The sequence below is a fragment of the Astatotilapia calliptera genome, chromosome 6 (genome assembly GCF_900246225.1).
Source record: "Astatotilapia calliptera chromosome 6, fAstCal1.2, whole genome shotgun sequence".
In the NCBI taxonomy this organism is placed as follows: Eukaryota; Metazoa; Chordata; class Actinopteri; order Cichliformes; family Cichlidae; genus Astatotilapia; species Astatotilapia calliptera.
Window position 1 is genome coordinate 32,961,518 of NC_039307.1, and position 70,509 is coordinate 33,032,026.

Here is a 70,509-nt window from a genome sequence, read left to right on the forward strand (position 1 = left end):
TGTAGTAAGCGACGTACGAAGAACGGGCCCCTGGTCTGTGACAAGGCAATACAAACCAGGTAAGGTACAAATGTAACCGGAAAGGAAAATTTCTAAATATATATTTGTGCACAACTTTTCCCAATACAAGGCACCATTTTTATTAATAACAACATTCACTTTCATAACCTTGAGTTATAAGTTCAAGTCCTAGTCTCTGGCTTAGTAATCCTTACACGACTAATTTTTCATCTTCTCATTGCCTTCTGCAAATGACTGATATATTTATGTTTATAAAAATGCTGAAAGGATCTGTGTTAAGATTTTATTTTTGTCACTGAAACTGGTTCATCTTAAAAATCTCGTTTTTATCTACCCAATGTGTGTTTTACAGTCTGTCGTATCAATTTTCCAGAAAAGCCTGACAGACTTAACTATCAAATGTACTCTAAATAAAATTAAAAAAAAAAAGACACAGATCATCACTGGAGTACTGATAGATATTTAATAGAAAAAAAGACCAGCAAAGCATTTTTTACAAGCCAAACACCAGTGCTAGGAGACAGAGCTACCAAAGATGTGATAAGATTTTATCCAGCATTAAATAATAATTAAAAAAAAAAAAAAAGGGAAAAATACCCACAATCTGCAAGCAAATGAGAAAATATATACATAAGAGTCGAGTGTAATATCACGGATTCATAAGTAGGCTGAGGCCCCTTACTGGAAGTCAAGATGTTAAGAAGAAGGTCAAAATAGGGTTGCATGGGGTTAGAAGGTAGTAGGAACGGGGTAGAAGTGGTGTTTAATTTTTCTGACTAAATGTATTTAAGCCCATTCGACGTCTGGTGATGAAGTGGTGCTGGAGCAAGGAGATCTCAGTCAATGAGTTACAGGTCTACAACAATACGAGGAGCTACGGTGACTCGTGCTTTGCATGCCTAGTCTACAAAGACAAACTTACACCCTGTTTTTTGTACCAGGAATAAGACAGGGGACTGAGAGACAAGCATGTACAGATGCTTCACCTCACAAACTCCCAGCCCCCTAATCTACACTACTATAACTTCTATACGAGTTTGACTTTTTATCTGGCTATTCATTCTTTTCCACCAAGTGGCAGGTTTCACGCGCAGCTCTTTTACAATTTTCTTCAATTACTAGTTTGGATTCCCTTTAAGCATGTGATCACTGAAGCAGGAACACCACTCTCTCACTACTTTCTTTTTAAGCCACTGAGTTGGTCTTTACACGGCGGTGCTTTCGAACCTCTTCCATCAGGTCCTTGAGGTACTGGATCTCTCGGCTGATGGACTCTGCTTTTTCCGCCAGCTCGTGGTTCTTCTTCTCCAGCTCTTCGCACTCTTTGTGCAGCTCCTCCTGTTCAACCCTTTTCTTCTGCCGATAACGTGTGGCTGCTGTCTTGTTCTGTTCCATTTTCTTGAGCTTCTTCTCCACCCCTCTGGGAGCACCAGACACTGATTTGACCTTTGAGGTCTTGGGAGAGGTGGAAGCTTCAGATTTGGAGTAGGGTTTGGTCCTAGAGGAACCAGCTGCAGGGGGCGGGGTAGGAAGAGGAGAAGGAAGGCGCACCGGAGAACCAATGGCTGACTCAAAGCCAGAGTCACTGTCGCATTCGCTTGGTGGAGAGGTTTTAACAGCTTGATCGGGGAGAGATACGAGGGAGGGCTCTTCTTTGTTTGAGAGAACCACCACAAAGTGACCAGAGGTGGGGATGGAGAGAACAATGGGGGTCGACTGAACGCTTCCACTGGGGTCTGGGATGATTGTGAGGGATGTGGTCTGCTTGTCAGCATCTAGGACATCTACTTCGCTTCCCAGCTCCAATGTGTAGACTGGAGATGGGGGAGATGGAGGTTCAGATTTAACCTCATGAGCAGGAGCAACATCCATCTTCTTGGCCTCAGCTGCCACAGGGAGAGGGAGCTCCAGAGGGGGACTGGGAATGTCGGGCAGAGGCAAACTCAGCTCAAGGCTGCTGTGTGGGACGGGGATGTTTGTGTTAAAGGGATCTAGATCCAAATCCATGGAGGAGTCCAGGGAAGCCAGGAGATCTTCAGGGGAGCTGGGAGACTCATCAGAGGAGCAGGATCCAATGAAAGACTCCAGGTCAAATTCACTCAGGTCGATTTTCTCTGACATCCAGTCCATGCCGGCAAAAGCATCATCTGCTGACAAATATTATTCATTAATACTCGCAATAAACAGTTCAGAGATTTGGATCATTAATCTTACAGTGAATCATTTCCATGCCATACTCCATAAAGCTACTTATTTGTTAAATACCAGGGTTGTGAATTGTACTGGATCAATTTTTACAACCTATAAAAAAGCCGTATGACAATCTCAACACTATGTGGGTTATAGTCACGTTACTGCATATGACAGAAAAAACAATGGGCGGATGTAAATTACTGATGTGGTTACACGGTGAAAGCTGCTGTTTAAAATATTGACCCAAGATACAATATCCCAAAATATTATGAGAGCTGCTGGCTGCAAGCATCAACAAAACATACAGTGTTTATTTTTTATACATCAAATTTTCTTGAAATGTTGTGATCCAACCGTATTCAACACATGACCTCAGGCGTAAATTTGATCTCTCCCTCGTCTCACAAATACTCAAGTGAGACTAAATCCATAAAACAAGGACTTTTACACCTTTAACTGATGTCAGGAAGAACAAAGGGCTAAATGTGTCATTTCAGAATGACGTCTAACAAAACCAGATTGAGCCGGTCATTACAGCACAACTGTGAGCCACACCCGCCACTCACAAACCAATAAATGTTTGTTGCCCTACAAACATCGAGGTTTCTCATCCACGGTCTTAACGTCAGGTCTCAGCCTGCAAGCAAACCTCAAATACTTAACTGCCAGCGGGCCTCTCTTCTGAAATACTCACAGCACAAGAAATACTCCCAACTTCACAGTCTAATAAGAGTGGAAGATGTAGTTTGGTCCTAAACATACTCCAATTAGTAATCTCCCATCATTTCTTTTATTTGGTTTCTAATCAGCTCAACAAGTAGTCAAATTATTTCCTTTTGAAAAATAATTTTTAAAATTTAGGACTTGCCCCCTGCTCATTAAACATGTATTTTAAAGCACGCTCACCTTTGCCATCATCTGCTCCAACATGGGCGTCGAGCAGGTCGCCGGCACCCAGCCAAGAGAGGGACAGCGAGTCCGCTCCGGCCTTGGTTCCCAGGAACGAGGAACAATGGGTGGGAGAGGGAGATGGGGAGGACAAAGACAGCGGGGAGAAAGACATAGTCTGATAAGGGGACGAGGAGGATGGATAAGTAGACAAAGAAAGGGAGGGCGAAGCTGGCGCCTTCCCCTCTAGGGAGGAGGGAGAAAGAGCTTCTTCTTCATCTTGGTCCAGAAGGGGCCCCATGGGGTCAGCCATCAGAAAGGAGGGCCCTGAGAACAAAAGATCAGCGTGTCAATTTCTAATTTTGGGCATCCAATACATACAATCTGTCATTCATCCAATAACTCACTAAAACATCTAACCCATCTACAGATAATTCCATGCTGACCATATGGAACTGTACTTCATTGGCTTTAGAATTGTTGGGAATGGTATTATTATTACCAAATGTTATGCAAACAAAGCAGCACATTCAGCAGTGTTTGTACTAGTGCTCTGGCAATATGTATCATCACAACACACACCTAAGTACAGGGCCTCCACGTCCTCCAGGGCTAGCTGGGAGAGGGTCATGGCTGCTGCTGGTCAGTGGTAGCCGTGAAAAGGTGTACAAGAACAAAGGTGAGTCGAGAGGTCCAGGTATGCTGTCGGCGGCAGCAAAGCTGAAGGTGGTTGCCGGGAGAGACCTGGTTGGAGGGGAGAAAACAGAAATCATGTTAATGGAAGAAAAATAAGGAATATAAGCAAATGTAAGTCTTGATTCTCATGGAAACTAAAATGAAGTGACACATTTTATTGCAGGAAGTTGTGAAACGATATATTCAAACTTTATGAAAATTCAATGTTCGGCAGGGCCAAGTTTATTTGTAAATGCAAAGTTTCCCCAGAGCAGGTGTACTTCCTGAAACAAGCATATTGTTGACTGACAACATTGTGCAGACAATGTAGGCTTCTTTGGTGGTATGTACTAGGGCATAGGTGTCAAACTCTGGGCCGCGGGCTAAATTTGGCCCGCAGCCTAATTACATTTGGCCCGTGAAGCCATACCAAATTATTATTAGAGCTGGCCTACTGGTATTATACAGCTAATATATATATTGTTTAGTATTAAGCTTTGCTTGTTCCATATTCAGTTTTTCAGCAAAACTTGTTTGAGTCCATAAGAAGAGATTCATTCTTAAATCTGGAGGAAGATTTTTTTTCCAATAAATATTAATGTTAGCCCGCGACCTTGTTCCAGTTTTGAATTTGGCCCACTGTGAATTTGAGTTTGACACCCCTGTACTAGGGTCATTAGAGGAGTTGACATCCCCGTTATGGGGGGGGGGGGGGGGTGTATCTAATTTTGGCTAATCCGTTCCCCTTAAGCGTCAAAGCTGTATTGGTGGGAAACTCCGCCCTACACCGGGGGATAACTTTGCCTAATTTGGTCATGCATTGGCTGGTAACTCCACCCACGCCTATGAGTCACGGCGGAGATGTGGGAGGGCAAACCGCCATTTTCACAACAGAGCCATCTGCGCGAGGCGGGGAACGAGCACAGCGCGCGCCATTTTGGACGCCACGTTGCCAATATGAAACGTATACAAAACACTAAAAATGTTTATAGTATCACACTGACAACAGTGTCGCAGCCATGGAAAAAAATTACAACTTCAAATGAGACGTCTGAAATGTTTCCCGTGCCCAAACGACGGCTCGTTAGCATGATTCACAACACAACGTAAGGGGCCGGCTCGGTCTACTTCAGCTGGTATACTGTAATTTGATACCTTAGCTCCAAACAAGGAACTAGGAATCAACACACTTAAAGTTTTTTTTTTTTTTACAAAAACAAATAGCCTTGATCAACAAGTTTAATAGCCAGTAACACATTCTAGTTGACAGGTTAGTTACTACAGGAAGTGGCTATATTTTTTTCTCTTTAGAAGACTGCAAACATAAAAAAAAAAATTACTTACGCCATTTTGCCAGAAAAAGCCAGTGCACTTAGCCGTTGCACTGCCGGTTTGTTGCCGCTGCAAGATTAGCTGCCGCACGCCTCTACACTGCCATTTTGGCCCGCTAAAGCTACTATGCGCAAAGTGTGTTTACTTTAGGAGCTGTAGGAACGAAGAGCAGGTAGAGCCGTCGCGTGGGGATTATATAGGAACGAAGTACTACTGCGTATATCACTCCGCACCAAGCGCGAGGGCGTTTGTTCACTGTGAAACCAGCAGCGCGAGTGGGAGGTCTTCACAACAGTATTTATAACGTCAACAAAAGCGTGGCCACTCGACTATGCTGGTTAAGTTAAACAAACGAGCCTTTTTTTGTGAGTGCGATCCCTCCGCCTGACTCATGTTTATAACTGGTTGGATGAATCATAGCTTTTACAACGGACAAAGTAGATCCACAGGCTGCTGTGACGTAAAATATAGGTCAAATCCAGGATGTAAACATTGAGTATTGAGTATTTTATGGGCCTTTAGCTGTTTTACTGTTTGTAAAAAAAACCCATCCAAATCGCATTTTTGCAATAATATTCATTGTACTGGAGCGAAGATGTCTATTGTTTTAACTGGCCGACAGTTAATTTAGATCACAACGTGTCCCATTTTATATTTTATTCACATACAGACGGACATGATTCACTGCTTATGTCTAACACATGTAGGGTCACACCCTTGTCATTTTGAGCAGCCTCTGGTCAAACAAGCCTGGTAACTATTATTTGGACTGAACAAGACTGTGCAGACTGCAGAGCGAGGAGTCTCACTTCATACATTTCATCATAATTATTTTTTTCACCCTACATGAAGGTTTCATGTGGTTGGGATGGTTTTGCAAAGGGAAGATATTATTTTAGATGGGGAAGTCATTTAATGACTGTCAAAGTAGTCAGCGAGGTAAATAAAAGGCTGATTGTCACTCAAGTGCACTGTTCCTTTTTTCAAACCGAAGATAAAGATGGTGTTGAAGCCAAATATTAGAGCAGCCCCCTAAAACCCAAAATTGGCATCTGAATGAAATCTTCAGCATTGTTTGTAGATACACTTGTTAGAGCCAGTCATAGTGTAATAAGCAAGTAATGACAATAAAGCAAACATAGATTAAAAAAAACAAAAACAAAACTCCATCCAAAGTTGAAATAGGGGTGGAAACATCAAACTTGTTCTGCAGACAGTACTGAAAGATTCAAGCTGCAGGACAGTGACTCTGAAAGTACACCTGGGTCTGGTTTGTGCTTCTCCAAAACCAGTGTCTCTTGCTATGTTTTTTGTAGTCGTTTTAATCTCACTGAGATATAGTTTGACTACATTTCTGTAATTGTAATACGGTCTGTATGACCCACAGTCCGGTCTGGTATCTGAGTAGGTTTATGGAGAACATTCAAAATGTTTCATTTTAAGCTTTCAGTTAACAACCACTCACATTTGTGTGTAAATTGTTTTTAAATGTTATACGTAAAACTATACCACATATAAAGTCAAGCTAGGAATGTCAAAAGTTTACGTATTTTCAAAATGTGTACTCAGCATCAGCTGAAATGTTTTAAAAGAAGGACTACACTGCCCCCTGGTGGATGGCGTCAGTCTTTATTTATTAGTCTTATTTTAAAAATGTCATTGGATTCAGTTTAACACGTAGCTTAAGCTGTTAGATTATCTTGAAAGAAAAAACAGCTAAAGTAAGGGAGGTTAACACAATCTCAGTTTTATACAGCATTAATAACCACATGCCATTTAAAAGAAACTGCTTGAAGTTACAATTCCTAAAGTTGCACCAAAAGCTTTGTTCTGTTTTCAAACCTGTTGCCAAAGAAGTAATATATATACACCGATCAATAAACGTTTGTAAAAACTGAAAATTAACATTAAAAGACAACCCCAAAACAAAAGATATTCAAGTGGAGAAAAATACCCTCCTAACAATACTTTTCAAACAGTTCTTTGATTTTGATGAACTCATCCAGTCCTTTCTGGAGATCCATCATCAAGGAGCGGAGTTTCTTTGCCAACTTTGACTCAAAGCCCTTCTTCACCTTGGTTCCATCTTTTCCTTTGGTGAAGTACATATCCATGCCGAGGGCGAAGCCTTCTATCATCCCAGACGCCTTAGAGTTTGCCTCCAAGGCCGTGGCACATGCACCTCCTTGACCACAGAACTCCAGCACCTTGGAGGCCCTCTCTGACTTCACCTTTGTGTTCTCAAGCGTGAACACACCATGCTGCCTCAGCTGCTCTATGCCCTCATTAACATAAAACAATTTCTCCTGAATGCACTTACTGAGGGACTCGTAGTTGGTAAAGATCTTCTCAATTTTCTTCTGGTCCTGGTTGCATTTCACCTGGAAAAACATGCTTCACAATCAGTTCAATACCAGAAATTCAGATTACTAGTGTGGGTAGTTTCCAGTTAGTACCCTTTATTTATTGTGATAACATAAAAACAGGGCTTTTGATCTTGAGAGACTTTATATTGTAAAAGAAGACATTCAGCATTTTAGATTGAAGTCCTGGACCTCCAACGGTCCCCTATGACAGCAAACACTTAGACAGTGGGGAGAAGTGTTCTCGGCCAAGACACTGAAGCCCAAAAACTCAGATGCATCACTGGAGTGTGATAAAGTGATAAAGAAAAGCTGTGATTGTTTTTAACAGCAGAATTTAATCAAGCCAGTGCCTTAAAGACCATCACCTTATTTGCGATGGCTGCTGATGCACCAGTAACACCGCCGGCTGCAGCCACGCCGACCCCGACAGCAGTTAGTGCCAGCGAGGCTCCCAGCGTGAACGGGGACAGGATCACCCCAGCAGCTGCTGCCACACCTCCTGCTACAGTTGTAGCGCCTCCTGTGATGCCAGCGATTTTTGTCCCCTTTGAAACCTGAAAAAGAAAATGATTAAAAAGGGAACCTATGGACACAGATATACATATATCCATAAATATATCCACACCTTCTTACCTTATCCAAGTTGTCAGCGATGGAGCCAAGCTCGTCTATTTTTTCTTTCAGCCCGCCTTGACACCCAGATGTCGTCGAGATGTAAGAATTGAAAGCTTTATGAAGATGTTCGGCTTTAACTTCTATGACCCTAGAATGTGTTATAAAAACTTTATTAATTCACCTTTAATAGCAACAAAACCATTTGCATTTTAAACACACTTATTCATGATCCGCAGATAACAGACTGTAATAACTTTGGTGATTCTCTGACTTTTCCTAAAGCAGGAAAAGCACTGCATTTATCACGGATAACTGGAAAACTGCACTTTAATTTACAGTGTAAGTCTTCATTTGCTTCACGAGCTGCTTCTTTTGTTCATGGCAGATTATTTGGTGAAGCACGTGTGTCATGACTGCCTGCTGTAAGTATATCTTTTCTTAAGCACTTAGTTTTACGTGTTTCATACTATTAAGAGTTGTTTTGTATTAAAAGTCTGCTTTTGTTTTGGTTCTTTTCTCTACAGAAGTATTTGGACCAGATGGAAAACAGCACTCAGGACACTATTTGACAATGTCTAAAAAAAAATCAGTGTGAATCTGCGTGTCGTTAATCATTTGAAGCAGGAGGCATGTAATGAAAGTACAGGAAAGACTCCTCCAAACAGCTCAAATCAACAACTAACCTCAGATGTGTTTAGCCGCACTATTCTGATGAATCTCATTTAGTAAAAATAAATACTTAAAAAAAAAAACAACTCTGAACATCTAATGTTTGGTTGCTAAGGAAAATAAAATGTTCTTTGTCCATGTTTATGGAACTTATTCCTGTTTAGCTTGTTTAACTTACTTTTAGAAAGTGAAACTAGTGCTTAACAACAATAATGTATTCATATGTAACTAGATTAGAGGTATGAGAGTTGCGAGCACAGCCTTTTTTCTTAAAGACATTCTTTATGAAAAAAGGCTATGTGAATGGCTGGGAACTAAAGTTAGGCCTGAACTTAAACACATGCAATCAGCCAATCAGCTGTATGGTATAAAAGAAGTGCTGTAGCCAAAGGAGTGCACGAGTAGGTTCATGACAGTACTGTCAGTCTGTCCACCCTTTGTTAAAGACTGAAGTACAACGATGTCTGAAGAGAGGAAGATGCTCACATTTGTGTGGTGTGTCTGCTTATCATGGAATTGAATTAAGCTGCATTGAAGTGAAGATGAAATTAATCCAAAGACAAACTTAGTGCCAACAAACAATCATTTTAACTATAACTACTGTTCCCACATGTAAAAGCATGGAGGAAAAACTTACACTTTTTCTGGCACTCCTCTAAGTTGGAGCTCACTGGACAGAGTTTTCCAGGCTAGAAGCAAATGACACTACAGTTCAGCAACAACAGGATACCACAAAAAACAACATCCTATTGAAATCTTTTCAAGCTGGATATTTTTACTCACGTGTTGACTCTTTGTAGGAGTTTGACAGACTCTCAGCATCCTAATTAAAGAGAGATGATTTAAAGTGACTACAACATGACAAAACAATCACTTGATATCAATTTAATGCTGTGTTTATTTTAAATAATTACCAGGGCTTCATTTTCATCATCAAGCTGCAGTCGATGGGGTTTAGGAGGCAGCGGAGGGGGTTCATCTTTATCCTTAAAACACTGATCCAGCATCTTAGAAAAAGAGAAACAATCCATGTTCATTAGATCAACCTTGAACATGGTAATCCTGTTTGAACTGTGCACATACTTCATATGTTATCTCACATGACAGAGAGTTTGATCAGACACACCAGTTTCAGATTCTTTGGATGCACATGTCTGACCTTTGTACTGCTGCAATTCAACTGCTTTCAGATAAACTACATTTCTGTGACACATTAAAAGCATTCATTGTGTGAGTAGATGTGGACAGAAAAAAAACATTAGATATAGACCAGCGGTACCTTTATTTTTTCCACAAAAACTTCATTTCCTGTTGAACTCTTTCTAACAGTCCACTTCTTTGGTGCCACTGGTGGTGGACTCGAGCAGATGTCCTGAGTTTATAATAGAGAAAAAATTCACCAAATAATTAAAAATGAATAGAATGCAACCATATATGTTTATATATAGCCACTGCTTAAACTTCTGAGAGTGTAGGCGACTGAACCCAAACCTCTCCAGATTTCGTGGGAGACAGGGGAGCACTTTTTTCTGGCTCATCAGTCTTAGGACTCATTTGAAGGAGGATTTGTTTTCTTGGCAGGGGAGTCGGACGTGGCAAGGGAGTCGGAAGCTTTGGCTGGAGAAAAGAGGGAGCATAATTGAAGGTGCTGCCACAATGTGACAAAGATAGTTATGTAACACAGAATAAGTTTATCAAAGTAGAACTGTGGTCTACAATTTCAATGGCCCCCTCCCTGAACCTACTTTTAGAGACCATGAGGCATGTTCATGATACAACATTGAGTCAAATCTAGTGATCTATACATTTTTACAGTGAAATTTGCCTCAAGATTTCTAAGGAACTACAAATCTGAACACATTATATTTCAATTCAGAGTCAGCTTACAGAGCTGAAATTCCAGACAACCAAACTGTTAATCTACCTGGTCAAGCCCGCCAAACAAGGCTGCTTACATCTCTGCAGCTAACACGCCCATTGTGGACTGATTTCACTTTTGCTTTGTGTGCAAATCTAATCTAATTCAAATTTTTTAATGATTCTGGCAACAAAACCTTTGCAGTTCTTTTGAAATATGTTGGAACAAATTCCAGATAGGTAGGATATTTTGACCAAAACAATATGCATGGCAGTTTGAGTAAAGGTTGTTGTCGTCTGAACTTAAATAAAATTCTATTTAAATTTCTTACCTGTGGCATTGTGTAACAGTGCCTGCTGTCTCTGTGTAACTACAGGATGCTGCACTTTGGCTGGTTGATCCACTAAATGAATGCTCATCACACAAACCAAACAGATTGCATGACTGTGACTGAAACGTCACGGCATGGTATCCATTCACCTTTTTTCATTCATTCTGTTGTTGGACTGGAAAATGTTGTTTTTAGGATAACAACACCTGCCACTTGTCGCAAGAAATATTAAAGGAAATCGTTTAAAGGAACACTTTAGGAATACTGTGATGAATAAATAACAATTTTCTTTCACCACCTTTTAAAGACTTAGACATGAAATTGTTTTTTACTTTTATCAAAACCTTACTGACTTTGCAAAGGTTTCTGCAAAAAATGCAGGAATAATGCAGAGTAAAAAGGATCCAGACAGAAAAATTACATGTGATGGATTTATGTGAAAAATTGCTGAAATGGAGAAAAGCAAAATAATACTCGTGAAAACATACAGATCAGAAAACAGACAAAGAAAATATATACAACCTGAGAGCATAGCACCAACTACTGTAAGTCACACTACATACATTCAGCAGCCACTTTATTAGGTATACCTGTTCAGCTGCTCAATAATGCAAATACCAAATTAACCAATCATGAGTCAGTAATTCAAATCATTCAGGCATATAGACATGTCCAAGACAGCCTCATGAAGTTCAAACAGAGCATCAAGAAGTAAGGTATAATAGGCATGGTTTTTGGTCTGAGTGTGTCAAAAACTACTGGTCCAAAAAAAGAGAAATATCCAGAGAGCAGCAGTTCTCAGGGTGAAAATGCCTTGTTGATGTCAGAGACCAGAGAAGAATCACCAGAGCTGATAGGAAAGCAACAGTAACACAAATAACCAGCGATTATAAACAAACCATGCAGAAGAGCACAACAAATCTTACCTTGAAGCAGTTCGGCTACAGCAGCAGAAGACCACACTTGAAGCCACACATTAATTTGGACCCAAACCCTAATTTTTTTTTTTTAGGTCATTCAAATTTTTTTTCACAACCCAAGGTGTCCACACCTTATGATAGTGTGAAAATGTAAAAAGGTTTATAGCATAAATAGGTTGAATGATAGGCAGAACTATTTGAATAAACACTGAGAAAAAGTTTGACTGCATTCTGTAATTGTCATATGGTTTGTATGACACACAGTCAGGTCTGGGGCCTGAGTAGGTTTATGGAGAAGTAACATTTAAAATGTTTCATTTTAAGCTTACGGTTAACAACCACTCATGACATATAAAGTCAAGCTAGGAATGACAAAAGTCTATGTATTTTAAAACTGTACTCAGTATCAGGTGAAATAAAAAACAGAAAAAAGAATTACACTGCCCCCTGGTGGATAGTGTCGGTCTTTAAGTAGTTTATTTAGAAGTCATTTTTAAAAATGTCATGGCATTCTGTTTAACACCTAGCTTAAGGTGTGAATCGACAAAATCTGATTAGATTAGTTGTAGAAATAATCTTAACAGGAAAAATTGGCTAAAGTAAGGGAGGTTAACACAATCTCAGTTTTATACAGCATTAATAACCACATGCCATTTAAAAGAAACTGCTTGAAGTTACAATTCCTAAAGTTGCACTAAAAGTTTTGTTCTGTTTTCAAACCTGTTGCCAAAGAGGTAATATCTATATTGATCAATAAACTTTAATAACAGCTGAAAATTAACATTAAAAGACAACCCCAAAACAAAAGATATTCAAGTGGAGAAAAATACCCTCCTAACAATACTTTTCAAACAGTTCTTTGATTTTGATGAACTCATCCAGTCGTTCCTGGAGATCCACCGCCAAGGAGCGGAGTTTCTTTGCCAACTTTGACTCAAAGCCCTTCTTCACCTTGGTTCCATCTTTTCCTTTGGTGAAGTACATATCCATGCCGAGGGCGAAGCCTTCTATCATCCCAGATGGCTTGGAGTTTGCCTCCAAGACCTTGGCACATGGCCCTCCTAGACCAAAGAACTCCAACAACTTGGAGGCCCTCTCTGACTTCACCTTGGTCCTCTCGAGCATGATGACACCATGCTGCCTCAGCTGCTCTATGCCCTCAATGACATAAGCAAGTTTCTCCTGAATGCCCTTACTGAGGGACTCGTAGTCGGTAAAGACCTTTTCAATTTTCTTCTGGTCCTGGTTGCAGTTCACCTGGAAAAACATGCTTCACAATCAGTTCAATACCAGAAATTCAGATAACTAGTGTGGGTAGTTTCCAGTTAGTACCCTTTTTAAAAATTGTGATAACATGAAAACAGGGCTTTTGATCTTGAGAGACTTTATATTGTAAAAGAAGACATTCAGCATTTTAGATTGAAGTCCTGGAACTTCAAATTAACAAAAAAACAAAAACAAAAGTGAGTCAGAATAGATTTGAAAAATGTATTTTCTCTTAAAAATTTAGGAAAACCTATCAACCTACAAAAACCATGAACAAAGATGTTTTAACCCAGTGCCTTAAAGACCATCACCTTATTTGCGATGGCTGCTGATGCACCAGTAACACCGCCGGCTGCAGCCACGCCGACCCCGACAGCAGTTAGTGCCAGCGAGGCTCCCAGCGTGAACGGGGACAGGATCACCCCAGCAGCTGCTGCCACACCTCCTGCTACAGTTGTAGCGCCTCCTGTGATGCCAGCGATTTTTGTCCCCTTTGAAACCTGAAAAAGAAAATGATTAAAAAGGGAACCTATGGACACAGATGTACATATATCCATAAATATATCCACACCACCTTATCCAAGTTGTCAGCGATGGAGCCAAGCTCGTCTATTTTTTCTTTCAGCCCGCCTTGACACCCAGATGTCGTCGAGATGTAAGAATTGAAAGCTTTATGAAGATGTTCGGCTTTAACTTCTATGACCCTAGAATGTGTTATAAAAACTTTATTAATTCACCTTTAATATCAACAAAACCAATTGCATTTTAAACACACTTATTCATGATAACAGACTGTAATAACTTTGGTGATTCTCTGACTTTTCCTAAATTAGGAAAAGCACTGCATTTATCACGGATAACTGGAAAACTGCACTTTAATTTACAGTGTAAGTCTTCATTTGCTTCACGAGCTGCTTCTTTAATTTAGTTTGTGGTAGATTATTTGGTGAAACACGTGTGTCATGACTGCCTGCTGTGAGTATATCTTTTCTTAATTATGTGTTTCAAACTATTAAGAGTTGTTTTGTATTAAAAGTCTGCTTTTGTTTCGGTTCTTTTCTCTACAGAAGTATTTGGACCAGATGGAAAGCAGCACTCAGGACACTATTTATTTATTTATTTTTACTCAGGACACTATTTGAAATCAGTGTGAATCTGCGTGTCGTTAATCATTTGAAGCAGGAGACATGTAATGAAAGTACAGGAAAGACTCCTCCAAACAGCTCAAATCAACAACTAACTTCAGATGTCTTTAGCCACATCATTCTAATGAATCTCATTTAGTAAAAATAAAAACACACACACAAAAAACTGTTTTATTTGCCTTAGTCCCCAATGTCAAATAAAATAAAATGTTCTTTTGTGCCCTTCCATGTTTATGGAACTTATTCCTGTTTAACTTGTTTAATTAATTTAAGAAAGTGAAACTAATGCATAACAAAAAGGCATTCATATTTAATTATTATCATGAGAGATATGGGAGTTGCCAGCCCTGCCCTAGTTGTGTATGTTCATGAACAAAAAGGTCAGAGAGAACGAGCCCCTTCCGGCATCTCTGCATGCCTTCACTTTCACTTGCATTGTTCTTTTTCTTTCTTTCTTCCAAATGTTTTGTGAAATTTTGTGGTCTTGAAAACTGCTTTCCTCCTCAGCTTTGGGCAGCGAGAGCCAGTGTAGCATACAAAGATGTTCTTTAAGCAAAAAGGCTATGTGAATGGCTGGGAACTAAAGTTAGGCCTGAACTTAAACACATGCAATCAGCCAATCAGCTGTATGGTATAAAAGAAGTGCTGTAGCCAAAGGAGTGCACGAGTAGGTTCATGACAGTACTGTCAGTCTGTCCACCCTTTGTTAAAGACTGAAGTACAACGATGTCTGAAGAGAGGAAGATGCTCACATTTGTGTGGTGTGTCTGCATGTCACTGAATTGAATTAAGCTGCATTGAATTGAAGATGAAATTAATCCAAAGACAAACTTAGTGCCAACAAACAATCATTTTAACTATAACTACTGTTCCCACATGTAAAAGCATGGATAAAAAACTTACACTTTTTCTGGTACTCTACCAAGTTGGAGCTCACTGGACAGAGTTTTCCAGGCTAGAAGCAAATGACACTACAGTTCAGCAACAACAGGATACCACAAAAAACAACATCCTATTGAAATCTTTTCAAGCTGGATTTTTTTACTCACGTGTTGACTCTTCAAAGAAGTTTGACAGACTCTCAGCATCCTAATTAAAGAAAGATGATTTAAAGTGACTACAACATGACAAAACAATCACTTGATATCAATTTAATGCTGTGTTTATTTTAAGTAATTACCAGGGCTTCATTTTCATCATCAAGCTGCAGACGATGGGGTTTAGGAGGCAGTAGAGGGAGTTCACCTTTATCCTTAAAACACTGATCCAGCATCTTAGAAAAAGAGAAACAATCCATGTTCATTAGATCAACCTTGAACATGGTAATCCTGTTTGAACTGTGCACATACTTATATGTTATCTCACATGACAGAGAGTTTGATCAGACACACCAGTTTCAGATTCTTTGGATGCACATGTCTGACCTTTGTACTGCTGCAATTCAACTGCTTTCAGATAAACTACATTTCTGTGACACATTAAAAGCATTCATTGTGTGAGTAGATGTGGACAGAAAAAAAAACATTAGATATAGACCAGCGGTACCTTTATTTTTTCCACAAAAACTCCATTTCCTTCTGGACTCTTTTTAACAGTCCACTTCTTTGGTGACACTGGTGGTGGACTCGAGCAGATGTCCTGAGTTTAAAATAGAGAAAAAAATCACCAAATAATTAAAAACTATTAGAATTAAACCATATATGTTTATATATAGCCACTGCTTAAACTTCTGAGAGTGTAGGCGACTGAACCCAAACCTCTTCAGATTTCGTGGGAGACAGGGGAGCACTTTTTTCTGGCTCATCAAGACTGATTGGAGGTGAGATTTGTTTCCTTGGCAGGGGAAGGGGATGCTTTGGCTGTAGAAAAGAAGGAACATAATTGAAGGTGGTGCCACTATGTTACAAAAAGAGTTATGTAAGTTTATCAAAAAATGCATCTGCAGTTTCACTGCCCCCCCCCCCCCCCCCCCCCCTCTATTCTTAGAGACCATAAGTGCATGTTCACATTACAATGTTGAGTCAAATCTTGTGATCTATACATTTTTACAGTGGAATTTGTCTCAAGATCTCAGGTCCGCTAAACAAGGCTGATGACATCTCTGCAGCTGACACACCGATTGTTGACTGGTTTCACTTTTGCTCCAAGTAAAATTTGATAATGGCTGTTTATCAGTTTATCTATCAGTGGCATTGTTCCAAAGTCAGCCTTTGACTAAGAAAGTAACAAAACTGAAGACATACTAAAGATGCATTGAAACATACAAGCATTTCTAAGGGAATATAATGTTGGCAATGATGGTACCCATACAGTAAATATGGGAAGCAGTTGTATGCAATAGGAATTCCAATGATTTGTTCTGACTACATTATTACTTAATAACTCCTTTATTATTGACTCCAATCATCTTCAGCGTAATCAAGTGCACGATGCTTGTATATATGAATATATGTATGTCAATGTAACGTAAATGTAACATCTAAATAAAGTTTCAGAAGAAATCACCAAAAAAAGACATGAAAAACAAGCACAAACAAGCAACATATTTAAGACATTTACATGCTCACACTGTAATGACCCCTCCCTACGTATGCTTGGTATTAAGCAGTGAAGACGATGTTTTTCTTGACTATGTGACTCAAGGTGAGTTGCATAAAGTTTGCAGTTTACAAAGCAAGCACAAAAACTGACATTTGAAAAGCCTTGCAGCAACATGGTGATATAGAAAATACTAGAAAGCTGTTCTAAAGATAACAGTTTACTGTGAGGTTTGCGGAGACTGAGAGCTGGACAGAGCCTCATTCTTCAGCACAAAATGACCAAATTAACTGCCAAAACTTGATTTTTAAAAAAATATTTTATAATTCTGCCAAATAATATTTTGGAACAAATTCCAGATAGGTAGGCTATTTTGACTAAAACAATATGAATGGCATTTTGAGTAAAAGTTGTTCTGAGTCATCTGAACTTCATTAAAATTCCATTTGAATTTCTTACCTGTGGCATTGTGTAACGTTGTCTCTTGTCTCTGTGTCACTACAGGATGCTGCACTTTGGCTGGCTGCTCCACTAAATGAATGCTCATCCCACAATCCAAACAGGTTAGGCATGGCGGTGACTGAAACGTCACGTCATGGTATTCATTCTCCGTTTTTCATTCATTTCTGTTGTTGGACTGGAAAATGTTTTTAGCATAACAACACCCGCCACTCGTCACAAGAAATATTAAAAGAATACTTAGATTCTTTTTTTCTTTTTCTAATGAAATTGAACGCATAAATGTTATTCTGTGAACAGAAAGACAACTTCCGCTTTTGCTTAAGTTTTTCTAAACTGGGATATACACTAGGGGGAATCTCATTAGTAACTGCTTATACAGAGGTCTCTATGTGTGCCTTTTCAAGTATGTTAAGCAGGATAACTGTCTTTTATGTTACTGTAATACAGTTGCACCAGTAAGACAAAATTTCATATTTGCAACACAGTTTGTTTTGTTGTTTTTTAGTGACTTTGGTGGAAATCTCAGAGCTGGAACATTCTTCTCATCACTCTTTCCCACTAATGATCATTGTTTTGAGAAAGCGGCTACAGATGTGAGAATTGCACCAAAGCAACTGAGAAAAACTGCAAACCTTTTCTCAGGTATGAGAATGAAGAGTGCTAATGTCATGCCAGGATCCGCTGTAATTCACGCCCTGGCTTTACAGGTTGTCTCAATCAATTAGGCACGATGTTCACAGCAGGATTGTTATTCTCACTGCACTTCATGTAGTTCTCAAAATAGTTTTATGACACAGACTCACCTGTACTAAAGACAGGACAATAATCAAAACGTTTTTCACATTTGTCAAATGTGCCAGTCAGTCAGTCAATCACTTCAACTCTGTGATTGATGAGTAACAATCTTTCACCACCTTTTTAAGACTTGGACATTAAATTGTTTTTTACTTTACCTTTACAAAATCTTACTGATTTTGCAAAGATTTCTGCAAAACTCTGTAAAAAGGATCCAGACAGAAAAATTACATGTGACGGATTTATGTGGAAAATTGCTGAAATGGAGAAAAGCAAAATAATACTCATGAAAACATACAGATCAGAAACAAGACAAAGAAAATATATACAACCTGACAGCATAGCACCGACTACTGTATGGTCCAGCAAAGTCATATTACATACATTCAGCAGCCACTTTATTAGGTATACCTGTTCAACTGCTCAATAATGCAAATATCAAATTAACCAATTGTGAGTCCGCAATACAAAGCATTTAGGCATGTAGACATGTTCAAGACAGCCTCATGAAATCAAACAAAGCTTCAAGAAGACCAAGAATACCAGTCAGACAAAAAACCATGCCCATTATGATTCCCTTAGGCCCCCTCCTCGATTCAGAGATGGTCTTTCCCTTTTCACGTAAATGGCCTCTTTGACTCTGCACTCAAACCAGCGCTCCTCCCTGTCCAGCATGTCTTCATCATGCCTGTAGGCATAAATAAACTGCCTGATGAGTTAGCTCTTCTGTGTTGTCCCATCCACTTAGCCAGATAGCCTAACGGTGCATCTTTTACCATCTTACAACGCTGTGATTGCAGCCATTTCCCAACTCTCTGCGAATGGCCATTGATCAATGGTCATGACAATTTGCATATTAAAGGTCATGAAACTGACCTCACAGCACATTGTTTGTGTCAGTCATTGTGCAAATGTACTGTTTATGAGATTGTGGAAACCTGCAGCCAGCTGAGACTGAAGAAGTCACTCACATGAGAAAGTGACATGACTGAGGTGGAAAGAGCAGAATGCTGACTGATGTAGATCTGTGGCTGCATTAAATACTGGCCTGTACTGTGCAGGCATTCAGTATTTTCTTTGAGGACCATTTAGCTGTTGTGGCAGGAAATTGCTTCGTGCAGCGGTCCCCGACCTTTTTTGCGCCACAATATTTTCCCGGACCGGCCTTTAAGGTGTCGCGGATAAATACAACAAAATAAAACTAGTACTGGTACCGAAAAAAAGAAGATTTATTCATAACACATGTGAAAAGACCCAGGAAAACCGAGTTAACAATAAAAACGATAACAAAATAACGCTAAAAACCCCGAAAACCATACATTTCACACCCGAGCCTCAACTCTCGCGGCCCGGTACCAAACGACTCACGGACCGGTACCGGTCCGAGGCCCGGGGGTTGGGGACCGCTGGCTTAGTGCATTAATAATTTGATTTTCTACAGTGTGGTATTTGTTTAATAATTCATTGATTCAGTGCATAAAATAAGTTGATAAATAACATGTTAAATATATCAATCATATCAAAAAATGATAGTTTTGGGGGGAGTTTCTTTGACACATGCTGACTAAACAGAACAGGAAGTGAGAGCAGGGAGAACAAGAGTGAGCAGTTTAGTGAAAGGAACAGGAAAGGTGAAGAAGGTAGCATCCTAAAGACGAGCAAGAGGACAGTTTAAAAGGAGACATTATGGCACAATAAAGGCACAAGCTCTATCACCAGAGCTTCATCAAACAAACTCAAATTGCATTGATTGTTTATTTCAGTATCATTCTGTGACGTCAACCCTTAGGTAGCATATAATGTTTGACATTTTACATAAATTTTACTATTAAATACAATAATAGTATACTGTATTGACTGAAAATCCCATAGATTTCAGGTCTGGATTTAGCCCCAGTATTTCAAGAGCAACGCTACTGTTTATGGACAAATTCTTAAAAGATACGAGGTTTTTTTGGTGCTGACTCAGTTTTAGTTATTTTTTTTTAAAATTATTATTATTTTTAATATGTGCAGCAATTTATTGAAACATAAGGCAAAAACAGAGGTACAGGCACAATTCTAAAGTGTGTGAAAGTCACTTTTCAGTATGTCGAAAAGTAGGGATGTACCTACTAGTTAACATATGTACATAACAATTCAAAAATATAAGATACTGGAATATGGAGGTTCATACAAGTTCGGGACGCCTTGACTAAATATAATGTTTCCATATGTCCCAAATTTCAACAAATGTGTCATATTGAAATCTGTTAGAGAATGTAATTTTTTCCATTTTAAACAACCGATACACAACTTCATGTCATTTAGTGATGGAATTTTTACACCGAGCCATTTAGTCTTTCGGACAGCCAGACTCAAAATGCCGTATAACGGAGCACATTGCTGATACCAAGTGTCATTTGAAATTACCATATTTGTTTCCCTTTCCCATTTCTGTTTGATGCAAATTGTATTCATATTCTTAATTTCCTGTAAACACTTGTACAGTCTAGAAATCACTTTGAGACCAGGATCCGCATAGTATGCCTTAACAAATATATTCAGAACAGGAAGAGAGAAAAGATCTATTCTCTTGGGTATAAAGTTATGTAGATGATGCTGGATTTGGAGAAACCTAAAAAAATCACTATTGCTTAACTGGCATTGATCTTTTATTGACTGGAAGTCCCTAAGAGTTCCCTTATCATAAAATGTACAGTATACCTTTAAGCCTTGTCCTGCCCACTTTTTATATGTCGCATCTAACTTTTTGGGTAAAAAATCAGCTGGATTATAGTTGATCAAAACTTTAATGTGATTTCAGTTTAAGACATTAAACTGGCCACGTTTTAGATAAATTTTATAATAACAGAGTGATGCTGGACATAAGCAACTGTGATTCCCTGCATATTTTAAGGATTAAGATAAACTTCAGTTTTCACTGAGTCTTTATTAACATTATCTTGAGCTGTCTACATCATTTTAAAATGTATTAATTTTGTTGTTTGTTTGTGTTGTTAAAAGAGTTTTGTGTTGCTGTGCAGAGTGAAAATCTCACCTGATGTAGTGTTAAGGTGATGTTCACCAGTAGATGGCAACAAAGACAAATGGCACAGGTATTTTCTATACAAACAAAATTTCACACTGAAAAGCCTCAGTGGGAATTTTTGTTTGCATAGAAAGAAAAGGAAAAAGTGTCTTCAGGGGCCTGTTCTTCGTACCGCGCTAAGTGAGTTAGCTGGATGAGATTGTTGACCATTTCGCGTGATCCTGGATCGTTCGGTTCCCCGAAGCCCATCCGGGACTTGCTGTCATAGCAACAGAGCCGTAAGCGTAAACCTGCTGGGGAGCAGGTTTACTTTATGTAAACAGGATTAGATCGCGGCCACGCAGGTATGTCCGCGTCATTCATACGAAAGCAACAGCGATATTCCACCACTGTTTCACCATAAATAAATAACATCAATGTAACTAAAGATAATGCAGCACTTGATCCTTTTATTGATTTCACACAGATACATACAGGTCATTCCCTAAAAAAGGGAAATGTACTATTAACATTCTATTACATGTATGTGATTATTACAGATGTAATTCATATTTCAGAGTAGTAATTGTAAATTACTTCGTGTAATCAAGATGAGAGACCACGGCTATAAAAGCGAAGGTGGATTTGGGAAGTCTGTCGCAGTCATATCCTGTCCGTTTACGCGAGCAACCCATTGCGGAAGGTCCAAGATTGATAAGGAGAGTTTTCAGAATTCAGCGTATATTGCGGGACAGACAGGATCCTTTAGCTCAGCGCGACAGTGTGCTCATAGAGAGATATCGATTTTCCCGTGAGGGTATTATTCACTTAACCAACTTGTTGACGAGGGGGTGCAGGACCACCACCTGTCTTTTTTTTTGCTCTGCCCTTTTCTTGGTTGCTGTTATGAACAAACAAACAGATTATTCCAGGGTCTCTTTCCAAGAGACGACAAGCAATATAAGTGATAAATATTACCATTCTGTAGAATATTCTTATATTTCACTTTTACTTGTTCCCATGTTCTAGTGGGTCCTGTTGTGGCTCTAATGTGAAAGGGGATATAATATAACATATTATAATATAATATAATGTAATATAATATTGGATAATATGGTGTGATATGATAAATCTACCCTACCGCCTACTGGTGTTGGCCAGAGGGGCCGATGGCGCAATATGGCAGCCTGGCTTCTGTCAGTCTGCCCCAGGGCAGCTGTGGCTACAACCGTAGCTGCCTCCACCAGTGTGTGAATGTGAGAGTGAATGAATAGTGGCATTGTAAAGCGCTTTGGGTGCCTTGAAAAGCGCTATATAAATCCACTCCATTATTATTGTTATTATTAAATTACTTACGAGTTTGATTTGTCAGCAACTTTCTGCCAGCCCTCTCTCCTTGCTTTTGCAGCCTTTGCAGTGTTCCCTTGCGTTTTAATTAAACTCTGAAACTCCTGAAATCCCTCACTCAAGAGTTCTTGCTCTGCTGCCGAAAAATACCGAGCGCGCTCCTTCGACATTTTCGCCGACCAATCAAAGGGTTGCCGATCAATGTTTCTACTATCGATGCGTAGCCCCTGTTGGGCCACCCAGTGATCTCACATTACTTCATCCAGCTATACTAATCGTCAACAACAGGTGTGTTCGGGGAACCGGATTAGCGAGCTCAGAGTTAGCGCGATGATTTGGTCTTGGATGTTTCATTTGATCTTGGATGTAGTAAGCGACGTACGAAGCACAGGGCCCAGGTCTTTCCAGTGTTTTCAAAATTGTGTTTTTCAGATTCACATCAAAACTTCACACAGACACACACACGTTCGTTTTCACATCTTAGTGAGGACACTGAATTGACATATTACCCCTTAACCAACCATCAGAAATCAATGCCTAACCCTAACCCTTACCCAAAAACCTAACCATGACCCAATGGCACCCCTAACCTCAAAATGACATGTTGAGCCAAAAAACTGCAAAATTGCATGTATTTCTCGTTAATTTTTATTGAGATTTTAACCATTTTTAGTTTTCATGGAAAATAACTGTTATTCATGAAATGACATAATTTCAAATAACTTCTTAAAGTCAGTAAATAGCTGCCACACAAGAATAAATAAAATCTAATTTATGATATTTAACGGAGTTAGAAGTTAGCAGGAAGTTAGCTCACTAGCTTCTATCTAGATACAATATAGCATGTCCTGACTGCGGGGCTTTGGAAACAAATTAAAACGTACAGTTCTGTTATCACTTCCAACATAAATGAAGACAGAAAACTAAACAGCAGTGACGTTTGTAGGGTTACTGAAGTTTGGCTAGCTGGTATATAATGCTGTGCTACATGACCGCTAGTGACACAGCTATGTTAGCATAATATATACAAGCTAACTTTTTTCCACTCGATAAAAGTTAACGTGAGTGTTCTCGGTGGTCAGGAACAAATGTAATCGCATGGCAGGATGCTGTAAAAGGACCAAACTTCAGCCAGGAGAACAACTGAGATAATCCATCCACAATATGAGGTTAGTCATTCATATACTGCTGCATGGGCTGGGCTGTAGATTAGCGGTAATAAAAGCCGAGGGAGGTCAACAGTGATCACTGACTGTTTTAGGAGCTTTTTGAGATTAAATAGAAGAAAATACAAAACATTAAACAAGTTAACAACACAAAAGCCATATTAAACGCAGACTACTTTAGGCCCAGAAGTAGAATTCGTCACGTCATCACTTAACGACCGGATATGTTTCCTGCAATAAAGTTACCAAGTTAGTCTGTTACAAACAAGCAATCCAACATTGTTAAATACGCTGCTATATGGCCAAAAGTATTGGGCCACACCTCTGACTCAATGAATTCAGGTGTTTCAGTTCCATGACTACAGGTGTATAAAATTAAGCATCCATGCAGTCTGCCTTTGCAAGTATTTGTGAAAGAATGGGTCTGAACAGTTCACTGCTCTCACAGTGTGGTACCGTAATACTATGTCAGACAACATAAGCTGAGATAAAAGCCACCAAGGCTCTGCACCAGTGTTGGTCAAGTTACTTGAAAAAAGTAATCAGTAACTAATTACTGATTACTTCCCCCCAAAATTAATCCCGTTACTTTACTGATTACTTATTTTCAAAAGTAATTAATTACTTAGTTACTTAGTTACTTTTTAAAAACACGATTTACAACCTGAATAGGTGATAAAGCGATAGATCTTTCAGCCCAATTCTACTTTTTCTACATAATCCATCATACAAAATGTAATCAAATGGAAAAGTCCCTTTTTAAAACTTGTTTTATTAGTTTTAATCTTTTAACTTTATGCATCAAGCAAAAATTTTATTATATGCAACATTCTCTGACTGGAAGAAATTTGTTTAATATTTAAACCTATTTTCTGCACATTCCCGCACATAAAATATATTTTTTTTGTGTTTACACTCAGTCTTTCAAATAGATGCAAGTGAAACACAGCAGAAAATAAATAAAATCAAAGACTCAGCGGCCCTTTTGCTCTATTTTCACCTGTAAAGCAAGAGTGGCGTAGGCGGAGGTTTGCCCTGGGGCAGGTTTTTGTCACTTTTTATGGAATCAAACTTAAAGTAAGGTCAGTACTTCCACGCTTTAAAGGCTGCATGCTCATACTCTCTTCTGCACTCGATATATTATCCATTGTTGATCTGCACACAGCTGCTGTCACGAACGTCGCACTTGCTTACCTTACTGTCATGAGACATTCTCGCAAAAAAATCACGGTTTTAGTAACGCAGTAACGCAGCGTTCCTACGGGAAAGTAACGGTAATCAAATTACCGTTTTTGCAACAGTAATCCCTTACTTTACTCATTACTTGAAAAAAGTAATCGGATTACGCGTTACTGCCCATCTCTGCTCTGTACAGCTCCAAACCTCCTCTGCCACTGACATCAGGATAAAAAATGTGCACTGGAAGCTTCATGGTATGGATTTAAATCGCTCAATATGTATGTGGCCAAAAACTTTAGTCCATGTAGGGAAGTTTACCACAGTTTACCACAGTTTACACAGATTTACGCAGTTTAGAGTCAGTCAGGTCAGCTAGTGTGATGGCAGAGAGGGCAGCCTTTACATTGTAGAAAGAGTCACATTATTTTATTCTGGGGTGACAGTATGAGCTTCTGAGCAGGCATAAATATTGATATAAATATATAAAAAACAAAAGTAAAATACATTCATGAAACTGTCAAAGTTGCTGAAAACTGAGCAGAAGAGAAAGAATTATGTGATGTCACATTTTCCTGAGAACTGACTGACTGTGATGACTCCTCCAAGTGCTACATGCTATGTTGTCCTGCTAGTTGAGCCTGCTGTCTGTTCTCAGCCCTCCTCCTGTTTCACTGGCATATATCCATCACCAGAGGGCTCCACCGACCTGCCTGTTGACATCAGAGCAAACCCCTGTGTCATGTGACCTGGCTGGAGCTGCAACGCTGGACTCAGTCGTGGCCCAGGCAAGTTCAGAGGCAGTTGTGGAAAAGAGAGCAGGGAGCATGGTAAAGCACTGGAAGGATGAGGCGGAAACAGGAAGCGTGTAGATTCAGTGGACTTATCAACATCCTCCATGCCCTCATCCTGACTCAGCTGCTCCTCTCCCCCACTGCTAACACCTGAATCCAAGCTGGGAAGCTCCGGGCTGTCAGCCTGCTGTTTCTCCACTCGCTCATAATCAGAACAAACCTGGATAGACTTGCCAAACACACCTCCGCTGCTTCCAAACAACCTCTGAAAATCTGCCTTTTGTTTATTCCCTCCCTCCTTCTCTTCCTCACCCTCAGGTTCTTCATTATGGCTATCAGTCATATTGATGCTATCTGCCTCCATGCTCTCTTCACTGACCTCTTCACAACTGCACATGCCTGAATCTAGACTCTGGAGCCTAAATCGATCATTGTCGAGCCTCTCAGTTTTCTCGTAGTCTGAAATCACCTGCACTGGCTCACTGTTACTGCTGCCTTTGAGCAGCAACATTAACGTCTCCTTTTCTTTCTCTCTCGCTTCATCACTTTCCTGTTCTGCGCTTTTTCCTTCACCCTGAGTACCAACAGGACCATAAGGCGTGTCAACCGCACAGGGCTTCAGATTCCCAGCAGTGAGTGAGGAAATAGGAGGAGGGCTACAAAGCTCAGAGTAACTTGGGTTAGTGAAGCTGGAGCTGGTGGAGTCATAGCTGCCTTTGTTCAACACCATCTTCTCATCTGGCTTGTAGGCCACAGCAGCATCCACAGGTGAGATTAATTCTACAGTGATAATTTCCACTGGTTTCAAGAAGGAGTGAAAGTATTCACTGGAGAACCCACTCTGGAGGAGAGAAAGTCACAGAACAGAAGAGATTAGAAAGATTTGAAATATACTAGATATTCAGTCTGCACTTCAAGACCAGGATTAAAAAGACGAATGGATCGGTGATCAATTTTGTTTGTCTGGTTAGACTGTCTGCAGCACAACTTTCAGTAATTCTCTTTTTATGTTGCATGCTGTGTCTGTTTATGAGCTGCAGTTATCTCATTTTTATTTGTAGATGGTTATGACAAAGTATTGAACTGAAAACTAAAGAAGATTCAGTATTCGACTGTAAACGACCACGGCTGACCCAGTGGCATTTTAATCATTCTTTATTAATACTTGATGGTTGCTGTGCACACGCAGGACCCACTACAGTATTTAAGTAGGCGGGGCATGATTGCAGATGCCATGCAGGTGCGTCTGCCATCCCTGCACGGCACCGCAAGCCACGGCCTGCCACATCGACTTACAGTCATATGTGGCTGACACACAGCTCAAAATAAATGCTAACGATAGCTGCTAGTCATGTACATTTACTGCAAACATGTTCACCATGATAGTACACAAATGTTATTTTTTACTGCCCTGAAATGGCAGCTTCAATTGTTTTTCATTTTAAACTGTAAACTGTAACCTGATTACATGATTTAACAGTAGAGAGTAAAGAGGACGCATCTACAGCCTGTATGCTTACCTTAAAATGTACATTCTGCAGGGAGGATTTTCCTGGGTCTGGTACGGGCTGACCTTTCATTGTCTTTACTACATAAACCCTGAGGCAACAAAATTACAATCAAAACCGAAGCTGTCAAAAAGAATCTTTTTGTTTTTAATACATCATACCAGAATAACTAATCATAATATACTGCACATTGAGATATTTTTGGAAAAGTTTGCTTACCAGTGTTTTTTAGTTGTGCAGAGAATGACTGCCATTAACACTACAACACCTGCTGTAATTATGCACACAACAAGTGTAGGAACATCTGAAAAATACAAAAAAACCAAAAAACAGAATAGAATAACTTTATCGTCCACACTAATGGAAAATTGTCTTTGGTTCACCAAGTCAAAAATCAACCAGGCAATAAAATCATAATAAAAATATTGGTAGGAATCAGACCACATTCAAACCTAAGCATAAATAACACTCCAATATACCTATAGAAATACTTCACAGTATATGATGGATTTTTTTAAAATATTAAATGCTTTTGACACAAAGGATCTCTTATAGACTTTTTTGCTAGCTAGAGGCATCTTGTAACGTCATCCTGACAGCATTAATTCAAAATCAGAGTGAAGAGGGTGTTTGGGGTCAGTAACAATAGACCAGGCTTTCCTTAAGACAGCTTGAAGATACTAGATTCCAATCAAGGCTGCTATCGACCAGTAATTGTTCTGGTAGTTCTAACAATCATGTTACAAAATAACAAAATATTCTCCAATTAGCTTTCCTGTAAATGGAATGAGCATAAAAAAAATAAATCTTGTCCTTAAAATGTGTTTCCAGATACTTAAAGATATTAATGACTCTCACAGACTGATCAGAAAGTGAAGCCGGTCATGGGGATTGGGTAATTCAAGACAAGCTTTTTCATTTTTAATAAGGAAATAATGAAATTTACACCCTTCTTTCAACCTGCATCCCTGAGCAAAACCATTAGGGCTCGAGTTCCTATAGAAGACCAACAATAGCCATATCATCAGCATATTTTCACATTTTCACTTTCCTATCTTGGAGCTGCACGTCATTTACATAAACAGAGAATAACAATGGTACTGACTGTACTGACTTCATCAGGTAAAACAAATACAGAATTTCTGTGGGCTTTAGTTGCTCTTATAAAATGTGTGTCCTTGTTGTACTGAAACAGAAGACAGAGCCGATCACGTTAGCTTAGAAAAATGAGAGAAGGCAGGACTGAATGTAAAAGAGAACTCTGCAGAGTTTCTTAAACTAAACTATTTGTCTTTGGAGCCATTTGGCAAAAAAAGTACCTGATGGTGGTTTTCTTTTTCCTACTGGTGACTCCCATGATGCAGTGGGGCTCCAGTCACTCCAGGCTCCCTTGGGTCGAGGTTTAACAGACCGCACACGAACTCGTACCTCGTACTTCTCGCCTTGTATCAGTTTGTCTGGGTCCAGCTCTGCCCTGCACTCATTCTCGCACTGAATGTCACCTTTTTTCTGAAAGGGGGGATCCTGACAGACAGAAAGATTTTTATATCACTTTATTTACTCTTGCTATGAATTCACACAAACACAGGGCAAGGATCATGTGTACACACTATTTAAACGTGCACTTTCAGGATCTCGACTTCATACCCAAACTCATTCACATTGTGATACAAAATCTAAACTTACACTCCATGACTGATCCTGCTGCTTCCACTGCACTTCACTTTCGTATGAGTTGATCATTTCATGTTCGGGGTCTTCGGACAACCAGGAAACAGAGGTGACGTTGACTTCTGGCTTCGAAGGAGGATTCACCTTTACTGTAAGAGTGTGCACATGAACACACACACACACACACACACACACACGAATCAGACAAATATGTTCTATGGGCTCCGTAAATAGGTCATATTGTAAGTAACAATGAGGTAGTATAGATTACACTCACTGTGACAGGACGGCATGTAGGAAGTGTTTAGACTCTGCTTCATATGAGCACAGCTCAGATTCATGGACAACACATGGAGAGACCGAAACTGAAATAAATTGTTTTGAAAAATTAATAAAATGATCCAAAACTAGTGAAGATCTAAATCGATTGGTAAATTTAAAATGTTTTGATTCAAATCTACAGATAATAGTTTCGATGTAAATCTAGAAGTGATGTATATATGCTTGAGGCTTGAGGTTTTCCTTGGTGTCACAGAGTGAAATTCACAAGGGTGGGACCAGTTATGCTTCTTCTTCATTTCTGACATATTATTATTTCATATGTGCAGGTATACCCGCACATATTAGAAAAAAAGGGGTCCAGAATGCTCTCTCAGTTTAGCTTCTACGTTTTGAGAAATTAGCATTTTCACACAGTAGTCTGTGTCTGCACAGAGGCCATAATTAGCTTTAATTTCACTTCATGTGCAAAAAAGTAAAAATAAAAAAGAAGCCTGATCCTGGAGTTGTACTTCCTGAAATTCATACATAGATACTCTAATATTAAATGGAAAGCAGTGTGCTTTAAATGTCCTGCTGGCCATATGCTCATCACAGGATTCTTCACAGCTGTCTATACCTTAAAAAGCAGATGATTCTTTTTTTCTCTCTTCTACAGATTTTAAACATATTTTTAATAAACAGGGTATCCACCAACAATGCTAGTTGTTTACACACTCACAGTGTATTCCATTTCAAAGATGAGGGAGCACTCCTTTAGGTCTGGTCTGGACATGTCAACAGACTTTAGGTGACAGGAAGTGCTGTAAGAGCTGAGAAGAAGAATATTCATTTGATTTTGCTGTAGATGATGTTACTGATGACATTTGTGACTCGTGTATTGTAAGTATTATGCATCTAGGTTTTCTTTTTGTGATTGAGGTCCTTACATGTAGGGACCTTTATACTGAGCATGTATGGTGCATGCAGTGTCATCAGACACGTATTTGCTGTTCCACAAACATGTGATGTTTCTATTGTAGTCAGTGTAGCAAGTGAGATCTGTGAGAATTAAAACAGGAGAGATTAAATGAAAATGAGTAAATATGTCAAACAACAGATCTTAAAATCAGTTAAACATGAATAAAGAGGAATAAAGACTAACTCTCTGGAAGCCTGGGACACTCATCACTTGTGCAGAGCAGCAGCAGAGGCAGCAGAATAAACAGGGAAAGTCTTTTCTTATTTCTCTCCATTTGTTAAGTCCTTTGAGGCCACTGGGATGGTTTGTTTCCAAAGCTCAGTGACTGGAAGATTTGAAGCATTGTAGTCGCTCCAGACTTTGGCTCACTGCTTCCCAATTTTTCTCATCCTGCCCAGATAAAAAATAAATAAATTTAAAGTGTTTATTAAATCATCTGGTTGACAAGATGCAACAATGTGACAGAGATACACATAGAAAAAAAACTGCTGCCTACAAACACATCAAGAATAAGTTGTAACATAAGCAGTCGATGGAAAAACAGAAATAGAAGTGTTTCAGATCCTGCCCCACTCCTCTGCGGTTCCACATCTGTACAAATGTGACATTTGTTCTCTTGCAGTAACAGGATAAATGAACAATGATGATTTGAGACAACAAAGTTCCAGTGTAAATCAGGCTTATGCATCAAAATCAACACCAAATACAATGTCATTGATATTTCCTTTTTCAGGGTAAAACAAGACCAGCTGTTTTTTCTGAAAGGCCACACTCATACAGCCATTAAAACAGGTAATGAAAAGAAATACTCTGGTCAAATTCTCATTTTACACTCAGCCACGCACACTCAAGACATGCAAAACCTTTCATCAGCTTCCTTTTTGGAACATACAACAGTCTGCCTTTTTCATCCCACCCACATTTGTGCAAAAATGTCAGCAGTTTCCATTCAATCTCCACTGGAATTCAGCACAACTATTTAATAAAATACAGTTTAAATATCAAACAGTTCTCTTAATAAAACAATAATAATAATTGTGTCAGCTACACAAACCCAAACAGATAAAAGGAAAAAAAAAAGGTTGAATTCGTTGCTTTTCAATTCAAGCAATTAACACTGTAGAGGATCTTACTTTGAATCGGCACTGCTCTCCAGACTAAAATGTGAACTTCTGATTAATTATTCTTCACTTCTGAGCATCTGAAGCATGTCAACACGTGTTTCTTACTTCCTATCATTTCTTTCAACTGACAGATAAGGTTAAATTTAGTACCTGATGACACATTTAAACATGCAGTCAAGTAAAAACTGGCAGCTTCTGCGTTAATGTTTCAGTTTTAAACTTCATCATCATTTATTAGTTTGTTGACTACAGCCTGCCATTTCCCCCAGCCTGTTGGATTTTTAACCGTGCACAGCAATGCACACAAAGGGCATGCTACAGCTAATACTTATAAATGTATTAGCTGCAGCTGCTTTTGCATGTGGACCGCAATGACATTTAAACTCTGTGAAAAACAGGATGAAAAAAAAATGTGTTTGTGTGGATTCGTGGTTCTTGTGGTTTTGCAGCCAAGTGCAAGCTGACCCACAAACACCCAGAGCCTGACCTAAAACTTTCACCTTTTTTTAAAAGCATTTTATCTCATTGATATTCAAGCGAACATTTCTTTTCATTGTGATTAACGCAAACATATTAAGTTTATACTGCACAGCGCTGACGTAGATTCTTTACATGTTTAGATTCACATTCATAACATAACATGTATTCTGCTTTGTAGCATGATAGAAAACCTAAACCTGAACCTGCAGCTAAAACCCTAAATATTATCTTCAGCCACAATCCATAGAATAACTGTCTAACAAACTACGTTCCAAGTGTCATGCAGAAGTCAACACTTGTGGCAGTTCGTGGCAAGTATACCATGAGTTGCTGCAGTTTAAAATGCAGTGGAACATTTTAAAAATCATTTACTGATAAATATTTGTGGTGCCAGTATCATTTCTTTAAAAAAAAGAAAAAAAAAAGAAGAAAAAGTGTTGTTCTCCTTTTTTTTTAGCCCAAACCGCTGCACACTACTGTTTTTCTTCCATTTCCGTGCACAGGGGAAAGCACATTATGTTGGTGCTTCTACGGTCACCTGTTTGCAAGGTTTAATAAAGGTCAAAATGTTTTTCTGAGAACTCAAATGTTCCATTATTCTGACAGGTTCACTTCCTGCTAACGGCACTTCTTAAAAAAAACTTAATCTGATTGCATGCAATGAGCTCAGACTTACATGATTTTAATAAATGGAGTATACAATTTCCAGTCATGCACATTACAAGAAAGTGCTTTAGTAGTCAGGAAGTTGATAAGCTTAACAGGAGGCACTTTGTGTAAAAATTAACAAGATGTCAGTTGATACAAAAGGTGAGGGGGGGAAGTTACACTAACTACATCCTCTTAAAATGTACTATTAGATTGAGTCATGTGCTGCAGCATAAAGCAAGATCAGTTCCATCCTGACATTGAGACTCTCTGATGAGAGCTCTTCTAGGGTGACAATGTTGCATGTAGTGATCCAAGAAGATAACAGCCTTGCAATCTTCCAGAATAAAAAAGAGAAACACCAGTATGGGATAGGAAATGAAGTAGATTACTTATTGTGTCAAATTATGATATGAGACTGCTTATATTTTATTCGTTATCTGATCTTCCGCATGCAAATGGTCTGACAACATACACCTACCTGACACCGCTAATGCACTGCTGCTCCTCAGTGTGAGGAATCTGTAGAAACTGACCTTTCACTCTACCAGATCTATAAAGGTCGCACTGCAGTCACATCAATCTGTAGCAGACGGCTCAAACAAGGCGCATGTTTGATGTGGGTGTTTTGGTTTAATCACAGCTAACTCTTTCTTCTTGCATGGGTAGAAGTCCTCTGCAGTTAAAGCATTCAGACAGACTTTCAAAGAACGGTGAGTCTTTTAAATGCAAAAGATTCATCATGAAGTTCCATGAGCTTCTGTGCCAACACTTACCTTTATTCAACTTCAACAATATCACTAGTAAACACTGCACACATTTTCATAGCTATGATGACAGAGCCAAGCTATATTTATCTTTGAAGCCAGGTGAAACTGTCCATTTAGTCACATTTAAGCATTTCTTAAAGACATAAAGGTCTGGATTATGTAAAATTGTCTACTTGTAACCTCTGGTGTTGTGTATGGAATACAGAGCATGAAATGATTCACTGTAATTACTTTGGATAGGAATGCCTCAGCCTCAATTATTTCCACTCTGACAAACCATCTTTTTTACCCTTATAGTGTCATCAAAGCCAAGTCTTATGGACAGCCTTGTTTCAGCTGAGTAATATTGTCCAATTATGTCCAACGTTTCTGAGTTCAAGTATCTCGGGGTCTTGTTTGCGAGTGATGGGAGAAGGGATCGACAGACGGATTGGTGCTGCGGCTGCAGTGATGCGGACGCTGCACCGGTCCGTCGTGGTGAAGGGAGAGCTGAGTGTAAAAGCGAAGGTCTCAATTTACCGATCGATCTACGTCCCTACCCTCACCTATGGCCACGAGCTGTGGGTAGTGACCGAAAGAACGAGACTGCGGATACAAGAGGCAGAAATGAGCTTCCTCCCTAGGGTGGCTGGCCTCTCCCTTAGAGATAGGGTGAGAAGTTCAGCCATCCGGGAGGGGCTCAGAGTAGAACCGCTGCTCCTCCACATTGAAAGGAGCCAGCTGAGGTGGTTCGGGCATCTGACAAGGATGCCTCCTGGGCGCCTCCTGGGTGAGGTGTTCCGGGCATGTCCCACCGGGAGGAGGCCCCGGGGCAGACCCAGGAAACGCTGGAGAGATTATATCTCTCGGCTGGCCTGGGAACGCCTTGGTGTTCCCCGGATAAGCTGGAGGAGGTGGCTGGGGAGAGGGAGGTCTGGGCTTCTCTGCTTAGGCTGCTGCCCCCGCGACCCGGCCCCGGATAAAGCGGAAGAAGATGGATGGATTGTTTGTTTTTGGTTAGACTTCAACAAGACTTTTTCTGTTCTGGTGGATTTTTTTTTTTTTTAAATTCATAAGACTGAAATCACAAGTCTGTTTTTAATCAAACCTGAAGTCATGTGATTAATGATACGAGTCAAAGTCATACTGGACAATCCACAGACTTCCCCAGCTAACAGGAGATTTGAATGATTTGCGTCAGTTGACCACTTATCCAATTGTGGAAAACCCGCTTTGTTAATAACTTCAGAAAATCAAGATTCCTCTTCTTGCCTCTTCTTATCAGACACTATCTTAATACTTTACCTTCTAAGAACCATTTTTCATGTGTTAAGCACTAGTTCTCTTCATATCATTTGTCTACTGACTTTTGGACTTCCCCTACACTGGTCCGACAGCAAAGTGAAAAAGTTGACACTCTTTGATCTCTTTTTTTTCTCTTTCGTCTCTTTCTCTCTTTCCTTACTCACTTCACTGACACACGAGAAAAACAACCACAAACTGAATACAAATACACACTAAAAACTTAAACCACATCCTAACCCCTTTGTCTTCCCAGAAAGGTATGTTTGTTTCCAATAACAAAAAAAGCAACCATTCATAATCCAGAAAGTCTGCTCTTCATTTCTTGAACTACTTTTTTCTTGAAATTACTGGTGCAGCGGTTTCTGAAACCACAAGTAGTGGTGAGCTGGAGTAACATGTTTTATTCATTTCTGTGGGCATACAGATCAGAACTGCTTCATAATAGTCATCATGTTAAGCTTCAGTCACATGGGCTTAAAGTCCGGTCCACCCTGTCAACCTACATGACTGACAAAAATGTCACTCATTAGATAGTTGGTGTCAGGAAATGGAGATTTTCCCTAAGCAACTGGTGGTTACCAGAAAGTTGCTGACCTGTCTGGGTATTTTTTCTTTCCTTCTTTTGTTTTTTGGCTGATGTTCAACCAAAAAGAGGCAGTAAAGATGTTTGTTGCTCTCTGACTATAAGTAGCTAAAATGAGCATGGTTGTCAGTTGGTGGAACCTTGTCTTGTTTACTGTAAGTGATTAATTGAAGTATCGTTATTATTATGATGTCAGAGACAAGAATCTGCCGAGTAGTTTTTATGTGATCAGATACTTGGAAATGAGATGGTTGGATTGATTATGCCGCTATGGCTTCAGTTCTTAACTGAAAGGGTTGAAGGTGGGATAAATTAGCATATCATAGTCGCAGTCTAGGAGTAGGCGTATCCCGAAACAACAGCGGCAGCAGCAGTATGACTGTTGAGCATGCAGGGACACATAATTTTGTACAGACATACAATAAATCCCCTGAGCTGTTTCCTCTAATGCTGCTGGCAGGCAGAAATTTGGGTGTTTACAGCTTACCACGAGCTTTGTGAAATGTCTGAATTTCAATTTGTTTAATACTGTTTATGTGTAAAATCAACATGATAAACTTGCTTGTTAGCATGCTGACACATTTCAAACTGCAACCCCCAAAAAAGCTGTTGTGCGCATGGACGACTTTTGTTTATTTGACAAAACTATCCACATGTCCGTTTAGAAACCCTTTAACTCTGGCGTCCTTTCCTTCTCTCGCTCCTCCACACTATTTTGTGTCTTTGCTATTCTGCCACCTCCCCCTGCCTCACCCCCCCACCTATTTTCCTGTGCCATTTAAAGTGCACCTTTCCGAGTTAGCGTTTTTATTAAAAAGACAGCATTAGGTATCTTACTGGGACTAGTTTTTATATCTAAATATATTTCTGTCTACTTGGACCTTTTAGGTGATCTTTAGTGCAGAATATATTACAATTACAATATAACTGTGAAAAGTCTTGTTCACAATGATATTGTGGAAAATACAGTGAGAGCTCTTGCATAAACACAATAGGTGAGCTTTAACTTGTTATGATTTTATGAATTAAATACAGAAAAAAGAAAGCCTTTTCCATTCATCACATGCACGTAACCAGCCACTTCTAATCTCGCTTCAGAGTAGACTTTATCACTTTCTCCATCACACTGCAACACCATCTTTCTTCACCGCAGGTTCATTCATTCATAGCAACTAAAAAATGTGTTTGATCTCTCTTAGAAAAGACCAAGTAAACCAAGTAAAAATTGAACTTACCGTTCCAGAGTTGTTCAGCGTGCTGTCATTTCCATGTCTGTAGGGTTATTCAGGCCGTGTACCCTAAACATTTCTTTGACTAAAGTTTTGCCGTCTTGCCTCTAGTGACGTATTGGAAAATTTTCTGAGAAAAGAAGAGGCTGCGGTGCTGTGGTTTCCCTTGGGGTTGTAACTCCTTGACATTCAATCAGCGTGTCAAGAAATGTGAAACATGGTGAAAACCCCTTTTTCTATGTTCGCATAAACACTTTCTGTTCCCTTTGCACTGAGTTTCTATTATTTGTTAAAAATACTATGACTTGGTAAGAAGTAAAAGTAATATGCTAGTGCAGAAACTATAATTTCATGCCTCTGTTTTGTTTGCTTTGCTAACTGAAATTCAGAGTCAACTCTTTTTAGGGCCAGGTTAAATGATTAGTTGGGAAATGTGCTTTCTTACTGAGAGTTTGATGGAAAGTTCGATATCTCATATGTTTACATAAGAAATATGAAGGTTAGCTTAGCAAGTGAGAAAGGCTGAGAATGGGGGAAACAGCTGGCTTACTAAATAAGCTTATTGGTTAATTGTGAAAACCTCTGTTTGTCATCCTACCTGGTTTTTCTGTGGGTAAAAAGCAGTGTTGGTGTTACTGTAATGCATTTACCCGTTACTGAGTAATACAACACATCACTGTCCTAAATTTAGTTTTGTTCTCGTGTGCATGCACTCACACGGCAATCATCCCTCTGCAGTTTCCTGGAGGCACGATATAAGTGGCAGAACAGTCTATACTACAAAAAAGTGACTGTGCCCAGTTAATACACAACTATCCACTGCTGGTGAAATGCTATCAGTTTGGGAAAGGACTTGAAATTAGAGGTGCTGAAGTGTGCATGTGTGCTAGAGTGTCTTACTTTTTTTTAATATGCCACCGTTGCAAGTACCACATCCAGCTGCACACAGCAGATGAAAATAGACAGCCTAAATCTGACCGAACTGGGCCTCACAGGTGAGAAAGTGTTAAAGACAATATTTTAATGCAGACACCAAAACAAATATTAATCACATGCTGTGACACGTCAGGCACACACAAGCAGATCACCAAAAAGTAGGCCAGTCTCACGATTAGGGGGGCTTTTAAGCCACAGCACACAGGATATACAAGAAGCCAACTTGTGCATAACTTACTAGAACCTGGCCAGACATGTATAAAAGGTTTAGGCAATACATTTTGTTCATGAGGGGTTGAATAAAACCTTTAACCCCTCCAAAAATGATTTTCAACATGAGCTATACCTCTCATGTACTCATTTTCAATTCTGTCCATCCTGGTCACTCTTAGTAAAACATCTTGGTATTTTCAACTCTGCCACCTCCACGTCAGCCTCCTGCCTTTTTGTCAGTGCCACCGTCTCCAAACCATACATCATAGCAGGTTTCACCACCACACTGGAAATCTTTCCATTCACTCTTGTCACACATCAACCTTGACCCTCATCTCCACCCGCTGCACTCTCTTCTTCACCTCTGTTGTCTACTATACGAGGCTTTGGATGGTTGACCCCACCTTCACCACCTGTGCTAGTTGCATGTTTACCGTTCCACCTGTATCCCTCTCATTCTCACTCATGTATTCTATCTTCTACTGACTTTCATTCCTCTATTCTCCAGTGCAAACCTCCACATGTCCAGGCTCTCTGCTACCTTCTCGCCACTGCAAAATATCATCTGTAAGCATCGTTAGTCCACGTAGACCCTTGCCTGACTTCACCTGTCAGGCTGTCCATCACCATCAAAAACAGGAAAGGACTCAAAGTCAAACCCTGATGTAATCCCATACCCACCTTGAACTCATCTGTCACTTCTACCACACACCTAACCCACTGTCTCGCTGGCGTCCTGCACATATTCAACTCTGTATATTTTATATATTTTATTATTATTATTATTATTTTTTTTTTTTTTTACTATTTAATTTGTAAAAATGTGTATACACACACACACACACACACACACACACGTAGGAAAATATTTAGTATACACATCCAGAAATGCATACACTATTATATATTGTACATATATTTATTAGTTTCAGGTTGGCCATTCTTGTATTTTGCTCGTTTGTGTTGTTGTGTTTGCACATCTCTGTTGCTTGTGGGGCTCGCACACAAGAATTTCACTCGCATGTGCTGTGCCAGTGTGCCTGCACATGTGATGTGACAATAAAAGTGATTTGATTTTGATTTGATTTGATGTCTTGCGCCACACTCACATGCACTTCTGATTTCCTAACACACTACCTCAGGCGCCCTATCATATGTTTTCTCTGGATCCATGAAGACACTGCAACCCCTTTTTGATGTTCCAGCAACACTTTTTAAAAAAAAAAAATTTGGGGCCTTTTTCTGGCTTTATTAGATGGAGACAGTGAAGACTGACAGGAACGCAAAAAGAGACAGAGGGGGAGACGTGCAGCACATGGTCGCCTGCTCATCCAACTATGCTAAACCAGTGCCCACCCAGCAACACTCTTAAAGCAAACATTACACCTGAAGTGCTCTTTCACAGCATGAAGCCATACCGCTACAGCTTTTCACATCATCTTTGTTCTTGGAAAGTAATGAAGAAGATGTGTACTTCTTCTCCATTACTCATGGGTCCTCTCAATCTCCAGGATTGTGTTAAACAATCTAGTTAAAAAGTCCACTGCCCTCTCTCCTAGAAACATCCAAACCTCCACTGTATGTCATCTGGATTAACTGCCTTTCCACTCTTCTAGAGCTGCCTCACTTCCTTGCTACTAATCCTCTGCACTTCCTCATTGGCTAACTATCCACTTTCCGTCCCCCTCTGGCTCTCGTTTTTTACATTCATTAGCTTCTTAAAGTATTCCTTTAATCTTCTCAGCACACTCTTCACTTCTTAGCACATTGCATATATTATAACTAATATTATAGTCGTATATATTATAATATTATACTAATATTTTGTACTGTTGTGACATCTTGTGGCGGGTATTAGCTGATTGCTCATTGCACCTTTTGTAACTACTGTTGACTGCTATGTAATGTCATTTGTCCATGATGCTTGACATTTTAAGGAAAAAAATACGATTATGTTGTATTTTTACTTTCTAAATCATGCATTTCTGAGACGGATGAAAAAAGGAACAGTTTGTAAAGTGTTTTTACAACTTTATCTTTTATATTATTTTTCTGTCTGTGATGTCTGCCTTTGCACTGCTGCGAACAGAACATTAGATCTCTCTAAGCATCAATAGCATGCTAAAAACAGCTAACAGCAAGAGACCAACCAGAGATGGAAATATCTCAAGACTCTAGTTTCAAAAAAGCCTTGAACTCTAAAGAAAAAAAGACCTGAGGAAACACTTTCCTGATGGGTCTTAATGACAAGTTCCAACATTTATTTAAAACGTGATTTATATAAGTTATGGTGCCCATTAGACTCATAAAGGACATTAAAGCCAAGTTAAGATCACCAACTGTACATTAATAGTTATGTATAGACAAATAAATGATCGTAATATGAATTTAATTATGTAACTAACCAAAAGATACTTAATAAATGTCAAAATGTTGGAGATGTTCTTGAAGAAAAACCTTCATTTACTGTTTGACGAGTAAATGCTTCACTGTTCCACAAGTTTTTTAACAATGTCAGTTTCAATTCTGTTCAATGTTATTTACATAGTACCAAATCAAAATAACAGTTCCCTCACAGCACTTTTTATTGTGATGTAAGGCCACTATAATGATAGAGCGAAGCCCCCAACAATAACATGACCCCCAAATAGCAAGCACTTGTCGACAGTGAGAAGGAAAAGCTCCCTTTTAACAGGAGGAAACCTCCAGCAGAACCAGATTCAGGGCGAGGCAGCCATCTGCTGCGACCGTTTGGGTGAGATTTACGACAACACTTTAACAAGAATTATTTAAGAATTAAAGCCATTTTTTATACAAAGTAACACATTTTTCAAGTGGATACAATCCTGAGACAACTCTGTGTGTAGATGCAGGTGCTCAGCAAAGCTGCTCAGAGAAACTAATTAAAAATACTCATGATTAAATGTTCAGACTATTTCACCTGAGCTCCTATTATACAACAGTGCTGAATGCCAAGGTTTAAAACTCTAGTGTAGTGCTGCCCTCGAGTGGAAGCTTTAGAAACACAAACTCAAATGGCATTTAATGTTGGTTATTATAAAGTGGAAAGGGATAAATATTAACTTCACAAAGATAACTTCACATCAAAGCCCTGAAAATATAATCAGTGTTAAAACAAGCGAGCTTTTTCTTATTGTTAGTATTTTTATTTGTTTTTAGTCTAACTAGAATTTATGTTGTGTTCTGAAATAAAATAAAATTAAACTTAAAATGTAAAAACCCCCAATTATTTATGACATAAAAAACAAACCAAGAGATTATCTTGGGACTTCACTGCTGTTCTAAGTTATCACCAACAACTTTCCCAAAGGAGCTCATGTTCACAGCAAGATAACAGAAATCTTTTATCAGAGCACCACACTCACCAGTTAAGAGCCAGGACAGGGTGACTACTCCCACACTGCAACAGCACAAATAATGAACATGTCCTCTCGGTGACACATGTACAACTATACTGCTCAGAAAAAGCAAAAGGCTTTTTTAATGCGAAAGAGGAAGAGAGGACATTTGAGTCTCACTTCCTTGTCACAGGTCAGCTTTAACATTTCAACTTATGTACAGCAACCCCTTTGCTATGCAGTGGAAAAATGCCTTACGTGTAATACGTGTGACTATCACTACGTCACAGCAAAGTGGGTTTTGATGCCACCTTTTTGTTTCCTTTAGTGCAAGTCTATTTTATATCTGTTCATGCTGAACTTTACTCAAGAAATGATTATTGTATATGGCAAAAGTGATTTACTTGTTATATTAAAAGCAATATTTTTAGCATCAACATTGCATCACTGAAATCATTTTAAGCCACCACAGAAAAAGAGTCTTCTAAAATGCTGTACAGTAATTAGCAATGTGTAACATGACATGAGACAGTAGCAATCATGATGATATATTAATTTATTTTTTCTTTAGACACAAACTTCTCAGGATATCTGACTTTGGAAGCAGAAAACCCCCCAAAAACAAACAGAAAAACATCACTATCCTTAGGCTCTAATCAGTCAACAAGTCAAAAGTCCATCGTTTAAACTGCATTATTGTAAGAACCTAACAAAGGAGACTCTGCTCTTTGTCTATTTTCAGTCCTTTTTAATCAGTTACTGCGTCGATAAACATGTTCATATTTATTTTACCAAAGATTACACAAGATTACAAAGTGTAGGTGTCTTTGAGTCCGTGAGCTGCCAACAGGTGGAGACTTGAGGTGGTGGGGATGGGGTTAAGAAGTTCAGTTTAGTGTCCACATATTGTTGACTTTAATCACAAATCATCTATCAGTATATAAAAGATGAACAAAAAAAACAAAATCCCCAGTGGTGTATTATTAATACAGGAGCTTTTTGGACATTCTGGGAAATTTTGCTATCGTGCTGCTGGCTGTGGCTTCACAGGAGGAAGTCATACAAATCCCAAATGACCAAACTTCAATAGCAACAACAGCACAAGTGATCCAGCCTAAAACCATCGGTCACAGGTCCTTCCTGTTATCACAAATGTTTCCCTCTCCCATCTGATATGACGTGCTCGGGCACGGCGCGGGTGTACCACTCCGACCATCCACCGTCATACACCGACACCCCCGGGTGCCCGCACTCGTGGGCCGCCAGTGCCACGTGGCACGCGGTCACTGCAGAGCCGCATAAGACACAAAGCGGGCAGTCGAGATCCACACCAGCACGGGCAAACAGAGCCTGGAGTTGTTCCTTTGGTAGGAAGTGGCCAGAAGGTGACAGGAAGGCGTGGAAAGGAATGCTGATGGAGCCAGGGATGTGGCCCGGCTCTGTGTCTGTCAATCAGAAAGAGCAGATACATTCAGAATATGATTAAATAATCTGAAATAGCAAATGTGTACTCTTAATTAATTAAGAAATGGGCAGTTACACAGAAACATGCAATTAAAAAGACCTTTAGAGATCTTGATTAGCCTTGGTGAGGCTTTTAAGTCATGCTAACCCTGTGTTGATCCCTTCTGTTTTTCTCAGTCTGGATTATGTTCTACACTTTGAATGTGGACTACAGTAAAATTCTTGAGCTGTTGCTCTTTATTCTAAATATTTTGCAGGGAAAATGGAAAATATGTGCAGCAATTTATTGAAACACATACAAAGATACATGGAAATACAGTATATGAGGCAAAAACAGTTTGTCATTATTTGGTTAGACAACCTTTATTCTTCAACACAGCCCAAACTCTCTTAGACAAGCTTTCTTGTCATTTCTTTAAGTAACAAGTAGTAACTATGACATCACCCATTGACTAGTAAGTGAAGTATTGCTGTGACGCATTTTCATCATTGTGACTGTGGTGTTTTAAAACCACATGTGGCAAGCAACTGTGAAACCAATGACACTGCACAATCACTGGGTAAAGGCTTACTATTGAAGTTGTGCCAGCCATTAAAAAGAATTCATGTTTACGGCACTTCTGTTTTGGCTTTACTTTTTAGACCTTTCTAGCTACACACCTCCTTGATGTAGTCTCTAATCCTGGAGTGACCTTTTACATCACAAATAATTTTACCACACATGTTTAGTGCCATTAGTAAAACTGTTATGATCCCCATTTCTGAATAACTTGTTATACAGTACACATGATTAGCAAATCATTATAATCTGCCTTTGTATTGACCGCCTCTTATTACGGCATTTCCATCTCCACTCTGCTAGCATCAGAAAGAGTAAGAGGCGTAAGTTATATTGGTCCAGCTCAGCTGCACTCGACTCTGAATAAATCAGTAGAGAGGCATGAGTCAGAGGACTGTTAAAGTCCATGACCGAAGATGACAGTCTTAAATATAAGATAAAAAAAACGGAACATAATGTGATCATTGATGACTCAACCCTGTGATCTTTTGGCTACAGAAGGACCATGTGGACGAAACCCCAGAAAGGGTTTTCTTCAGATCACATTTTAAATGTGAAAAAAAAAAATAGCCAGGTGTTAATAAACCACAACCACACTGGGACAGGCAGTATTTTAGTCTTGACTATATCAGTTATAGTGGGAAATTGGTTCAGTGTTTCAAAAGCAAAACTCTGAATTGAGGAAAAGAAAGCGAAACCCGCATTTGCTACGTTTTTACTACCACAGACAAATATGTGTGTTTGTATCGATGTTTGATATGAAAACAGACATTACAAAAACTGATGCTTATACTCCCAAGGGAGTCAATCAGAAGAGCAGATTTAGCATGTGAAAGTTTTATTTGTTTCCCCCAAAATTAAATCCAGGTTGGATTTACACATGCAATGAAAAGGGAAGTTTTTTTTGTTTTTTTTTAAGAGAGCAGTCAGAAAGGTCACTGCTCAAACTGCTTTCAGAAGTGTTCTGCCTGCAGAGGAGCCCTGTAACAGCACATCAGAGCTTTACCCTCAAACAGTGTGTGTACTGTGAGACGTATATGGATAAGACATCTATACCTTATCACTGTTTTGTCCATTCACTGAGTGCCGTCTTTAAAAACATCAGCGGATCAAAGGTTGGACTATTGCTGCATCTAAACGTTTAACCATTCACTTTGTCTGCTACTGTGGCACAGCAGTGTGTGTGTGTGTGTGTGTGTGTGTGTGTGTGTGTGTGTGTGTGTGTGTGTGTGTGTGTGTATGGTTCATTGACTATAGCTAAAATGTGGGCTATCCAAGTACGGCCTGTCTGCCTGACCTCTTTTCATGTTTGTGTTGTTCAGTCATCCAAGCCCAGAGCAAACTCCATAAAACTCTATGTACAAGGAACTAGCAAACCATTATCTTGTCCCCCCCCCATACCTGTGTCACCCTGACGTCACTGTCAGAGTCAAACTGTAATTGTGTTTTATAAGATACTAATTATTGTCCATGTTTGTTCATTAATTATCCCATCACTAGTAAAGAGAAGAGTGTCAGGGGTCAATAACATAAAATATCATGGGCCATGATATCCTCCCCTAATAACAATAATAACTTATTGTGACACGTTTGTGTGTCTATCCACCTCCACTGCCATGAGTTTGAAGTCTTTGCAGTGTACAACTGCCAGAAAAACAAATCTGCGCAGACAACAGGAAGACATTTGGAGAATTTCAAACTGGTAATTGATACCCGCCTCCAGGTGCAATCCTCGAACCAGTTTTTGATCAGTCATTCTTAAACACTCTTAAACAAGTTGACTGGTTCAATCATTCTGTTTATCTTAAAAACAGGCACAATAAGATCATCAATGTTGTCTATAAACCCTTTAATGAAAAAGTTACTATCAACAATGCACGTAATAAAAGCTACTGTGGGACGTTACTGTGAGTCACTCAGTCATCACTTTGACCAAGATAAAAATTCTATAAAATAATGCATGTCACCATCTTTTCCAAGGGAAAAGAGTGTAACGTTGGGTTCTTTAGAAGTATTTCAGTTACACACGGACATGAGTCAGGCCGGAAATCCTGGCACAAGTGTGTCCCAACAATAGCTGAGTTGTGAAGTTATCTTAATCATAATCAACGCATTTGTCATCAAGAGGCAATAAGAATAAAGATACAGTGCACGCCCCCTCATGTCAGTGTGCCTGTAGTCTGAGGATGCTATTTGAAATAAGGGTGTCAGTAATCTGAAAATGTAATGAAGTTCTGAGAAGAATGGATCTCTTCAAAAGCCTGAGTGGGGCACGCAGGACTGTAACCATGTAACCATCATAAAGGCTCTAATGCAGACTACTCACTGTCTCTGGGTTCAGGGTCCAGTCCTTTGAACCTGCCTGTGGGCCTGGCATCCACCACCTGGAACTTTTTAGTCTCCAGGTTATCCAGGATATCCTCATAGGTTTTTATCCACGAGCGGTTCAGAGAGGCTTTGAACTCGGTCGCTGTGGGTCTGACGTACCGGTCACTCACAGGTCGACCCTCCAGCTCCCAGTTCCTGAGCCCCCCATTGAGCATAGAGACCGCACTGTGCCCGAACACTCGGAACATCCACCACACGCGGGGCGCCGAGAACGCCCCGAACTCGCTGCCATCGTAGACCACGACGTGCGTGTCGTTTTCTATTCCCAATTTCCCGACGTATTCCGCAAAATAGTCCTCTGACGGCAACATATGGTCCAGAGGAGAGGTTTTATCACAGCACTGGTCAATGTCAAAGAAAACTGCTCCCGGCACATGCTTCTTCTTGAACTCGGTCTTTGCGTTTCTCCGCAGTTTGGGCAAATACCACGAAGTGTCCAAGACCCGCATTTTCCCCTGGACCTTTACAGCCTGAGCCAGCCACTTAGAGGTGACCAGAGCGGTGGCTTGGAGAGCCATGGTGAACTGGAGATGCAGACAGGCTACAAAGTTTACCTAAGTTTCACAATATTTAACAAAACCGAGCCAAAAGTCGGGAGCGGTCGAGTGAGCAAAGGTACTAATGGTGGCGAGAGAGCGCATGCCAAACCGTCACGCCCCTCGGCTCACCTGACACTGATAAAAGTGAAAGGGGGACACAGTAAAAATGGCATTAGCCTACATTTTAGACAAAGTCTGAACCGACACTCATTCATAAGTCTGCAGCGAGACATGCACATTTTTCCAACTCCAACAGAAAACGTAATCTATGAACCTATCTCCGTGTGAAGTGAAAATAACAGAGGATTGGAGCCACTTGTTCCATATTTGAACAAGATCAAATATTGTAGCATATTTGATTTGAGAGTTGGCAGTTCTGTTTTGATACTACTACTACTACTACTAAAATGGCCTGTATTTGTATAGCGCTTTACTTAGTCCCTAAGGACCCCAAAGCGCTTTACACTACATTCAGTCATCCACACATTCACACATTGGTGATGGCAAGCTACGTTGTAGCCACAGCTGCCCTGGGGCGCACTGACTACTACTACTACTGATAATAATAATAATAATAAGAAGAAGAATAATAAGAATAAAAATTTAAAACTAAAGTAATTGAAATAGCACAACAGGTCATCCAGGTAGGAACTTTGTTCATTTTACATCGTCAAGCCGACTGCTTTTAACCGACGCACGCGAGCTTGCCGGATGTTTATGGAACCACATGTTGTTACCCGGTTATAAAAGCACATTTCTGTGGATGTAGTTTGTGGAAAGTAGAAGAAAACGTTTGTAGCTTGAATCAGGATGTCGGCTTCGTTGATCAGGAGAGGACTGGAGCTGCTGAGCAATGACATTAAAGGTCAGTTTAGCCTCTTGAGCTTGCTGTGCCAGTTGGCTAACAGTATTGGATATTAGCGCTCTCGCTATTATAATTCTGACCATAACTTGTGACTGATCTGGGTTTTTTTTTTACATTGTTATAGTTAGGCCGTAATAGAGGGGGTTTACAATGTTGCTTTAAGGTCTAAAATTGATTACTTGAATATTATTTCGGAGGTTTTCACGTTGTCGTCATTAAACCATAGCAACGTAGAGCCCGAAGAAGACGTATTTGAATAACGGTACTATGCTTAACCTCAACCTACATAACATTCCTGTGAGGAAAGCAATTCCTCATCCGGGTGAGCGGGTACTTGGTCTCAGCACAGCTGATGTCAGGAGGACCCTGAGAAGAACTGACGTACCCAAGCAGCGCCTCGGGACTGGTGCTCAAGGAATGTGCTGACCAGCTGGGTCATGTCCTCACAGACCTCTTCAATACCTCACTGAACCATGCAGTTGTACCATCATTCTTCAAGAATTTTACCATTATACTAGTTCCTAAAAACAGTCCACAGTTCCATGTCTTAATGATTATCACCTTTTAGGACTCACAATGTGCATTTCAGTTCCGCATTCAACACAAATCATCTCCCAGCATGAAAGCATGCGGCAAGTGGAGACAATTGATGGGGACTGGTGTACCACACACAGCTTCTCATCAATAACATTGTGGAGGAGGTGGACAGCAGCACTAAGTTTCTAGCTTTGTTCTCTTGTAATGGGAGCACAGCAATGTCTGCACTTCCTGTCTCAGATGAAGAGTGTGTATTTGGAGCAGAAGAGCCAGATTCTCCAAGTTTCTTTCTCATAGCCATCAGGCTTCTAAATTCTATTTTTTTTTAATACCCCTCCCATCTACACACACACACACACACACACACACACACACACACACACACACACACACAGTGGACCACACTTGGACTGATCTCCCTGCTGCTGTGATACTCCATTGCTATCTATAAGTGTAATACACTGGTAATTTAACAATACTGCTGTTTTTTTATGCATTTCACATTCATTTTTTTATAGCTCTGTTTGTTACTACAATTTTTATTAATGTTGTGAGCCAGTGCAACACGATTCCATTCAGATATGCTATAATTAGTGTATAGCTTTTGAATGACAAAAAGATCGATTCACACTCTTAAAAGAACATGTTTCCTTGTCTGCAGCTTACTTTGGGTTTTGTGCGTGTCTTTTTGCCATGTGTTTCCTGCCAGATGTCACTAAAGTGAAGAAGAAGCAGCAGCAGACCCCCAGCTCAGCCACAGTGATGGAGCTGGTGAGCACCAAGCGGCAGGGAGTTACCAAGCAGGTCAAAAGACTGCAAGGCCGTCTCGGGCCTGGCAAGAGCAAAGCCACTGTTAAAGACAAGAGGATCAAGTCTGCAGTGGGTCAGTCTGCTTGCTGTATTTCAGTCTTCTTCATGCTTAGAATAAAAGACATCTGTGAAAAAGTAAGAACAATTGGTACAGAGGCTTTTGTGTTTTTATGTAAGGACCAGTAGGTGGCAGCATTGGTCTTAAACTCAGTTGTAAAATGTACAGCCTTCCACTGAAAAAGAACTTAAACCTGAATAATTGTTCTGTTACTCTTTTACAGTCTAGTTGATGTTGCTCTAAATTTCTTGTTCTTTGGTTTGAATTGTAGAGGAGTTCAGGAAGAAGCAGGGGAAGAGCCATTTGAGTGAGAACCTCAAATACTTTATGGCAACTGGCTGTAAAGCAACAGATTCTGACACACTGAAGGTAACCAGGTCATCAGTCCCTCACATTTTACAAGTGCTGTCATTGTCTGTGACTTTTATCTCTTCTTGAAACACTGGAGTCCAAAATGTTAAGCAGGATTTAAAAAGAAGAGTCATATTTACATAAAAAAGCAGCTTGCTCACAGCCACAAAAACACTGGTGGCATCCGGTGGTATCTCTCAGCCTGCTCGTAGATTCAGCAGTGGTATCAATTTTAATGTCGGCAAAAAATAAACTGTACAGTAAAGATCCAAATCCCAGGATTTTATTTATTTATTTTTTGCATTATTGATAACCCAAATAGATTCATAGCCATCACTGGCTACTGATGAACTGCTTTTGTTGTCTACAGGTGGCCCTAACGTGCTGATTTGATTTCTGTCTGACATAGATCGTGAACCACAATAAAGGGAGGCAGTCAAGAAATCACCCGGACAGGCCTGTGAAGAAGGCCAAAGAGGCAAAGTCTTTGTTCACAGAGGAGGAGTTCCAGCAGTTTCAGAAGGAATACTTTGGCAGGACTGTGGAGGAAAAGAAATAAAACAGACACAAAGACACTGCGCCCACAGCAGAAGCTCCAGGGCTGCGTTTGGAGGATCGAAGTGGATTTCTGGACCAGATTTTGTTCTCATTAATGTTCATGTAGTGTCTGTATGGTTCAGGGTTTTTTTTTTTTTCTTTTTCTTTTTTTTCTTTCAAGGGTGTCTGTGTGAGTAATATGTGTACATTTTGAACCAACCACAGGTTGAAGTTCATAGACAAAGTATGAAAAATCATTGACAAAGAGACAGGAAATGACTGAGATATGACTTGTGTCAGTCATAGCTCGCGAGTCCTTTGTTTCATTGTTTGTGAACTACAAACGTAATGAAGCTCACCTTTAATTCACAGCCAAGAAAAACACCATATTCATGGCTTAATAACCAGATAAGCTTAGCAAGAGCCATTACAGGGCGGTGTGAGAGAGCAAATTCCTGAAATTATGGGCTTATGGATGACTTATACAATACATTTCTGTTTCTCATCCCTTCTTCTTTGATAACTTCTTAGAATTTTTTATTTTTTTTTTAAGATTATTGAATTATTTTTTCAATAAAAGCTGTAATTCTGGGAATAAAGCTGCATGACACACTCGATAGATATAAAGATATTAGTTTCTAATTAATCAATTATTAAATAATATCACAGTCAACACAAAGGTTTGTTATTTCTATTGCAACGACCTTGAATTAATAGCTTCCATCATTTTCATCATTCCTCCTATAAACACGTGTTTTGATATGGTCGTCCTCAAACTTGTTGCTTTATTAAAGTAATGAAATAATGACTCCTGTCATGGGTTTATTCTTGTTCAGTTCAGATTACAGTCTTTCTCTACTGGTTTGGCTCATTTCTTGAAACAGAAATTACATTCTCAAAACTCTAAGATCATTTGGCAAAACACTCTTACAGTTTAGCACAACACTATAGCTCACCTGCAAAAGCTCATATCTCTTCCAAAACTGTTCACTCGGGCTTCAATCTAAATCCCTTTCTCATTTAAACAGTCAGTGTCTCCAAAATGGCAAAGATCCTTCTCAATAGCTTTGGCTCATTTCTCGACACAGATTGGACATTCTCATCATTCTTGGTGCTTTTGTCAAACTAAACCTGGATGGTTGATCACAACAACATGGTCCACCTGCAAAAGCTCATATCTCCCCTAAAACAGTTCACTCATGTGTCAAAACTATATTTCTTTCTAATCTGAATAGTCAGTGCCCCCAAAATGCATCGTCCCTTTGGCATTGTGTGAGTACTGCCATACAAAATGTTTAGATGTTTTGTCACTATAGCAGAGGACCAACAATATACAACAGAAAAGAGTAGCCTCCAAGGTTTGACATCACAGATTGCACTCACACTACCAAGGAAATTATAACCATTTATTATTCACATGCAAAGAAAGTTTTATACATATGTAAAAAGAAAATGTACATTACAGTAGTAAATTGTATGAACACAAAATCGGCCACGTTTTCGGCCCTTGGCCAGGTTGAAGCCAGCTTTATCCACGAACACCAGGATGTGAGGGGTCTCATGTCCTTCCAATGCCATTATTCTCTAAAATAGAGTAAAGAACGTAAAATCAGTCATACAGAAGAATCATATACTACAGTTAGACAATTACATGTTCTCCCCCACAGGTTCAATATACTACAGGCCACTACTCCAGTGGTTCTAAACTAGTGATAGGCCTATGAGGAAGTACTGCAGGGGTATTTGATAGAAAGGGGAGTGGGAAATACTGATGACTTACTGAGATGTTACAGTAAAACCTACAATATTAGATAGATTTGATTGGGAGACAACAAAATAAGGATTATAATGAGAATTGTATCATACAGTAAACTGCAGTTTTCTGTTGAAATTGTTGAAGTCAGATGAAGCAAATACTGATTCTGAAATCAGGTAAAGGAGGTATTGAAACCAAATAAGTGTTTCAAGAAATGAGCCAAACCAATGGAGAAAAACTGTAATATTTTGCTTTTATTAGGTTAAAAGATGAACTAATTATTACTAATGATTAAAAGATGAACTAATAAGGTTTGGAGGGGAAGAGCACAGACATTTTCACTCTTTACATTTTTTTTAAAGATTAACCAAAAAAAGCTGTTTCATTTAGTGAGCTCTTAACTGTTTCCCCTTCGAGATGGGCTTTTTTGTTTAAGGGAAAGAGTGCCACCATAGACCTAAAGGGTTTCCACCATTTTTCATGTTTTTTTAATTACTCATGTCGTCAAGGCAAATCAGAACACCACATCCTCTTTTCTCAGAAAAAAGGAGTCAAACTTGAGTCGAAGAAATGTTTAGGGTACAACGTGAACAACCCAGACATGGACATGATGGCACACTAAAGCACTGGTACGTTCTTAATGTGATTTTTCGCAGTGGCTGTTTGGCTAGTGTGCATAAGTGACTTTAGAACCCTAAATTTCATCATAGTTATATCATTAACATTTTTCTAACATTGTGTTTTAACGTTATATTAATATGGGACATAATGCTATGAATGCTACACATTTGTTGACAAAAACAATATTTTGGAGTAAATTAATCTGCAGGATTACATAATATTTCATAAGGAAGTCATGTCTTTATCATCTGTATCATCTTTAGCCTTTTAGACCCTCTAACCCCAAATAACATCAGCCTGTTTAATGCTCTGATGTAGTTTCCATCTTAAGAAAATTTTATTTTATAGTTCAATGTATATAAAGTATAATATCAATAGAATGCAGGACCTATCATTTGTACGGCCAAAGTGAGATTGACACTAGTCTTATCAGCTATGTTAGCAAACTAGTATACTAGCTAAAGTTAACAATACTGATGGCTAAAGGAACTCAGCCCACGGCCGTCGTATTCTCCCAGACACATTGCATGCCGACGAAACATCTTAACTTTCTACAACAAAAGTCAAACAAATGACATAAAATAACATTTTCTCTATTTCTGTCAAACATTTAGCTGCATGAGCCTTGCACCTGAACCCTGGGTGCACTGATAGCATAGTCTTTCTTCTTTTAAAACATCTCTAAAAAGTACATCTGTGCTTCTGTGCTGGTCCCAGCCATACAGTCCTCCACAGAATCTGTATTTTTTGCAAACAAACTTTAAATATTTTACTCCATATCACAGACCAAATTTATTTATGGTTTAACTGGCGATTGTAAGACGTCACAGTATCTTTTCAAATACAGTTTAGTATCTTGGTCCATTATTCTACCATTATTTTGAATTTGAGTCCAAAACTTAACTTCAACCATTGTTACATCAGTTTGCAGAGATGTCTCTATGGTCCATATCTTCCATTTTGGATGGTCAGATTTCCAGAAATCAGAATCTGCAAACTTTATTAATCCCTAAGAAAGTTACGTGGGTTACAGTTGCTCCAGTATAAATAACAGTAACAGAACCAGACTAGACTATATAACAATACTATATGTTACAGATTTAAGACATTTAAGAAATAGCACAATATATACAAATCACTCAAGAATAAATATCAAGGATTGACGGAGGTGATTATAAATAAATATCAAGAATGTTGACATGGTGCTCAGCATGCAACAACATAGAGGATAGCACTGACCACAAAAGACTCCGGAGCATTGTCTGACAGATGTTGAAGGACCTCAGAAAATAGAGACGACCTGCTGCTGCGGAGCCTGGGACGGTCTGCTTGCCTCCACCCCGGGGGGAAGGGTAACATCTCTTGGGTCTGGGTTCTGTTTCCCCCTCTGGGGGCGAGGGTACCTGGACCCGGGGTATAGAGTATGTTTGGGGAGTGTGATTGTGTGTACATGTCCATTTATGTCAATCCTTACGTTGGGTGAGTGCTGAGTGTTTGTATATGTGTGCATGAGGGTGGGAATGCATGTTTGTGTCTGTGTGTGCCTGTTTGTCTGTGTCTATATGTCAGGTCGGGTCTTAGACTCCACCTCTCTGGGAACTCCCAGGCCCTCCAAGGCCTATCTCCCCTTACCACACTCCCTGCCGGTGACTGATGCCCTCAGGGGTCGGTGCATTGGTGGTTCTTGGTGTCCGGGGCTGGGCACTCAGGTATGTACCGGCTCACTCCCGGTGGCTACCTGGGGTTTTTTTTTGCTTGTTTTCTATTCTTCTTCTCTCAACAGGTGATCCAGGAGATTTTTTTTCTCCCCCCCCCCCTTTCTCACTGTCCCTCTCCCCTTCTGTTTTTCCTTTCCTTCCTCTTTCTTTCTCCCTTTCCTATCCCTCACTCATGTCTGTCCCGTCTGTAACATCTGAAAATAAAATATAATAAATAATAAAAACAAAGGTCGATCAAATGGACCAATACGGCAATGCCACGATGATCCATTTGGCAAAGTAAATCCATTGGGTATCCTTGTTGGTCTTCAGACAACAATTCTGATGGCTAAAGAACCAAATGGGACAGGCAAAAAAAAAAAAAAAAAAAAAAAGACAGTTACGCAATGAAAACCTGGCTTTCAGCAATTTTTGTGATTTGGTGGTATATAAATAAAGTTGAATTGAACTGAAAAAAAAATAGAGACGACTCTGGCCTTTCCTATAAAGTGCAGTGGTGTTTGTAACCCAGTCCAGTTTATTGTTCATGTGTACTCCAAGGTATTTATAGTCCTCCACAATGTCCACATCGACCCCTGGATTGAAACACGGGTCAAGGGTTTCCTGGTCTTCCTAAAGTCCACAATCAATTCCTTAGTTTTGCCACGTTGAGCTGCAGAGGATTCTGCTTGCACCACGTGACGAAGGAGTCAACCACAGCCCGGTACTCTATCTCATCACCCCTGCTGATGCATCCAGCTGATGCTGATATGGTCTGACTACGGGTCAGAGCTGGTCCAGGATGATTTTTCCAGGGTCTTCATGATGTGAGAGGTCAGTGCCACCGGCTTGGAATCCTGGGGGCCACTGGGACGTGGCGTCTTTGGTACAGGGACGAGGCGTGATGTCTTCCTCAGAACTAGGACCCTCTGCAGACTCAGACTCAACATGAGCAGTTTCTGAAAGACTCCACAAAGCTGGGGGGCACCTTGAAGACGTGCAATGTGAAGAGAGAGCTGGAACAATGGAGTCGGTGCAGCAGGTTATGTAGTCAGTGATACACTCAGTGAGCCCATTGATGTCCTTGGTGTGAGGCTCACAGAGTGTCTCCCGGTCAGTCAAAAAAGCCCTGTAGACCTGCTAAGGCCTACTCTGACCACCTCCTAATGTTTCTCGTGGTCACAGGTCACAGAAAGCACCAAAGAGGAGCTTCCTGACAGAACCATAATTCAAAGTCTCTTTTGTTTGGCAGGGCAGCTGTCATGGATCTGGATCATTTGACCCAGCATTTTGACTTTCTTGTGTTTTGGTGATTGTTATGTATTATAATGATGATGATTTAAGGTTCATTAGGTAGTCCTGAATTTATTCTATGCTCTGAGTTCCTTGTATTCCCTGTTTAGTTTCTTGTCTGTTAGGTTCCCCTTGTGTTTTGGCCTCTCCTCTGTGTAGTTTAGTGGGTTATTGATACAATGATCACTGTTATTATCAGTCACACAGCAGCTTGTGTTATTCTACTGCTGTTACACATCCATCGTGTGATCACTTCTGTAAAACCTATTTTTGTCACCGTTTTCACATGATACTAGTTTCTCACATTGCCGTATCAAATGTGACATAATCACATAAGGGAATGAAAGATCAGCATTTTTAGTTATTACTTAGATCAAAATTAAATGTGAATTGAAAAGCCCAAGTATGTTGCATAGTTACTAAAAAAAGCTTAATAAGTAACACTGTTCAGCTTGTTATAAATATCATCTCGGTGAAGTGATTCAGGCAGATGGCTACATGAGGCCATATAAAGTTTTCATCACTAAATAAGTATTACCAGGCTGCACTGCGTTATCATTATAAAGTCCATCAGAACAGCTCCCTTAAGTCAAGAGAACAACTGAGACAATCCATCCACAATACGAGGTTAGTCATTTATATACTGCAACAACATGGGAATAGAGCAGCTGCCAGAGAATTCAACATTAATAAATCAATGGTACGGAAGTGGAGGAAGCAAGAAGAATTAGTTGAGTAAAATTTGACTTATCTGACTGTTTTGTTTTGCTTAATGTGCCTTATAATCCAGAGCGCCTTTATGCATGAAAACAGACCCATTTATTGACAGTGCACCCGGTGCGCTTTATGGTCTGAAAAATATGGTCGTAAAAGTCAGTTTGTTTACCAAGATATAGAAATGTCCATCAACAGCATGTTTTAATTAGTTAGTATTAGTTCATTTGATGAGGTGAGCTTCCCTCCCTCCAAGACATCTACAGGAAGCGCTGCCTGAGGAAAGCGGGGAGGATCATCAAGGACTCCAGTCACCCCAGCCATAAACTGTTCAGACTGCTTCCATCAGGAAGGAGGTTCTGCAGCATCCGGTCCCGTACCAGCAGACTGAGAGACAGCTTCTTCCATCAGGCCATCAGACTGCTGAACACGTCATAGACACCTCAGCTTCACTACTGGAACTTCAACATTATGCACTCCACACTGTATATAAATGCCACTTGTTTTGCACATGTCTCAACTCTGTATATTTTATATATTTTATTTATTGTTGACTCTATTTAATTTGTAAAATATGTGTGTATACACACACACACACACACACACACACACACACACGTAGAAAAACATTTAGTATACACATCCAGAAATTATTATTTTTTGCATATACTATTATATATTGTACATATATTTATTAGTTTCAGATTTAGCCATTCGTATATTTTGCCTGTTTACATTATTGTATTTGCACAACTCTGTTGCTTGTGAAGCTCGCACACAAGAATTTCACTCGCATGTGCTGTACCAATGTACCTGCACATGTGATGTGACAATAAAAGTGATTTGATTTGTTAGAATGATGATTTAGATCGTTCCTGTCTGCATCGCCTCCAACTGGTGCAGAACGCTGCTGCTCGCATGCTGACCGGTTCCAAAAAGAGAGACCACATCGCTCCGGTCCTCTGCTCTCTCCACTGGCTCCCAGTTGCTTTTAGGATTGATTTTAAAATTTTACTGCTGGTTTTTAAGGTTCTTAACGGTACTGCACCTCCTTACCTGGCAGAGCTTCTTAGCATTTACCGCCCCAGGAGATCTTTGAGGTCAGCAGACCTGATGATTTTAGATGTTCCCAGGTACAGATTAAAGACTAGGGGAGAGAGGGCGTTTGCTGTGGCTGCACCCAGACTGTGGAACAGTTTACCTCCTCACATCAGATTCTCCACAAGCCTAGGAACTTTTAAAACTGCTCTTAAAACTCACCTCTTCTCATTTGCTTTTAGCGAGGTTTAACTTATTGTTTTACTTTATTGTTTTATCAGTGAGATGTTTTATGTACTTGCGTTTTATTGTATTTTATATTTGTATTTTATTGTACAGCACTTTGGTCAGCCTTGGTTGTTTTTAAATGTGCTTTATAAATAAACTTGACTTGACTTGACTTGACTTGACTTGATGATGAGGTTGCTGATGCTCCAGAGCCTCCATGCTCAAGGAGAATATGAACTCGTTACCTTCAAAGAAACAGGTAACGTATTTCAGTTGATGTAGTTTGACACTGTAAATATTCTTAAAGAAATTAATTTGTAACCTAAATGAAACCACTTTCTCTTCCCAAGAAGTACTTCAAAAAAGGTCTACAAAAGGCGTGTAATGTTTGTGTGTGATGGATCATTGGTACTCCTCCAAACAATTTCAATTACGTTCTGCAAAACAAGTCTGGAGGATCTGCTGCAGAAGTACTTTTCAATAATCATTGGTCAGCATCCATCATAGACGTTCAACCTTCCTGGTCTTCATTGATGTTTGAGCCACATCATGAAAAATGCTAAGGATCTTTGTGTATATATTAAGAAATGTGTGTACATTTATATCAATAACTGTATGACAATTTAATATTTCTGGTTTAAAAGTACTACTAACAGTAGTTCCATGTACTTTTCCCTGCATTTCAGAAAACTGCAGGCTTGGAATGCATGTGTTTGGGCTCCTTAAATGTTGTTCTTCAATGAAAGACATGACATGGATGGGGTTGTCCATAGTGTAGCAGTAATGTTTTTGCAGGCCTTGTAGTGGCAGGAACGTAACAAAGCACTACAACTTGAAACTCCTCATGCAAAAAAGGGGACTCTGGATGTTGATGAAAAGTGATTGCCAAAGACGGGAAAGTAAGTTAGTAATATTACTTTGTCATTCCAAATGAATGTGTCTCATTGTCTCACAGAAACTGGGTGCAGGTTACATAAAAAAGATAAATTAACTGAATAAAATGCAATCTGTTCGTTTTTAAAAATAGAATTTTGAAATCATACTGTCATGTGTATCTAAACTACCAAAACCTTAATGAGAAATTTAAATAACACCACACATAACTGTGCATGAAAGTAAGAAATATTGTTAAAAATTGTTTCATACATCACTGAATATTCATTTACAGAAAGATGTTGGGGAAACCCCGCCAAAGACCCATTTCCTGGAAAGTGTTCATGCAGCATTACTGGACTGTGAGGGTCCAGGATGTCATGGTACTTGTCCTGCCTACTTAGCTCAGTAAACACAATCACAAACACAATCCAAGAACCAGGTATTTTGAAGATGATAAGTGCAGCAGGAGTTGTAGAGCAAATTGAGAATAACATATAATAAATTAACCAATGTACTATTAAATTTCAGAATTACACACAAGTAGAACCCAGGTGATTTTGGGGAAAAAAGCCATTGGGATCCAAACAGAACTTGTATCCAATGAAGAATGACAAAGCTCGTGCATGGGTGGCAAAGGTGTGAGAATTGGAGGGATGTATAGGAAGTTGAGATGAAAGCCTACATTGGAATTTTGATTCTAGCTGGCATCTACCACTCAAGGCATGAAGCAACACGTGATTTGTGGGATGACAAGACCAGATGGGCAATATTTCGTGCGACGATGTCCCACTACCGCTATTCTCAGATCAGTGCTAACATCCACTTTGATGACAGGCTCACCTGCCCGGGACGCTTCAGGGATGATAAGCTTGCTGCATTTCATATCCTGTGGGAAAAATGGGTTGCTTGTTTTCCCCTGTTGTTCAGTCCAGGGGTTGATGTGCGTGTTGATGAACAGCTTGTTGCATTCAAAGGCTGCTGTTGATTTCGACGGTATATGCTCAACAAGCCCGCAAAATATGGCATTAAAATCTGGGTCACCCGTGCTGCGGTAACCTCCTATGCCTGGAAGGTGCAAATTTACACGGGGGGGAAAAAAAATCACACTCCCCACCCGGTAGTTCCCAGGCAGTTGTGCTCCAACTGACAGAAGGGCTCCAAGGACACACTGTCACATGGGACAACTTTGCGTAATTCATCTTGGCAGAGTAACTCCTCAGAAGGAAGAGGGAGAAAAAAAAATTGGCTCTGGTTGGCACAATCACAAGAAACAAACCAGAGTTACGATAGATTTGTTTCGCTCCAACAGAGGAAGACTCTGTCATCCGTCTTTGCCTTCACCAAAATGACCATGGCGGAGTCCTACGTCCCCAGTTGAGGGGAGAATGCTTTTAAGCACAAAGCACAGGCAGTGATGGGGAAAATATGAAGCCTGCAGCAATCCTGTTCTACAATAGGTGCAAAGGCAGCGTAGATGACCTGGACAAGGTTGTTGGCATACGATTGACATACGATTTTTGATAAAGTCTCTTTTTAACATGAATTGCAATGTATAATAGTTGATGCAATACTCATTAAAAGGATACAAGCATTAACCCCATGGTGTGCTCTAGTCAACAAGAAATAGAGACTTGTCTCCTAAACTTCGAAGAAGAACTCCACATACTGCACAAAAAGTAATGATGCATAAAAATCATTTGAATAAATATAGTATAGTATATAGTTAATATAGCTTTGTTTTGCAGGAGTTTTCACAATATGAAAATACAGTGGGGCAAAAAAGTATTTAGTCAGCCACCGATTGTGCAAGTTCCCCCACTTAAAATGATGACAGAGGTCAGTAATTTGCACCAGAGGTACACTTCAACTGTGAGAGACAGAATGTGAAAAAAAAAAATCCATGAATCCACATGGTAGGATTTGTAAAGAATTTATTCGTAAATCAGGGTGGAAAATAAGTATTTGGTCACCTCAAACAAGGAAAATCTCTGGCTCTCACAGACCTGTAACGTCTTCTGTAAGAAGCTTTTCTGTCCCCCACTCGTTACCTGTATGAATGGCACCTGTTTGAACTCATCATCTGTATAAAAGACACCTGTCCACAGCCTCAAACAGTCAGACTCCAAACTCCGCCATGGCCAAGACCAAAGAGCTTTCGAAGGACACCAGGAAAAGTATTGTAGACCTGCACCAGACTGGGAAGAGTGAATCTACAATAGGCAAGCAGCTTGGTGTGAAAAAATCAACTGTGGGAGCAATCATCAGAAAATGGAAGACATACAAGACCACTGATAATCTCCCTCGATCTGGGGCTCCACGCAAGATCTCATCCCGTGGGGTCAAAATGATCATGAGAACGGTGAGCAAAGATCCCAGAACCACACGGGGGGACCTGGTGAATGACCTGCAGAGAGCTGGGACCAAAGTAACAAAGGTCACCATCAGTAACACACTACAACGGCAGGGAATCAAATCCCGCAGTGCCAGACGTGTTCCGCTGCTGAAGCCAGTGCATGTCCAGGCCCGTCTGAAGTTTGCCAGAGAGCACATGGATGATACAGCAGAGGATTGGGAGAATGTCATGTGGTCAGATGAAACCAAAGTAGAACTTTTTGGTATAAACTCAACTCGTCGTGTTTGGAGGAAGAAGAATACTGAGTTGCATCCCAAGAACACCATACCTACTGTGAAGCATGGGGGTGGAAACATCATGCTATGGGGCTGTTTTTCTGCCAAGGGGACAGGACGACTGATCCGTGTTAAGGACAGAATGAATGGGGCCATGTATCGTGAGATTTTGAGCCAAAACCTCCTTCCATCAGTGAGAACTTTGAAGATGAAACGAGGCTGGGTCTTCCAACATGACAATGATCCAAAACACACCGCCCGGGCAACAAAGGAGTGGCTCCGTAAGAAGCATTTGAAAGTCCTGGAGTGGCCTAGCCAGTCTCCAGACCTCAACCCCATAGAAAATCTGTGGCGGGAGTTGAAAGTCCGTGTTGCTCGGCGACAGCCCCAAAACATCACTGCTCTCGAGAAGATCTGCATGGAGGAATGGGCCAAAATACCAGCTACTGTGTGTGCAAACCTGGTAAAGACCTATAGTAAACGTTTGACCTCTGTTATTGCCAACAAAGGTTATGTTACAAAGTATTGAGTTGTATTTTTGTTATTGACCAAATACTTATTTTCCACCCTGATTTACGAATAAATTCTTTACAAATCCTACCATGTGGATTCATGGATTATTTTTTTTCACATTCTGTCTCTCACAGTTGAAGTGTACCTCTGGTGCAAATTACTGACCTCTGTCATCATTTTAGGTGGGGGAACTTGCACAATCGGTGGCTGACTAAATACTTTTTTGCCCCACTGTACATAATCAAAACACTTCCTATACAGATTCAATCCAAAAGTTTATCAAGTGTCACTGAGCAGTCTTTACCTTCAAATCTGACCCCCCCACCCTGTGAAGTAAAGCAGCTGGGCCTTTAGCAACACAATGTTGAATTTGAAATAACCTGCCACTTGAAAACACGTCTCTCTTCCTGCTTCCTCTTCTTCTGTAGAGCTAGCTAGATTTTGAAGTATTGCGACCACAAAATGCAGACACCTGCACTCCTTCCAGCCCACTTTAACCCCTGAATATAAACGCTATAAATAAACCTGGAGTAACGAATCTGGTTTAAAAATATGATGAGTAGAACCTACTGATCTTTGTTAAAAAATGTAGGTAGTAAAAGTAAAGAGAAAAACAAATAGCCGAGTATCGATTTAAGTACAGTTACCACCTCATACAGTATGAAATAGTGACGCAAGCCACTGAAGCCATTTTCCAACCCTCCTCATATTTTCTTTTTTCTGTTACGTGTATTATTATGACTAAAATCTGTCCATTCAGAACAAACCGCAGATTGACGTTCACATTTAATCAGTATCTGTTTCGAAACCTACCAGAAATTATGCAGATACATGCAGTCAGCAGTTATTTCTCTGACTAAAGTCATGAAACTAGTTCTCCAAATGATGAGCCTGTAAATGTCTTAAACATGTTTATTAGTCATATTTTCTTTGTAAGGATTTCGCCTGAGACTTTAGTCAGACTATTTAGTTAATATCACAATTAGAAGTCATATCATATATATCTGTATATACCAGCATGTAGCACTTGCTAAAACTGAGGATTTGCCATTGAAGCTTACAATAAATCAGTTGTTAAGTAATATAGAAAACTGCAACCAGCAGCTTTCTATATTTGAATGAATAGTTTACTTCTTTTCTAATATCCTACCATAAACACCAGAAGTCTGAACAGGAAGAGGTACCCAGGCAGACCCAGGACTTTTTTTTTTTTTTTTTTTTCTGCCTGTCCCATTTGGTTCTTTAGCCATCAGAATTGTTGTCTGAAGACCAACAAGGATACCCAATGGATTTACTTTGCCAAATAGATCATCGTGGCATTGCCGTATTGGTCCATTTGGTCGATCTTTGTTTTTATTATTTATTATATTTTATTTTCAGATGTTACAGACGGGACAGACATGAGTGAGGGATAGGAAAGGGAGAAAGAAAGAGGAAGGAAAGGAAAAACAGAAGGGGAGAGGGACAGTGAGAAAGGGGGGGAGAAAAAAAATAAAAATCTCATGGATCACCTGTTGAGAGAAGAATAGAAAACAAGCAGAAAAAAAAACCAAAGCAACATACTAAACACAACACCATCGCATTAATCTAGCTAAGTGTAAACAGCAGTAAATACTAAATATTCAATGTTGTTGTGCAGCACGCAGGACAGATGTGCTTCGAAGTAGCAGCCAAGAAAGGTGTAATTTGGGTCTACGAGCAGTGAACACCCGTGTGCATACCTGTGTGGATCCGCGCGCTTGTATTCCAAAGGTTTCTCCATGTAATGATCTGCTAGGGAGTGTGTGGGGGGGCCACAGCCCCGTCCTCCGGGGTGTGAAGCGGGTATGGAGGAGATCAAAACTCCAGACATCCAGAGGCCCCCAGAACACAAGAGACCATGGAAGACCAAGGACTTTTTTTCGACAAATAGGGCTTTCACAAAGCTCTGGGAAAATGTACAGGTCGCAGAGGGGAGTTGTCTAGGGAGAAGGACACAGGATGAGTTAATCCCAAAGCTTCCCAAAAAATCCATAAAGACAAAAAAAGACTGATCCAGATTGCCTACTTGATTTATTAGAAGGCGACGTCCAGAAGGGGTTTGGGTCTGCAGGGTGGTGACTTGCTGAGGAGTTGTTTGAGCATAGGTAGGCAGGTGAAGCGGTAGGTAATCATTGAAGGGTCCATGTGATGAGATGGAAAAGGAGGAGTACTCCTGCAGTCAATGAGGAGATACTGGAAGAGGAGGGAAAGGACTGCTAGAACACAAAAGGTAAGTTTCACAAAATTAACTTGGTTTAGTCTGTTTACCATACAAAACTGGCAGATAATCTGATGAAGACTGGGAGGAAAGGAATTCAGTAAACAAACCAACTGACAGACCACAACACAAACCTGGATAAGTGGCACAAAATGGATGAATGAATAAAGACAGGACCTTTTTAATGTAATGATGGATTTTGTTTTTTTACTTAGCTGATTGGTTCTTGCCATAATATGAATTCTAACAGTTGTGAAATCAGGCTGTCAGCAGGGTACCAACCTGGCCTGACAAGGCACACCTGTAAAGTGAAACAGGTGTGAGGTGACTAAATCATGAAGCTTATTAAGAGAAGGCCAGGGGTTTGCAGCACTTTCAACAAAGCAATGGGTGGCTACTTTCAGGAATCTATATTATAGGTTTTTTTTTTTTTTCTTTGCTACATAATAGTGTGGATGCTGTAAAGCTAATTAGTTAACTAATTAAGGTTAAGTAACAAAGGTTGCTTGGTTTTTATTTATTTATTTTTGTTATTTTTAGGTTGGCTGTGGCTCAGGTGGTAGAGCAGATCAGCTACTGATTGGAAGGTTGGTGGTTCGATCCTAGGCTTCCCCAGTCTGCATGTCAAGTGTACTTGGGCAAGATACTAACCCCAAATTGACTTGCTCTTGATGAAGGCGGTCGCACTTTTCTCCTCTCCTCCTCCTCTCCCTTAGCTTCCCTGCTTAGTCCTTGTCTAGTCTCGTGTTTTTTGTATTACTTTTCCCTGGAACACTCTCTTACAGTCTGTTCTCTAAAACCTAAAAGAGAATTATGGATTTGATCAACTGGTCTCTGAATGCAATTGACACCCCTTCTCAACGAGAAGTCTGGGCTCGGGTGAGCCTGACTGCTGAAGATATCTACCTATTCGGAACCATGATAACAGGGTTCTGGTTGATCGGAGCTGGCTTGGCCCTGGCTTATCGCAGAATTAAGGAAGCGGAACCAGCTGTTCAAACCCCCACAAGGCTGCCCGCTGGGATTGAAATGGTGGGACAAGGCGTGAGTTTCTCAAAATGGGCTCGTCGAGTGCAGCACGGAGAAGATCTTGGAGAACGCACAGCTGCCGTGAATACTCAGAACAAGACCTCTGAGTGAAAAACTGGATTACATCTGGAGGGGCTAGCTCGAATAACACCTTTGAGCGCAAATTCGATCACATCTTGGGGAAGTGCACTGCGGTCGTGAGTTCTCAGAACCTGCTCTTTGAGCAAAAAGAACGACAACATCACGGAACGTAAGTTTGGATAACATCATCACAGCAAAAATGCCAGTGTTGATTTTTCAGTGTTAGTAGATTTCAACAGAGTTCCGAGTTAGTTCAACACTTAATTGAGTTAAAATAACACATCGGGAGTTGATTCCTGAAAAGTGTAAGTGTGGATTTTAGTCGTTACTGCATTTTAACACTGTGGGTGTTAAAACAAGACCAAGACTTCGCAATGCTGTTTGGGGAGGAAGTGTCTGGTAAATTCCTTGCAAAGTGGCCAACATTCTTTAAGCCAAGAATCATCAAAGATTGCAAAAATCTGTCTCAGAGTACAGAATTGGATGACCTGCTCGTCTCTGCACAGGGGGACTCTGACGAGGGTGGTAAGTTGGAGATGGTAGACTTCACATGTCTTTACAGCATTTTCACAATTCCCACAGCACAATATATTAGTGGACCATACTATTAAATCAAAACATGTTTTGGCACCTTTACAACAAATTGGAATACAGCTTTTGATTTTATAAATTACGTTGGGTTTCTGTTCATTTCAGTATGGTATGAAAAGGAATTTACAAACTTTAATGGCATTTAAAGTTTGACAAAAAAAGTTAGTATTGTTATGACTCAATATTTACGTCACTTGGTGGCCAGAAGATTTTAAGTGTCTTGAAATGAATTTTCATACCATACTGATGACAGTGGAAAACTGCTTTATTTGAAAAATTATCAGTTATCTAAAACTGAATAACATTGAAAAAATGACTGCTGTGGACCTTAATCAGAATCAGAATCAGAAAGGGTTTTATTGCCAAATGTTGAGCGGGTTTACAACATTAGGAAATTGCTGCGGTGCTTCAGTGCAAACATACTGTTATAAATTAAGCTTAAATAGACATGAAAATAAAAATGAGAACAAGAATTAAAAGTGCTAAGTAGATAGATAGATATATACATGATATATACATGAGTGCAGGTGGTGATCAGTGCCAAACATGGAATGATGCAGTGAACACAGCGTAGGGTCATGTGTTAGTGGTGGGAACAGTTATACGGTTATTGTTCATGTATTCAACAGCAGAGGGGAAGAAACTGTTCTTATGGCGAGAGGTTCTGGTGAGAATGGACCGGAGCCTCCTGCCTGAGGGGAGCAGGTCAAACAGACTGTGTGCAGGGTGAGAAGGGTAAAATGACAGTAATTGCGATTATCCTAATTCCTATTCTGTTGTTTGGGACTGCGAGTTGGCTGCCATTCTTTTGCTGCTTCACTTGTTACCTCCAACATCTAAAGGAAGGAAGTCTTCAAAGATTAGCACATCAGATGCTGCTCACCACCTAATGAAATTCATGAAGGTATGATTTTTAGAAATGTGTTAAAGTAGCTTTCTCTTTTGATGAGAAAAGATCCAGATTATCAGATGTTTTAAGAGGGCAAGGGGTTCCACTGTGCAGCAGATATATCTATGCCAGATAGGCTTGGTGTTGCAGCGCCGGCACATCATTATTTCCATTAAAACTAAAATTACACATTGGAACAAAAAACTGTGGGCCCGAAGTAAAACATTCTAATATTGTCTTAATTTTAGGCAGCACTGCCACTCAACATCCAATTACCAATTTTGTTTAATGTGAATCATTTGGTTTCTTTCACTCCCTCAGGTGGGAGGTAGCATGGAGACTTTTCTTAAGGCTGGCCCCACTCAGCCATTCCTCCTGTGTGTTGGAGAAAGAAAGAACATCATCCAGACTTTCTACATTGTCCTAGATCAAAAGGTCATCCTCTGTGTGACGCAGACGGGAGTTGCAGCTTTTGATGAGCTTTTCAAGGCACATTTTGTATTTGCTGTGTCCTATGACGAAGCATTGCACAACTTCTGCACATTCATCCAGACCACCGTGTATGGCATTGATGTTGGCAGCGTGAAAGAGAGTCCTCGGGTCAGGGAAATCAGAGCAAGAATCCTTCACAGTACAGTCTAAAGACATCAACTATACAGCACTTTGACTGGAAATGTTCTTGTGTTACTTTTGCAAGATACACCACACAAGTTGCTCAGTGTTATTTAGACATGTAAAGTTCCAGCAACGTTTTTACGTTTGACCTTTGGACAGCCTAGATATTAATTTATCTTTTACAAACAACACCTCTTCAAAGCACATGGAGACTTTGTTGACTCAGAGGTCATCAGTAATTTTTATTTTGAGCCTGCACCTTATGATAGAACCTTTGTTTCACAGCCTGTAAATGTGGCTCATCTTGTGACAGGCAAATACTAGACATGTTTAGGACTGTTATTTCTCAACTACAATCCTCAGGAGTTCTGAAAGTACTGTGCAGTGTTTAGTTGGTTCATTGGAGGAAAGTGTTAATGACATACAAGTACATGCAAAACAATCTGTTGACAAAATGTTTGTCATCAAGAGAAACCTCGGAAAAGTTGAATGTTTTGATCAGCTTGAAAATCCATTCTCATATCTTAACAGAATCTAAAAGGATGAGACATTTTGAGCAAAAATGGAAAATAGTTGAACCTGTAGAGCATGTTTTCCTGTGTGTGTTTTGATGTATTTAAAGCTGCTTGTGCATGCTCTAAGTAATTTGGAGACTGAAGAAATGATCAATGGTCACTTAAATGCATTTGTTATTGAGGATAAACTGGATGCTGTTGCACTGATCTGTGTAGATAATGTGGTGTATTATAGACCTTACAATGGGCAATTTTCAAATGACACTAATGACAAAATGTAGATTGTCCAATATTGTAGTTTTGTATATCTTTATGCGCTGTTTATTTGTGGTGTATCTGCTGTTTGAATACAGAGTATTTTGAACACTGTCCTGTTGTTTCTTTTAATGGGTAGAGTGCCTGTAGCTGTGAATACATTCTAATAAATTAATTAATACATTTTACTAAATTGTAGCAGTAGAGATATCAGAGATTAATGGGAGTTTATTGTAATCTGGCTAGTATTGATGATTTGACTGACACTAGTGTTAGTGTTAGACAATCAACACTATTCAGTGTTAAAATTTTAAACACCAGGGCTAGTGTAAAGTACTACCAACACTATTTGGTGTTAATTTTTAACACTTAACACCAGTGTAGAATATTGTTGACACTGGTCAGTGTTAGTCAGTATTAATCTTTAACTCTGTACAGTGTTAAAATAACACTAGGTCATTGTTAAAAATATGACACTTTGAAAAGTGTTAATTTAACACTCAAAAGAGTGGACACATATAGACACTTTTCTAGTGTTATATTTAACACTCACAGTGTCAATTTTACACTGGCGATTTTGCTGTGTAGAAAGCTAGCGGCTCTCCAACGGGAGAGTGAGAGACCAGTGTTGGACTGTTAGAACAGCTTTGAAATTCATATGAGTTGTTCGCACTAAAGTAAAAAGCACCATCACTTCATGCGGATACACAGCAAATCCAGCATGTCCAAATTAACACTGTCGGATTTGATTTCAACACTATTAAAGTGTCTATATGGGTCCACACCAGAGAGTGTTAATTTAACTCTTTTTGGAGAGTTGGTACGTTAACTCTGATTTAGTGTTAAACACCAAATCTGTCTGGAGTTGATAATTTAACACTTGGTGTTAAGAGTTTATATATTAACTCTCAAAGAGTATTTTAGTTTAACTACGTAAGAGTTATCTTCTAATTCATTCTAAAAAGCGGGAATTTTACTGTTCTGAACTTCTAGAAATTTCTTTTGGAAATAAACATTTACTAAAAAGATGCAATGGTTTTTGAAAAACATTTATTCTGAACTGTGCACCACAATTTCAAAACATTTTCTGAAAGACGTAACAGTATACATGTTCTCACTTTCATTAGAATTTTGTTTATCAAAAGGTCTGACATGGTAAATGCAAATAACAGCATCTCATCACTTATTTCTTCAATACAATATGCATGTCCTTCATTCATCCCTTTGTGGAACTTCAACGCACTTCTGCTCTCCCCCATATTCCATCTTCACAAGCATATCCTGTGCGGAGATCGAATAAAAATTAGTTGACACTAATTAATGGCACAAATAATCCAGTAAACAATTGCAGCACAGTAAAAAAAAAAAAAGAGAAAAAAAAGGAATCCTTTTTGAGCCATTACTTGTGTAAAGTATTTTCCCAAAAGACAAGGACGCAGGCAACAGGTAATACTGAACTAAATGTAAAACCTCAACCTTTTTCATTTTTACCTAAACTGTGTGCACAAAACTCTGGAGGGATCTATGCTAACGTAGAATCCAATCAGGACGTCAGCTACTGCTGTTTGCTCGTGTTTTTATTTTTATGGGCGATCGTTTTCAGGCTTCAAGTAGCACCATTATACCAACATTTCACATTCTAGACATTGTTTTAGGTGTATTTGACCAAAAGTTTGACTGAAAATTCACATGCAAGCTTTTTTTCAAGGCTGTGGTATTTGCCCGCAAAAAATACCTTTCAGCTAGCTAAAACAGAATATTATGCTATCAGCGAGCAACATGGCTAATGCCTTTCACACAGCTTTGTCTCAACTCCAAAGAGCCACAGAAGTAAAAGCTCATAATAATAATTGAAACAATCTTTGAAAAAATGACTTACCAAGCATGGCAAACAACTCAAATATGTAGAGCAAAATGTTCTGAAACGGCTTCACTTCAGCTTCGATTGGAGCCGTGCTGGGGGCGGAGTCTGTGAATTCTCTATTGGTGTCATACCCCCTGTAGGAGTTCAGAGTTAAGAGGTCAAGAGTTAATGTTTCCATTGTAACACCTCCAGATTTGACAGAGAAACACTCATTTTTAACACTCGATTTTAACTACTATCATTTTACACCTCAGAGTTACATTAAAAGAATGTGACTCTGCTTAGAGTAAAATTAACTCTACTTTTGCAAGAAGACTATTAACACCAAAACATTTAACACTTTTGAATTTGCTGTGTACCCTCTCGGCGCCAGCTGCGGTTGCAAGGCTGGAGCCGAACAAAAAACTCCCTGATAACCACTGTGTTTAGTCTGTTCATTCCCATTCCATGCAAGGCCACCTGGGTTGGCTGAAAGACTGTTTACTTAGCCTAGCAGGGCGAAGGACACTGTCTCAGCTGAACTCTGGACACGCACACACATACATATACACTGATATGCACACACTCATCCCCCCTCCCTTTCCAAACGCCTTCGACGCTTATTCCCTTCCAATGCTGACGGTGGATCAAGGAGACCAGCGCACAGGCTGCAGGCCCGGATGTACTGTCTAAATCGGTTGTCTCTCACCCTTTACCCACCCCTGTTGCTTGTCATGTGTTTCTTTGGTGTATTTAGAGTTTTTTTCATGTGCTATGTGCAGAGGTGTTTTTTTCTGTTCTCAAACTGATCTCCCTGTTGGAGCTCAGTCTGGGGGGGAGTTATTTTTTTTTTTCGCCTTATCTTTCCTCATGTGGTGCATCTTCCATTGTTATACCTCTCTTCCCCATGTGATGTTTGTGTAATGTATGTATGGTCAGAAGGGTAAGTCGGCGCTGGCAAAGGTCGGCAGCCTTAACCCAATTTCCTTCGGGGTCAACCTTCAGGATCAATAAAGTTTTATTGAATTGAATTGAATTGAATTGAATTGAATTGAATTGAATTGAAATTGCCCTCCGATGAATGCATCAGAAGGCATTTTGGAGAGCAAATTCCGATGCGTTCACTGGAGTGTGAATGTAGATTAAGTTTGCACTTGTGTTTAGAAGTACTTGCATGAGTGAGTGTGAATGAGGCATGTTGTATACAGCGCTTTGAGTACTCTGGGAGAGTAGAATAGCGCTATATAAGAATCAGTCCATTTACCATTACGTGAATTGTTTTTTTTCTTCTGTTTTTCACCATGTAATTCTATCATAAAGTATTGTTATTGTTAATTTATTTCAAACATGTAAACAATATACAGGTACATTTAGTAAAGAAAATAAGAGGGGGAAAATACTATACAAAAGTCAATACATTTCAATATTGCTACTGTTCAGATTCATTTACATGTTGAAAGGGAAGAAGTACACACTTATTTAATCCCACCCCTTTGCCAAAAGTTATCAGTTAATATTTAGTCAGCTTCCTTACTGATATAATCTGTAATAAAAATAGTGAACAGATTTCTGATATATACTATATACTATAATATCACATCATTATTTAAATAGAGACATTCACTTAATTTCAGTATTTAACCTTTCATTATAGTTTGAGAAGATCATATTTTTATAACTCTTCCTGAACTGTTTTATGTTTGATTTAATTCCATATTCAAACTGTTCCACAGTTTCACTCCATGCACAGAAACACAAGAGCTTTTTCTTGTGGTACGTACCTTCCCTGTTTTAAAGTTACAAAAAAACCCTTAAATTATAACTTCCTTCTTTACAGAAAAACAAAAAACATTTTCTGAATATTACCTGGTTCAGACTGCAAAAATAGTGAGTTTGTGGGTTCCCTATAACCTGCATTGTGGATGATTCGAACTGCTTTTTTCTTCTTCTTTTTTTTTAAGAGTAAAAAGTGAATGTAATGTCATTTTAAAGTTGTTGCCCCAGACCTCTGCCCAATAGCTTAAGTATGGTGAAACCAGTGAACAGTATAGAACGTGAAATGATGTTCTGTCGAATACCTGCTTTGCCTTGTTTAGTACTGCAATGCTTCGTTATACTTTAGAGTGAATATATCTTACGTGAGCTCTCCAGTTAAGTTTTTCATCTATTATTACCCCCACAAATTTATTTTCACTGACTCTTTCAATATCAACACCATTTATTTGAATCTTTGCATTTGTATTTAAACTACTATTTCCAAATAACATAAGTTTAGATTTATTCAAATTTAATGATAATTTATTTTTATCAAGCCAGAACTTCACTTTACTTATTTCATTAGTCATATCCCCCAATTAATTCTGCAGAT

At 39.6% G+C, this 70,509-nt stretch overlaps 6 protein-coding genes across 7 annotated transcripts; 1 reads left to right on the forward strand and 5 right to left on the reverse strand.

The window, feature by feature from the left end:
• Window positions 1-465: 465 nt before the first annotated feature.
• On the reverse strand, window positions 466-5,292 carry atf4a (activating transcription factor 4a). Its single transcript, XM_026171814.1, has 4 exons — window positions 5,122-5,292; window positions 3,685-3,846; window positions 3,121-3,429; window positions 466-2,168 (listed from the first exon to the last, which is right to left on the reverse strand). The coding sequence occupies exons 2-4, from the start codon at window positions 3,731-3,733 to the stop codon at window positions 1,207-1,209; spliced, it is 1,320 nt and encodes a 439-aa protein (XP_026027599.1). The 5' UTR covers window positions 3,734-3,846; window positions 5,122-5,292; the 3' UTR covers window positions 466-1,206.
• Window positions 5,293-6,770: 1,478 nt separating this feature from the next.
• LOC113024540 (apolipoprotein L3-like) lies at window positions 6,771-10,294 on the reverse strand. Its single transcript, XM_026171723.1, has 8 exons — window positions 10,251-10,294; window positions 10,039-10,131; window positions 9,674-9,766; window positions 9,543-9,582; window positions 9,397-9,448; window positions 8,109-8,238; window positions 7,841-8,029; window positions 6,771-7,490 (listed from the first exon to the last, which is right to left on the reverse strand). The coding sequence occupies exons 3-8, from the start codon at window positions 9,764-9,766 to the stop codon at window positions 7,068-7,070; spliced, it is 927 nt and encodes a 308-aa protein (XP_026027508.1). The 5' UTR covers window positions 10,039-10,131; window positions 10,251-10,294; the 3' UTR covers window positions 6,771-7,067.
• Window positions 10,295-12,702: 2,408 nt separating this feature from the next.
• Window positions 12,703-15,863, reverse strand: LOC113024541 (apolipoprotein L3-like). Its single transcript, XM_026171724.1, has 7 exons — window positions 15,825-15,863; window positions 15,460-15,552; window positions 15,329-15,368; window positions 15,183-15,234; window positions 13,709-13,838; window positions 13,446-13,634; window positions 12,703-13,125 (listed from the first exon to the last, which is right to left on the reverse strand). Exons 2-7 carry the CDS (start codon window positions 15,550-15,552, stop codon window positions 12,703-12,705), a joined length of 927 nt encoding a protein of 308 aa, XP_026027509.1. The 5' UTR covers window positions 15,825-15,863.
• A 9,076-nt stretch (window positions 15,864-24,939) lies between these two features.
• LOC113024623 (interleukin-2 receptor subunit beta-like) lies at window positions 24,940-41,087 on the reverse strand. Of its 2 annotated transcripts, none has more exons than XM_026171817.1 (10): window positions 40,640-41,087; window positions 30,170-30,376; window positions 29,955-30,066; window positions 29,747-29,837; window positions 29,024-29,111; window positions 28,762-28,895; window positions 28,395-28,599; window positions 27,295-27,379; window positions 27,088-27,166; window positions 24,940-26,408 (listed from the first exon to the last, which is right to left on the reverse strand). In XM_026171817.1, exons 2-10 carry the CDS (start codon window positions 30,258-30,260, stop codon window positions 25,428-25,430), a joined length of 1,866 nt encoding a protein of 621 aa, XP_026027602.1. In that variant the 5' UTR covers window positions 30,261-30,376; window positions 40,640-41,087; the 3' UTR covers window positions 24,940-25,427. The 2 variants fall into 2 exon arrangements, with proteins under 2 accessions (XP_026027602.1, XP_026027600.1); XM_026171815.1 differs by lacking the exon at window positions 40,640-41,087 and adding an exon at window positions 36,111-36,273.
• Window positions 41,088-41,150: 63 nt separating this feature from the next.
• On the reverse strand, window positions 41,151-45,709 carry LOC113024624 (3-mercaptopyruvate sulfurtransferase). The gene is made up of 2 exons (XM_026171818.1): window positions 44,962-45,709; window positions 41,151-42,057 (listed from the first exon to the last, which is right to left on the reverse strand). The coding sequence occupies exons 1-2, from the start codon at window positions 45,539-45,541 to the stop codon at window positions 41,759-41,761; spliced, it is 879 nt and encodes a 292-aa protein (XP_026027603.1). The 5' UTR covers window positions 45,542-45,709; the 3' UTR covers window positions 41,151-41,758.
• A 524-nt stretch (window positions 45,710-46,233) lies between these two features.
• rps19bp1 (ribosomal protein S19 binding protein 1) lies at window positions 46,234-49,393 on the forward strand. The gene is made up of 4 exons (XM_026169359.1): window positions 46,234-46,427; window positions 47,674-47,847; window positions 48,104-48,201; window positions 48,593-49,393. Exons 1-4 carry the CDS (start codon window positions 46,373-46,375, stop codon window positions 48,740-48,742), a joined length of 477 nt encoding a protein of 158 aa, XP_026025144.1. The 5' UTR covers window positions 46,234-46,372; the 3' UTR covers window positions 48,743-49,393.
• The last annotated feature ends 21,116 nt before the right edge of the window (window positions 49,394-70,509 follow it).

Excerpts from the sequence above, each read along its gene's own strand:
- atf4a (XM_026171814.1), bottom strand. The coding sequence starts at position 3,733 with ATGACCCTCTCCCAGCTAGCCCTGGAGGACGTGGAGGCCCTGTACTTA. Across the intron at positions 3,430-3,684 it reads CGTGGAGGCCCTGTACTTAG|GGCCCTCCTTTCTGATGGCT; the intron begins GTGTGTGTTGTG and ends TTTTGTTCTCAG. Across the intron at positions 2,169-3,120 it reads TGGAGCAGATGATGGCAAAG|ATGATGCTTTTGCCGGCATG; the intron begins GTGAGCGTGCTT and ends ATTTGTCAGCAG.
- LOC113024540 (XM_026171723.1), bottom strand. The coding sequence starts at position 9,766 with ATGCTGGATCAGTGTTTTAAGGATAAAGATGAACCCCCTCCGCTGCCT. Across the intron at positions 9,449-9,542 it reads CTCCTACAAAGAGTCAACAC|CCTGGAAAACTCTGTCCAGT; the intron begins GTGAGTAAAAAT and ends ATTTGCTTCTAG. Across the intron at positions 7,491-7,840 it reads CAGCAGCCATCGCAAATAAG|GTGAAATGCAACCAGGACCA; the intron begins GTGATGGTCTTT and ends ATGTTTTTCCAG.
- LOC113024541 (XM_026171724.1), bottom strand. The coding sequence starts at position 15,552 with ATGCTGGATCAGTGTTTTAAGGATAAAGGTGAACTCCCTCTACTGCCT. Across the intron at positions 15,235-15,328 it reads CTTCTTTGAAGAGTCAACAC|CCTGGAAAACTCTGTCCAGT; the intron begins GTGAGTAAAAAA and ends ATTTGCTTCTAG. Across the intron at positions 13,635-13,708 it reads TCGCTGACAACTTGGATAAG|GTTTCAAAGGGGACAAAAAT; the intron begins GTGGTGTGGATA and ends TTTCTTTTTCAG.
- LOC113024623 (XM_026171817.1), bottom strand. The coding sequence starts at position 30,260 with ATGGAGAGAAATAAGAAAAGACTTTCCCTGTTTATTCTGCTGCCTCTG. Across the intron at positions 29,112-29,746 it reads TCTTTGAAATGGAATACACT|TTTCGGTCTCTCCATGTGTT; the intron begins GTGAGTGTGTAA and ends AATTTATTTCAG. Across the intron at positions 26,409-27,087 it reads TGCAGAATGTACATTTTAAG|AGTGGGTTCTCCAGTGAATA; the intron begins GTAAGCATACAG and ends TCTCTCCTCCAG.
- LOC113024624 (XM_026171818.1), bottom strand. The coding sequence starts at position 45,541 with ATGGCTCTCCAAGCCACCGCTCTGGTCACCTCTAAGTGGCTGGCTCAG. Across the intron at positions 42,058-44,961 it reads GGACCCTGAACCCAGAGACA|ACACAGAGCCGGGCCACATC; the intron begins GTGAGTAGTCTG and ends TCTGATTGACAG.
- rps19bp1 (XM_026169359.1), top strand. The coding sequence starts at position 46,373 with ATGTCGGCTTCGTTGATCAGGAGAGGACTGGAGCTGCTGAGCAATGAC. Across the intron at positions 46,428-47,673 it reads GCTGAGCAATGACATTAAAG|ATGTCACTAAAGTGAAGAAG; the intron begins GTCAGTTTAGCC and ends GTTTCCTGCCAG. Across the intron at positions 47,848-48,103 it reads GAGGATCAAGTCTGCAGTGG|AGGAGTTCAGGAAGAAGCAG; the intron begins GTCAGTCTGCTT and ends TTTGAATTGTAG.